Source organism: Vulpes vulpes, chromosome 7, assembly GCF_048418805.1.
Source record: "Vulpes vulpes isolate BD-2025 chromosome 7, VulVul3, whole genome shotgun sequence".
NCBI classification, from domain to species: Eukaryota; Metazoa; Chordata; class Mammalia; order Carnivora; family Canidae; genus Vulpes; species Vulpes vulpes.
The window spans coordinates 67989951-68062039 of NC_132786.1; the positions used below are offsets into that span (position 1 = coordinate 67989951).

A 72089-nucleotide genomic window follows, 5' to 3' on the forward strand; every position below is an offset into this window, starting at 1 on the left:
TTCCCTTTCACTATTTTTTATATTCCCCAAATGAATGAGACCATACAATGTTTGTCCTTTTCCGACTGACTTATTTCACTCAGCATAATACCCTCCAGTTCCATCCACGTTGAAGCAAATGGTGGGTATTTGTCGTTTCTAATGGCTGAGTAATATTCCATTGTATACATAGACCACATCTTCTTTATCCATTCATCTTTCCATGGACACTGACGCTCCTTCTACAGTTTGGCTATTGTGGACATTGCTGCTATAAACACTGGGGTGCAGGTGTCCTGGCATTTCACTGCATCTGTATCTTTGGGGTAAATCCCCAACAGTGCAATTGCTGGGTCCTAGGGCAGATCTATTTTTAACTCTTTGAGGAGCCCCCACACAGTTTTCCAGAGTGGCTGCACCAGTTCACATTCCCACCAACAGTGCAGGAGGGTTCCCCTCTCTCCACATCCTCTCCAACATTTGTGGTGTCCTGCCTTGTTAATTTTCCCCATTCTCACTGGTGTGAGGTGGTATCTCATTGTGGTATCTCATTGTGGTTTTGATTTGTATTTCCCTGATGGCAAGTGATGCGGAGAAATTCCTCATGTGCTTGTTGGCCATGTCTATGTCTTCCTCTGTGAGATTTCTGTTCAGGTCTTTTGCCCATTTCATGATTGGATTGTTTGTTTCTTTGCTGTTGAGTTTAATAAGTTCTTTATAGATCTTGGATACTAGTCTTTTATCTGATACATCATTTAAATTTTCCTTTTTTTTTTTTTTTAGTTTCCTTTTCTCTATAGTATTTTTAGAAAGAAAATGAATTTTCAAATGTTTTTATTTAAAGATTTAATTTTCTTTTACAGTTGTTACCAGTTAGATTCCATAAGATTGAGGGCATAAAGCATCCTTCCACACTTCTCAAGCTCTACCAGCGTGTTATTTGCATGTCTACAATTTTCTCGTGTCTTCTTTCTTTTTCTTTTTTAAATTTCAACATAGTTTACAAACTATATTATATTAGTGTCAGGTGGGCAACATAGTGATTCCACAAATTTATACCGAATGCTTTACTTAACACAGATTTAACTACTCTCTGTCACATTACAATAATTGCAAAATCATTGACTATATTCCTTATGCCATGCCTTTTATTCTCATGACTTATTCATTTCACAACTGAAGGACTGTATCTCCCATTCCTCTTCACTCCATTTGCCAATTTCTCATGTGTCTCTCCCTGGTAGCTATAGTTTTTTCTCTGTATTTACAGATCTGATTTTATTTTTTCTTTGTTTCTTCATTTATTTTTAGATTCTACCCACATACAAGTGAAGTCATGGTTTAGTCTTTCTCAGTCTGAGTTATTTCACTTAGCATTATATCCTCCAGATCTGTTTATGCTATTGCAAATGACGTGATTTTGTCCTTTTATGGCTGCATAATATTCCCTCTGTGTGTGTGTGTGTGTGTGTGTGCATGCATGTGCCATATTGTCCTTATCCATGTCTCTATACTCCACATATTTACCAACACTAGTTTCTTCTCTGTTGTTTTCCCAGCAATTTATGGCAGAACCTGTCTTTTTCTGGCTGTATATTTTTGTCTCCTTTGGTCATAGAATAATTAATCATATAATTGTGGATTTATTTCTGGTCTCTCTATTCTGTGCCATTGATCTATGTCTCTGTTTTTGTGCAGCACCATACTGTATTAATTACTATACCTTTGTGGCATGTCCTGAATTGTGAACTTGTGATATCTCCAACTATGTTTTTATTCCTCAGGACTGTTTTTTACTATTTATGGTCTTTTTCATTTCCATACAAATTCAGTACTATTTGCTCTAGTTTGTGAAAAATGTTGGTATTTTTATAGGGATTGTATTGAATATGTACACTGTTTTAGGCAATATGGACTTTTTAACAATATTCTTCCTGTGAGCAGGAATTTCTTTCCATTTATTTGTGTCATATTCTATTTCTTTCAACAGTTTCAGAGTACAATCTTTCACTCTCTTGATTAAGTTCATTTTAGGTCTTCTATTATTATTGTGCAGTGACAAATGGAGTTATTATTTTTTTATTTATCTTTCTGCTACTTTGCTATTAGTGTTAGAAACTATCATTTTCTGGGTATTAATTTTGTATCCTGAAATTTTACTGAATTCACTTGTTATTTCTAGTATTTTAAAAATATTTTTCTATATATAATATGTCATCTGCAAAGAGTGACAGTTTAACTTTTTCTGTGCCAATGTGGATGCCTCTAATTTCTTTTTTCTAGTTTGATTGCTGCAGTTAAGATTTTCAGTAATATGTTGAGTAAAAGTAATGTCACTTATTACCTTATTATCCCCTTGCCTTCTCGGCTCCATCACCTCCTCCCCAGGCACTGTTCAAGCCTTCCTCTCTGTGCATCTTCTGAATATTCTTTGCCTTTTGTCTATCAGACTTGTGCACAAGTATTCACACTAATTGTTTTAAAAAAAACTTTTTGTACAGAAAAGTATTCTCTGATTTTGGGGGATGTTGCCTTTATCAGTGACCTTGAGTGTATCTTCTTTTCAGGACCTCTGTTCCTATTCCTGGTTTTCAGCACAAATTCTGATGAGTCTCAGTACCTTTTTCCCTCTATTACATGTCATGTATTTGCTGGGTTTTCTTTGTCTCCTGATTATAATGAAAGTGTTGTTTGAAGTTTCTTGTGTTACTCCTTCTCCTGGATGTTTTGTATATATTTAAAAATTAAAAACAGAAATAATAAGATGAGAAAATTAAATAAAGTTGTATACTAGCACACATAATTTCCTTACTTATAAGTTTTACTCAGTTTGTCTCTGTGAAGGATTAAGGGTGCAAAGGACTTTCAGTTAGGGGACTCCTGCAGAGCTCCAAATAGTACATGACAGTGACTAGGAGAGAGAAGTGAAGACTGTGATGAGAAAACATTGACAAATATACATATACATATGCACCTATATATGTATATATACATATAATTTAAAGAAAAATTTTTCTGAGTAATGATGAGTTAGCATGTATAGCCTTCCTTTTGCCTGTGAATTCTCTTTCCCACTATTCTCTTATTAGCAAAACTAGTAACTAAAATAATAAAATAACTAGTAACTAAAATAAGTACTAAAACTAGTACTAAAATAGTAACTAAAATAATGCCTGTAGGATCAAAGATTTTTTCCCTCTTTCCTCTAAAATATTCTATCTCAAAAAAAATTTTTTATGCTATCTTGATCCCAGAGGAATTTTGTACCATTTGTTTGTGCCTTATTTAGCTAAGAAATTGATGCTACAAAGCTTCTGAAATAGGATAACAAATTTATTTTTTATTGGTGTACAATTTGCCAACATACAGAATAACACCCAGTGCTCATCCTGTCAAGTGCCCACCTCATGGTCCGCCACCCAGTCACCCCATACCCCACCCACCTCCCCTTCCACCACCCCTACTTAATCCCCAGAGGTAGGAGTCTTTCATGTTCTGTCTCACTTTCTGATATTTCCCACTTATTTTTCTCCTTTCCCCTTTATTCCCTTTCACTATTTTTTATATTCCCCAAATGAATGAGACCATATAATGTTTGTCTTTCTCCGATTCACTTATTTCACTCAGCATAATACCTTCCGGTTCCATCCACTTCAAAGCTAATGGTGGGTATTTGTCTCTTCTAATGGCTGAGTAACAATCCATTGCATACATAGACCACATCTTCTTTATTCATTCATCTTTCAATGGACACCGAGGCTCTTTCCACAGTTTGGTTATAGTAGACATTGCTGCTATAAACATCTGGATGCAGTGTCACGGCATTTCATTGCATCTGTATCTTTGGGGTAAAACCCCAGAAGAGCAATTGCTGGGTCGTAGGGCAGGTCTATTTTTAACTCTTTGAGGAACCTCCACACAGTTTTCCAGAGTGGCTACACCAGTTCACATTCCCACCAACAGTGCAAGAGGGTTCCCTTTCCTCCGCATCCTCTCCAACATTTGTGGTTTCCTGCCTTGTTAATTTTCCCCATTCTTACATGTGTGAGGTGGTATCTCATTATGGTTTTGATTTGTATTTCCCTGATGGCAAGTGATGCAGAGCATTTTCTCATGTGTTGGCCATGGGTATGTCTTCCACTGTGAAATTTCTGTTCATGTCTTTTGCCCATTTCATGATTGGATTGTTTGTTTCTTTGGTGTTGAGTTTAATAAGTTCTTTATAGATCTTGGAAACTAGCCCTTTATCTGATACGTCATTAGCAAATATCTTCTCCCATTCTGTAGGTTGTCTTTGAGTTTTGTTGACTGTATACTTTGCTGTGCAAAAGCTTCTTATCTTGATGAAGTCCCAATAGTTCATTTTTGGTTTTGTTTCTTTTGCCTTTGTGGATGTATCTTGCAAGAAGTTACTGTGGCCGAGTTCAAAAAGGTTGTTGCCTGTATTATCCTCTAGGATTTTGATGGAATCTTGACTCACATTTAGATTTTTCATTCATTTTGAGTTTATCTTTGTGTATGGTGCAAGAGAGTAGTCTAGTTTCATTCTTCTGCATGTGGATGTCCAATTTTCCAAACACTATTTAAGGAAGAGACTGTCTTTTTCCAGGGGACAGTCTTCCCTCCTTTATAGAATATAAGTTGACCATAAAGTTGAGGGTCCACTTCTGGATTCTCTATTCTTTTCCATTGATCTATGTGTCTGTTTTTGTGCCAGTACCACACTGTCTTGATGACCACAGCTTTGTAGTACAACCTGAAATCTGGCATTGTGATGCTCCCAGCTATGGTTTTCTTTCTTAATATTGCCCTGGGTATTCGGCGAGTTTTCTGATTCCACACAAATCTTAAATGATTTGTTCCAACACTCTAAAGAAAGTCCAAAGTATTTTGATAGGGATTGCATTAAACGTGTACATTGCCCTTGGTAACATTGACATTTTCACACTATTAATAATGCCAATCCATGAGCATGGAATATTTTTTCAATCTCTTTGTGTCTTCCTCAATTTCTTTCACAAGTGTTCTGTAGTTTTTAGGGTATAGATGCTTTACCTCTTTGGTTAGGTTTATTCCTAGGTATCTTATGCTTTTGGGTGTAACTATAAAAGGGATTGACTCCTTAATTTCTCTTTATTCAGTCTCATTGTTAGAGTCTAGAAATGCCACTGACTTCTGGGCATTGATTTTGTATCCTGCCATGCTACCAAATTGCTGTATGAGTTCTAGCAATCTTGGGGTGGAGACTTCTGGGTTTTCTATATAGAGTATCATGTCATCGGCGAAGAGGGAGTGTTTGACTTCTTCTTTGCCAATTCGAATGCCTTTAATGTCTTTTTGTTGTCTGATTGCTGAGGCTAGGACTTCTAGTGCTATGTTGAATAGCATTGGTGACAGTGGACATCCCTGTCTTGTTCCTGATCTTAGGGGAAAAGCTCCCAGTGCTTCCCCATTGAGAATGATATTTGCTGTGGGCTTTTCGTAGATGGCTTTTAAGATGTTGAGGAATGTTCCCTCTATCCCTACACTCTGAAGAGGTTTGATCAGGAATGGATGCTGTATTTTGTCAAATGCTTTCTCTGCATCTAATGAGAGGATCATATGGTTCTTGGTTTTTCTCTTGCTGATGTGATGAATCACATTGATTGTTTTATGAGAGTTGAACCAGCCTTGTGTCCCGGGAATAAATCCTACTTGGTAATGGTGAATAATTTTCTTACTGTATCGTTGGACCCTATTGGCTAGTATCTTGTGGAGAATTTTTGCATCTGTGTTCATCAGGAATATTGGTCTATAATTCTCCTTTTTGGTGGGATCTTTGTCTGGTTTTGGAATTAAGGTGATGCTGGCCTCATAGAATGAATTTAGAAGTACTCCGTCTCTTTCTATCTTTCCAAACAGCTTTAGTAGAATAGGTATGGTTTCTTCTTTAAACGTTTGATAGAATTCCCCTGGGAAGCCATCCGGCCCTGGACTTTTGTGTCTTGGGCGGTTTTTGATGACTGCTTCAATTTCCTCCCTGGTTATTGGCCTGTTCAGGTTTTCTATTTCTTCCTGTTCCAGTGTTGGTGGTTTGTGGCTTAACAGGAATGTGTCCTTTTCTTCTAGATTGCCTAATTTATTGGTGTATAGCTGTTCATAATATGCTTTTAAAATCGTTTGTATTTCCTTGGTGTTGGTAGTGATCTCTCCTTTCTCATTTATGATTTTATTAATTTGAGTCTTCTTTCTCTTCTTTTTAATAAGGCTTGCTAATGGTTTATCTTTCTTATTAATTCTTTCAAAGAACCAACTCCTGGTTTTGTTGATCTGTTCCACAGTCTTCTGGTCTCGATTTCATTGAGTTCTGCTCGAGTCTTTATTAACTCTCTTCTTCTGCTGGGTGTAGGATGTATTTGATGTTTTTTTCTCTAGCTCCCTTAGGTGTAAGGTTCGCTTTTGTATTTGAGTTCTTTCCAGTTTTTGGATGGATGCATGTATTGCGATGTATTAGCTGAAAACTTTCCTAATCTGGGAAGGGAAACAGGCATTCAGATCCAGGAAATAGAGAGATCCCCCACTAAAATCAATAAAAGCCATTCAACACCTCGACGCTTAATAATGAAGCCTGCAAATTCCAAAAATAAAGAGAATATCCTTAAAGCAGCAAGAGACAAGAGATACCTAACTTGTATGGGGAGAAATATCAGATTAACACCAGACCTCTCCGCAGAGGCCTGGCAGGCCAGGAAGGGCTGGCAGGATATATTCAGGGTCCGAAATGAGAAGAACATGCACCTAAGAATAATGTATCCAGCAAGGCTCTCATTCAGAATAGAAGGGAGATAAAGAGCTTCCAAGATAGGCAGAAACTGAAAGATTATGTGACCACCAAACCAGCTCTGCAAGAAATACTAAGAGGGATTCTATAATTGAAAGAGGAAATCCAAGGTAACAATCCACAAAAACAGGGACTTAATAGGTATCATGATGACACTAAGTTCATGTCTCTCAATAGTAACTCTCAATGTGAATAGGCTTAATGACCCCATCAAAAGGCGCAGGGTTTTAGACTGGATAAAAAAGCAGGACCCATCTATTTGCTGTCTACAAAAGACTCATTTTAGACAGAAGGACACTGACAGCCTGAAAATAAAAGGTTGGAGAAACATGTACCATTCAAATGGTCCTCAAAAGAAAGCAGGGGCAGCCATCCTTATATCAGATAAACTAAAATTTCCCTGAAGACTGTCGTAAGAGATGAAGAGGGACACTATATCATACTTAAAGGATCTATCAAACAAGAGGACTTAACAATCCTCAATATATATGCCCCAAATGTGGGAGCTGCCAAATATATCAATCAATTAATAACCAAAGTTAAGACACACTTAGATAATAATACACTTACACTTGGAAACTTGAATGTAGCACTTTCTACCATCGATAGGTCTAAGCACAACATCTCCAAAGAAACAAGAGCTTTAAATGATACACTGGACCAGATGGATTTCACAGATATTTACAGAACTTTACATCCAAATGAAACTGAATACACATTCTTCTCAAGTGCACATGGACCTTTCTCCAGAATAGACCACATATTGGGTCACAAATCAGGTCTGTACCGATACCAAAAGATTAAGATCGTCCCCTGCATATTTTCAGACCATAATGCTTTGAAATTGGAACTAAATCGCAAGAAGAAGTTTCGGAGGATTTTAAACGCGTGGACATTAAGGACCATCCTGCTAAAAGATAATCAACCAGAAAATTAGAGAAGAATTAAAAGATTCCAGAACACTAATGAGAACGGTTCAAAATCTTTGGGATACAGCAAAAGCAGTCCTGAGGGGGAAATACATCGCAATACAAGCATCCCTCAAAAATTGTAAAAAACTACAATACAAAAGCTAACCCTGCACTTATAGGAGCTGGAGAAAAAACAGCAAATAGATCCTACACCCAGCAGAAGGAGAGAGTTAAAGATTTGAGCAGAACTTAACGAAATCGAGACCAGAAGAACTGTGGAACAAAGCAACAAAACCAGGAGTTGGTTCTTTGAAAGAATTAATAAGATAGATAAACCATTAGCCAGCCTTATTAAAAAGAAGGGAGAAAAAAATAAAAATAAATAATAAAATTAATAAAGTTTTGCAATATTATCAATTTTAGTAATAAAATATATAATATATGCCATATATTATACATAAAATAATAATATAAATTATAGTAATAAACAGTAACCTACTTCAACCACATGAAATAAAAGAATTGTTATGGAACGTTTGCTTCCTAACTTCTTTTCACCACGGATGAAAGCATATCCTGTTTGAAAATAAGAGAAATTTTCTTTGTTGTATTTGTTAATCTTTTTTTATAGGAAAATAATAAAACAAGATTTGGTGTATATAGTAAATAATTATAAACAGTATGTAGTAATCTATCCAAAATAATAAATATTTACTTTAAGAAATTATGATAGTTTAATTTAATGACCACATATTTAATATTTATACCCATTATAAATAATAAATATGGGAATTTTTGTTAACATACAGATGACAAGTATGAGTTTCAGGATTAAAGTAGGTCTTTTAGCATTACCAAGTTGTTTCTCCTAGTATACTCAGCAGTTAACAGTGATCACATTTGGATGAATATAGTATAAATAAATGGTATTTTTAAAATTTATGTATGACTTTATTTTTCAAATATTATATACTAAAGCATAGTGTGTTGAAAGTAAATTTTTAAACAAACTAATAAATGATAAATGATAGGCAGCATTAAAATATTTCAAAAAAGAATAACATTTGGTGTTTGTATGAGTTACTTTACCTCTGTTTTTTTTAATAATTTTTATTTATTTATGATAGGCACACAGTGAGAGAGAGAAAGAGAGAGGCAGAGACACAGGCAGAGGGAGAAGCAGGCTCCATGCACCGGGAGCCCAACGTGGGACTCGATCCTGGAGACCCGGGATCACGCCCTGGGCCAAAGGCAAGCGCTAAACTGCTGCGCCACCCAGGGATCCCTTTTACCTCTGTTTCTAATCTGAATGTTATCCTTGCTGGATGGAGTATTCCTGGCTATAGCTTTTTCCCATTCAGCACTTTGAATATTATGCCCCTCTCTTGTGGCTTGCCAAGTTTCTGTTGAAAATCTCCAGATAGACCTATGGGACTTCCTTTGTAATTTAAGGATTTCTTTTGTTTTGCTGCTTTGAAGATTTTTTCTTTAGCACTATATTTTGCAAATGTAATTACAATATGCCTGGTATTATGCTGAGTGAAATAAGTCAATCGGAAAAGGACAAACATGATATGGTCTCATTCATTTGGGGAATATAAAAATTAGTGAAAGGGAATAAAAGGAAAAGAGAGAAAATGAGTGAAAATATCAGTGAGGGTGACAGAACATGAGAGACACCTAACTCTGGGAAATGAACAAGGGGTAGTGAAAGAGGAGGTGGGTGGGGGGTTGTGGTGACTGGGTGATGGGCACTGAGGGGGGCACTTGGCAGGATGAGCACTGGGTGTTATGCTATATGTTGGTTAATTGAACTCCAATAAAAAAATAAATTTTAAAAACTTTTAAATTTAAAACAACAACAACAATATGATTGGTATTGGTCTGCTTTCATTGATACTGTTGGGACTTCTCTGTGGCTCCAATATGTGAGTGTCTATTTCCTTCCACAGGTTAGGGAAGTTTTCAACTATTATTTCCTAAAATACATTTTCTGCCTCTTTTCTCTCTTCTTCTACTTCTGGAATTCCTATGAACATAGGAACATAATATTAAAGTTATTATGTTTAGTGGAAAAAAAATACATTTTCTACCCCTTTTCTCTCTTCTTCTTCTTCTGGAATTCCTGTGAACATAGGAACATAATATGAAAATTATTATGTTTAGTGGAATCCCTGAATTCCCTAAATCTATACTCATATTGCATAATTTCTCTTTATGTCTTTTGTTCAGCTTTATTATTTTCCATTTTGTCTTCTATATCATTAATTTGTTCCTCTGCTTCCTCCAGCCTACGGTTCATTGCATGAAAACTGTTTCCAATCTCATTTTTGCATATCTCATCGCTAATTGATTCTTTTTTAGCTCTTTTATCTCTGTGGTAAGGATCTCCCTAATGTCTTCTATTCTTTTCATAAGCCCAGAGACTATCTTTATGATTTTTGCTTTAAACTATATATCAGGCATGTTACTTGTACCTGGTTTTAATAGGTCTCTGGCTGTGGCCTTATATTGTTCTTTCATTTTGGATAAGTTCCTCCATCTTGACATTTTACCTAAGTCTCTACCCTCTTTTCTGTGTTAGAAAAACCAATTATATCTCCTGTTCCTGAGAGTAATGGCTTTATGAAGATGAGTTTATGCAGTGTCCAGGATCTGGTGCTTTAGTGAATCTCTGGTGTGTACTGTGTGTTATGTTGTTGTGTTGTGGCTGCCCTAACCTTCAAGCTGGTCATTGTGGGCAGTGTTTGGTCCCTGGCCTTAATGTGGTTAGTTTTAAGTAGATGTGGTCTGGTCCGCATGTGAAATGAGACCTGACACCACTTCCATCAGAATTGAGTCCTGCAGAGCCCTCTAGTCAAGAGACATGGTATGCACAGGGGTTTGTACTGGTCTTGTCAAGGCCCACTTTGCTGGGACTAAGGCAAACTTGACTGAGAAGGGAAATCTTGCTAAGAGCACAGGGACGTGGGTCCTAGTGTACCCAAGTCAGGCAACTGTTGTGAGCACTGCACTGTTTCCCACATGTGGCTCTGTATTTATGCTGAGGGAGAGGGAAATGACAGCAGTTTTGTTCCTGGAGAAACATCTTCCTGAACACTCTGGGAAAAGAGCAAACAATCTTCCCCTGTGTGTCCCCAGACATTCTTCAGATCACTATTCTCCATGCTATGTGCCCCAAGGTGTTTGTCTGCCTTCTCTTCTGGAGCAGAGCGGTACCTCCTGAGCTCTATTCCAGCCAAGCTTGCTAACCTTTAAAACTCTAGGCTTTCCACAACAAATATCATTCTCAATGGGGAACACTGGGAGCCTTTCCCCTAAGATTAGGAACAAGACAGGGATGTCCACTCTCATCACTGCTATTTAACATAGTACTGGAAGTCCTAGCCTCAGCAATCAGACAACAAAAAGAAATAAAAGACATTCAAATAGGCAAAGAAGAAGTCAAACTCCCCCTCTTTACTCTACATAGAAAACCCAAAAGACTACACCCCAAGATTGCTAGAACTCATACAGCAATTTGGTAGCGTGGCAGGATACATAATCAATGCCCAGAAATCAGTGGCATTTCTATACACTAACAATGAGCTTGAAGAAAGAGAAATTAAGCAGTCAATCCCATTTACAATTGCACCCAAAAGCATAAGATACCTAGGAAGAAACCTAACGAAAGAGTTAAAGGATCTATACCCTAAAAACTACAGACCACTTCTGAAAGAAATGGAGGAAGACATAAAGAGATGAAAAAATATTCCATGCTCATGGATTGGAAGAATTAATATTGTGAAAATGTCAATGTTACCCAGGGCAACTTACATGTTTAATGCAATCCCTATCAAAAAACCATGGGCTTTCTTCACAGTTGGAACAAGTCACCTTAAGATTTGTGTGGAATCAGAAAAGACCCCGAATAGCCAGGGGAATCTTAAAAAAGAAAACCATAGCTGGGGGCATCACATCAGGTTGTACTACAAAGCTGTGGTCATCAAGACAGTGTGGTACTGGCACAAAAACAGACACATAGATCAATGGAACAGAATAGAGAATCCAGAAGTGGACCCTCATCTTTATGGCTAACTAATATTCGACAAAGCAGGAAAGACCAGCCATTGGAAAAAAAGACAGTCTCTTCAATAAATGGTGCTGGAAAAGTTGGACATCCACTTGCAGAAGAATGAAAGTAGACCACTCTCTTGCACCATACACAAAGATAAACTCAAAATGGATGAAAGATCTAAATGTGAGACAAGATTCCATCAAAATCCTAGAGGAGAACACAGGCAACACCCTTTTTGAACTTGGCCACAGCAACTTCTTGCAAGATACATCCATAAAGGCAACGGAAACAAAAGCAAAATTGAATTATTGGGACTTCATCAAGATTAAAAGCTTCTACGCAGCCAAAGAAACAGTCAACAAAACTCAAAAACAACCTACGGAATGGGAAAAGATATTTGTAAATGACCTATCAGATAAAGGGGCTAGTATCCAAGATCTATAAAGAACTTATTAAACTCAACAGCAAAGAAACAATCCAATCATGAAATGGTCAAAAGACATGAAGAGAAATCTCACAGAGGAAGACAGAGACATGGCCAACAAGCACATGAGAAAATGCTCTGCATCACTTGCCATCAGGGAAATACAAATCAAAACCACAATGAGATACCACCTCACACCAATGAGAATGGGGAAAATTAACAAGGCAGGAAACCACAAATGTTGGAGAGGATGTGGAGAAAGGGAAACCCTCTTAAACTGTTGGTGGGAATGTGAACTGGTGCAGCCACTCTGGAAAACTCTGGAGGTTCCTCAAAGAGTTAAAAATAGATCTGCTGTATGACCCAGCAATTGCACTGCTGGGGATTTACCCCAAATATATAGATTCAGTGAAACGCCGGGACACCTGCACCCGATGTTTATAGCAGCAATGTCCACAATGGCCAAACTGTGGAAGGAGCCTCGGTGTCCATCGAAAGATGAATGGATAAAGAAGATGTGTTTTATGTATACAATGGAATATTACTCACCCTTTAGAAATGACAAATACCCACCATTTGCTTCAACGTGGATGGAACTGGAGGATATTATGCTGAATGAAGTAAATCAATCAGAGAAGAACATTATATGGTCTCATTCATTTGTGGAATATACAAAATAGTCAAAGGGAATAAAGGGTAAAGGAGAGAAAATGAGTGAAAATATCAGTGAGGGTGACAGAACATGAGAGACTCCTAACTCTGGGAAACAAACAAGGGGTAGTGGAAAGAGAGGTGGGCAGGGGATTGGGATGACTGGGTGACAGTCACTGAGGGGGGCACTTGGGGGGATGAGCACTGGGTGTTATTCTGTATGTTGGCAAATTGAACTCCAATTTTTAAAAAATGGGGGTAAAAAACCCTCCAGGCTTTAAATCCTACTTCCTGCAAGAACTCTTGAAAACCAGACCCTCCTGTTTTCCAAGCTGATGGTTTTGGGAGAATGTTCTTCTTATGCATTCCCCTGTGTTTTCCTCTCTCTCACCCTTCCCCATGACCATGATTCCTTCACTTCCACAGCACTCATGATTCATTCCTGTCATAACCCACGTCTCTGCATTCCCTACCTTCTTCAATGTGGTCTCTTCTCTCCTTCAGGTGTTGAATTTTTTCTGTTAGTCTTGAAGTCAACTTCTAGGGTATGTAGTAGGATCATCTAATAGTTATCTGGTTGTGCTCCTGGCACAATCCCAGGGTCCTCCTACTCCATCTCACCCATTATCTTGTTGGGGGGGGTTGGCACCCAGGTGGGTAATATTTGGTTTTTAAAAAAAAAAGATCTGAAGGTTTTCATTTTGTTTTGTTTCTTTTTTTTTTAATTGGAAATACTTTCAGTGAAGACAGCCAAGGTAACCACTTCTCAAACTTACCCAAAAGCTCTTGAAAAGTAAGCTACAATAATCACAAAATATATTTTAAAATAACTGTAAATGAGATAAGTGAAGAGATGGAGGTGGGAAGTGAAGAGAAGCCATAAAGTAATATGTGTATGTAAGATTGCTGTATGGTCGTTTAGTTAGAAAATATCACCAGCTCAAACTCTGTGTCAACATAATTCCAGTGTTTAAAACAATGACTGGCCCAAGTTGATGGTAATTCGGTTTTCATGTGCTCTCTCTTCTCTCTCTTCAAGATCATCTTTTCAGCAGTTCTTTTTTTTTTTTTTTTTACATATCATTTCAAAGTCTTTTTCATGCCTGAGATGTACCATCACTACCAATAACTAACCCAGATTCTCTCCAAAGTCACCTAAGTGCTAATTTTCTTCATGCTTCCTCCATATCTGTCTGCCATTGTATAATTTTAAAATATGTGATGGCAGAATGTTTAAGGAGGATTAAACCAAAACGGATAGAGCCTTATAAATAAATATCACTAAGTTTATAAAGATATTTCTCCAAGAAAAGTTGAGGGCATATACTTACCCTCTCAGGCTATGGCAGTAAACAAGTGAGGGTATTGTGATGGTGTTACCATCCATTGCTACAATCCATTGTAGATGGACGAGTGTTGTTCCCATTTGAAGGAGTGAAATGTGCTGAAGGAAATGACAAAGGAGGTACTTTCTGTCAAAGAAAATTGAGAAAAGTGTTATCATACACTGAGAAAAGTGTTATCAGTCTTTACAATATGGCTGAATGTTATAAAAGGAAGATAATCATATTAGAAACACCACAATTTACCACTGTTCACCTTATCGTCTTCTTTCTCCAGAATATTAATCCTTTTACAAATTGAAATCTACAGGACAATGGAGGAAAGCAACAACAGTTCTGAAATGGGATTTCTTCTGCTGGGATTTGCAGATGATCCCCAACTAGAAAGGATCCTTTTTGTCATAATTTTGCTTTTCTACATCTTGAATATTCTGGGGAACACTGCCATCATTTTGGTGTCTTATTTAGCCCCCATACTCCACACTCCAATGTACTTTTTCCTAAGCAATCTCTCTTGTGTGGACATCTGCTTTACCACCAGCATTGCCCCACAGTTGCTGGTTACCATGAGTAAAAAAGAAAAAAACATGAGCTATGGTGGATGTGTGGCCCAGCTCTATGTGGCTATGGGGTTGGGTTCCTCTGAATGTATTCTTTTGGCAGTCATGGCTTATGATCGATATGCTGCTGTCTGCCAGCCTCTGCAATACACAACTATTATGCATCCTCAGCTTTGTGCTTCCCTGGCCATCATAGCATGGCTCAGTGGTCTTATCACCTCCTTAATTCAATGCTCCCTTACTGTGCAGTTGCCCCTTTGTGGTCATCACAAACTGGACCACATTTTCTGTGAGGTTCCTGTGCTCATCAAACTGGCCTGTGTGGACACAACAATCAATGAAATAGAACTCTTTGTGGCCAGTGTGATTTTTCTAATTGTCCCTGTGTCACTCATCTTAGTCTCCTATGGCTTTATAACAAAAACTGTGCTGAGGATAAAATCAGCAACAGGGCGCCGGAAGGCCTTTGGGACTTGTTCTTCCCACCTGATTGTGGTCATCATTTTTTATGGAACCATCATCTTTATGTACCTTCAGCCAGCCAAAAGTAGCTCAAAAAACCAGGGAAAGTTTGTTTCTCTTTTCTACACCATAGTCACCCCAGTCTTAAACCCCATTATCTATACTTTGAGAAACAAAGATGTGAAAGGGGCCTTGAGAACACTGGTGATGAGAAATGTTTTAGTTTCAAAAAATACATGACTCCTAAGTATGATCTTAGTGGCTGTTCTTAGCGCATGGATTGTTTGTTCTAAGTTCTGGAATACTTGGACATAATACAGGAGTAGTAGTAAAGGAGTAGTAAAACCACAGAATTCTGTAAGAAGCTAACATACTCCAGTCACAAGAGTGTTTCATTCTTCCCAAGCATTTTTTGCATGAATCCAAGATCCTATGTTTACAGAAACTCTGCTCTTCTTCATCCATGCCATCCACTTTCATTCACAAACCATTTCACTCTGTAATATATATTTATCTGGTATATTATTCCTAAAAGCTCAACTGAAATGTTACTTACATTCCCTAACGTACCTGAAATGATATTCATCTCACCCTCTGTGAAGAATTGTGTTATAATATATATTTCCGTAAAAGATGAAACATAACTTTATTTCTACATTTTCACACACATTGTGTATTATACACACATAACATATATAAGTTATATATCATGTCTTATATATACATATTATATATATATAAGCGTATATATACATTACAAACTTGGAAATAACATATATAGCCATTTCCTCATTAGTTTAAACCAGAGAATGAACAAGTTTCACTATATCAACTTATTTATATTATGAAAAACATAAATATAATTCAGAATTGTGATATGTTGATTACATTTGTAATGTAAATTATGACTTTATTGTGAAAGCAATGAAACAAGTAAGCTTCTATTAAGTTGATCAATTCAGGGCAGCCCTGGTGGCTCACCGGTTTAGCGCCACCTTCGGCCCAGGGTGTGATCCTGGAGACCTGGGATTGAGTCCCACGTCAGGCTCCCTGCATGGAGCCTGCCTCTCCCTCTACCTGTGTCTCTCTCTCTCTCCCTCTCCGTTTCTCTCTCTCTCTCTGTGTGTCTCTCATGAATTAATAAATAAAATCTTTAAAAAAAAGTTGATCAATTCACATATTATTTATTCCCATTCTCTTGAAAGAATTTTAATAATTGAGTGAAAGTGAAAGAAAGTGTGCATCATTCTTTCTGTCTCTGTCCAAAGAGAGTGAAATATGTCAATTGTCAATCTCAAGTATTTTAGCAGAATTGTACAGGTATAGAAAAATTGATTTTTTTAAAAGATTTTAAAATCTTTATGATCCTGAACTTCAGGATCATGCCCTGGGCCAAAGGCAGGCACTAAACCACTGAGCAACCCAGAGATCCCCGAAAAACTGATTTAATCTATAATCTTACTCATTTTTTATTATGACTCCCACAAGGCAAAAGAAGTCATCAAAACATCAATGAAAATAAAAAGTACTCATACTTTTCATGTCATTGAAGCTTACGACAAAAAAAAAAAAACCTGAGGCTCACTTAAAATTCATCTTTGTATTAAAATATCATTGACAGTCTACAAGAGAAAATTTAGACTTGTGTCTACTTCCAAAGACTAATTTGAAGATTAAAAGGCTGCACACATAAAAAATCAGGAAAATTTTCTGAGTAAATCAGTGATCAGTGATGCCTTTCCAAAAAATACTTTGTGCAATTTATACCCTGTAAACATCTTGGTAGCAGCTGAAATAATGAATATTCAGTTTATGAGAAATAAAAGGCATAAAAGACTAGTTGAATTTGCCTTCCAGAATTTTCAAATATGAATAACACACTCACTAATGGAGGAAGTTTTGGGAACCTAATGGGACATGTTAAGAAGCACAAGCTTTCATTTATAATATGCAAGGTGAGAAGTTGTACAGGCAACCTCATGTTTATAGAAGCTTTACTTCTTTATACCCAGTAAAGCTTGACAAGGGAAAAAAAAAAAACCCACATCAGAACATAAATGTATTTAAATGAAATTTGGCATCCATGACACAAATAAGATTACATTTAATAAAATAAACTGTAAAAAAAATGAAAAGGAAACCAGATATGAAATAAGGAAAGTAACAGAGCGGCCCAGACAAGTGTCTGACACTTGATCTCAGCTCAAGTCATGACCTCAAGGTTGTGAATTCAACCCATTCACATTGGGCATCATGCTGGATGTGGAATCTGACGGGAACTGAGGGGGGCACTTGATGGGATGAGCACTGGGTGACATGCTATATGTTGGATGCTATATGTTGGCAAATTGAACTCCAAAAGAAAAAAAAAAAGATTCCTCTTACTACACTAAAGTAAAAAAAGTAAAATTAATTAATTTAAAAAGTTATACAAAATTTACAAAGAACTACTATAAAAATGCAGAGACAAATTTAAAACTTACTTAAGGGTAATATTGCTGTGCCCAAGATTGCGAATCCGAGAAACCACCAAGGAGTTGACACCGATGCAAGTACATGAGGGTTTATTTACAAGCTTGAGCTTGGGTCCAAGTATACTCCACACAGCAGAGCAGGGGCTTGGACCCCAAAGTGAGTTACTGCTTGGTTTTTTATGGGCTGGTCTAGACGATTTTCAGATGGGGGGGGTGGATTTTTTTTCCATTCCAATATGGGGGAAAGAGTGGGGGAGTTTCTTAAGATTTGATATGGGATTCTCTGCTGAGGGCATTCTGAGCTCTGCTGTCTTTCTGATATGGGATTCCCTGCCAAGGACATTCTGCAGTTTTTCCTGTAAAGTTCAGCTCTTATTCACAGGGGCCTAAGATGGCTGTACTTGTGCTAATGCTAAACTTGAGGTGGAATGGCCTTAATTTTCTTGGCCTCCAGAATATGGAAAAGAATTTCTGTGGAAAAAATAAATGACTACTATACACAACAAATTACTGCTACTGTAGTTTATTAAATACAGTAAAATAGCTAAATATGCTATTCTATACAACAAAGAGATAATAGGCAAATCCTGCAAAAACAAAGCAGAAATAATATAAGAGGAACAAAAGACACATGGAAAGGAAGTTTACTAAAATGACTTCATGAAAATGAAAACAATTTTTTAAATCCAGTTACTTTTTTTTTAATGTAATGCCAAGTTTTTCTAAGATGGTATAGTTATATTGCTTTTGCTGTCGTGGTACATATACAATTCTATATTATCTTTTTTATTTATATTATTGTGAGCTTTTCTATTATGATTAAATAGTATCAAAAAATCCACAATGTATTAATTTTTTCCTTACTATTGAAGGGTTTACATTTTTTCTTTAATTAATAGCTGCATTGAGTACACCTCCACATTTTTAGACTATGTTTATTATTATATGTTTATATGGAATTTTTAGAAATGCAATTGGTAAGCCAAAAACGGGGATACATAAGTCAATTTACACATATTAACAACTTACTTTCTAAAATGGTTTTCCATGTTATTCCCACAAGAAAAAGGCAATATTGCTTAGCTATATAATCATACAATATTATCATTTTAAAAAACTATACAATGAAAAAAATGGTGTAATGCATATATGGTTCCAACATTCCTTCAAATACTATGAAATGGCAGAACTGTAGCTTTTTTTATTTTTAAAGATTTCATTTATTTATTCATGAGAGACATAGAGGAGAGAGGTAGAGACAAAAGCAGAGGGAGAAGCAAGCTCCCTGCGGGAAGCCTGATGTGGGACTTGATCCCAGGACTCCGGGATCACAACCTGATCCAAAGGCAGACACTCAAATACTGAGCCACCCAAGCACCCCTGAAATGTGTTTACAGGCACTGAGGGGGGCACTTGACGGGATGAGCACTGGGTGTTATTCTGTATGTTGGCAAATTGAACACCAATAAAAAATAAATTTGTTATTAAAAGAAAAAATAAAGAAAGAAAATAAATAAATATAAATAAAAATAATAATAAAGCAAGAAAATGCTGCCCTTTGTCAGAATACTGAAGAATCCAAGGAACAGAGAAAACGTATAGAAGATTTCTTTTTTTTTCTTTTTTTTCTTTTTTTAGATTTTATTTATTTATTCATGAGAGACACAAGAGAGAGAGAGGCAGAGATATAGGCAGAGAGAGAAGCAGGCTTCATGCAGGGATCCTGACGTGGGACTCGATCCTGGGACTCGGATCTCACCTCGAGCTGAAGGCAGATGCTTAACCACTGAGATACCCAGGCATCCCATATATTGTGCTTACATAGTCCTATTTTTTTATATATGATATGCTCTAAAGTGAAATATTTTATATTTTAAAGAGAAGTCTCTATTCCTAGATAACAGCATATATCATATGGAAATTGGTTTCAGTTCCCACTAGAACTTTTATATATTCTATGTATCCTACAATGCTTTCATAGAACAATAACTAATTAAATGTTCTTTTTCTTTATATACATATGTTACTCATCATTATATGCCTGAGGCAAAAATTAATTGTTTGTATCTTTTATCATATTCTTAAAAACCCTCGGTTTTATCATTTATTTTATCCTGTGCAAATATAATTTATTTTATCCTTGCTTCAAGTTCTTCAATCTCCTTCAACTATATTTAATTACCTATAGCATATGCAAGTGACTTCAGATTCATAAATTTCATCTTAATCCTCTTTTCTTTCTTATCTATCTATTACATCTTCAATGACTAACACAGGGACAGGACAGGGACAAGAGAGACTCAGTGACATATGTAGGGTAAAAAAGTAAATCATCGACTGTTGAAGCTTATAGCATATATAATCAATATGTTGATGATTATATATATACTTAATTCAGCTAATGAAACATTAACTGAAAACAACGTGGTAAAGATCCATTTACTAGAAACAAGCAAAGCTCTTTTTTTTTTTTTTTAAATTTTCTATGCCTTTGCAATATATCTAGACTAGGAGCTGCAAGTATAGAACGCCTCAATATCTCCTAAGGATCTGAGTTTCCTGTGTGCCTTCCATGGTCTTTTCCAATAGGAAAAAGTGCTCACATCTTTTCTGACATCTAATGAGCACAGAATGCTATATATTTAACTCAGGAGTGAGTAAGAATGGAGATGCCAGAAAAAAGACCTCAGGCAGGAAAGTTTGCAAGAATCTCCTAAGCAGTTTCATTTGTTGTCTAACCCTACCACTGATTTGCTTTTTAACCAAGTATGTCACGTTAACTTCTGAGACGGAGCAGTTAGAAAATGAAGAAAGACAAATATCAGACATGCATAAATTTTGTAAGTATAACATTTCCCTGGATTTGAGGAGAGCTTTTTAATTTTTAAAAAAAAAAAGTTTAATTAAAGATTTTTATTTATTTCTTCATGAGACACACAGAGACAAAGGCAGAGAGGGAAGCAGGCTCCTCACAGGGAGCCTGATATGAGACTCCATCCCCAGACAAAGTTTCACGCCCTGAGCCAAAGGCAGACACTCAACTGCTGAGCCACCCAGGCGTCCCTGAAGAGAACTTAGAATGCATAAGAATTATGTATTATGCTTAAGGTATGAGAGGTATTTTAAGATGCACAAATTATTATTACCCTCTTTACTTCCTCAGAGATCTTGTGCTATAAATGTCAAATATCTGAGTTAAAAGAAACACACAGAGGAGGTGGAGCAAGATGGCAGAAGAGTAGGGTCCCCAAGTCACCTGTCCCCACCAAATTACCTAGATAACTTTCAAATCATCCTGAAAACCTACGAATTTGGCCTGAGATTTGAAGAGAGACCAGCTGGAATGCTACAGTGAGAAGAGTTCGCGCTTCTATCAAGGTAGGAAGATGGGGAAAAAGAAATAAAGAAACAAAAGGCCTCCAAGGGGGAGGGGCCCCACGAGGAGCCGGGCTAAGGCCAGGGTGAGGGTCCCCAGGACAGGAGAGCCCCGGCCCGGAGAAGCAGGAGCTGCAACAACCTTCCCGGGGGGAAAGGGCCCCGCAGGGAGTTAGAGCAGGACCCAGGAGGGCGGGGATGCTCTCGGGCTCCCTAGGACACTAACAGACACCTGCACCCCGGGGAGAGCGCGCCACACCCCGGGGCCGAGCTCTCTAAGGGGCTGCAGCCACCCGGCTGGACCTGGGAGCAGCTCGGAGGGGCTCGGGTGGAGGCTCCGCGCAGAGGGGGCTGCACGGCCAGAAGCATGATTCCAGCGGCGCAGGCCCCAGAGCCCAGGGCGCCGGGGACACAGCCCAGGATCCGGCGATTCCCACCCCCCCGGGACAGGCGGGGGCCGGGAGGACACAGGGCAGGGAGGACACTCCTGCCGCCGGGCACCCTGAGATGTGCAGGTCAGTGGCCCCCACACCCGTGGCATCCAGGCCCCTACAAAATGGGAGCTGCGGTAGTTACTGCTGGAGCTGACTCTACAGTTGGAGAGCCGGCCACCACCACTGTTGTTGTTCCTCCTGTTGTCACCTCGTACCTGGGATGGAGCGGGACCACCAGGAAGCAGGGGCCTCACAGGATAAACAGCTCACACTGAACCCTGCACCTGGCAGGGGGCTGGGCAGACCACGCCCCCGGGGGGGGCACACACCTGAGAATCAGCAGAACAGCTCCCACCGTCAGAAGACCAGCTAGGACCAGAGAAAAGCAAGTCATTGAGGAAGCACCATGGAAAATTCCAGGGGAGTCAACGGATTTAGAGTATATATAATCAGAGGATACTCCCCCTTATTTTTTGTTTTCTGTATGTTCCCACACCCCACCACCTTTAATTTTTCTTTTTTTTTTCTCTTTTTCTACTTTTTCCAGTACAACTTGTTTTGGGCCACTCTGCACTGAGCAAAATTAATACCAGGAAAAAAATCACCACAAAAAAATAAGAAACAGTCTTCTCTCCCACAGGGTTACAAAATTTGGATGACAATTCAATTTCAGAAAGCCAATTCAGAAGCACAATTATAAAGCTACTAGTGGATCTAGAAAAAAGCATAGGGGATTAAAGAGATTTCATGACTGCAGAATTTAGATCTAATCAGGCTGAAATTAAAAATCATTTAAATCAGATGTAATCCAAACTAGAGGTTCTTTTTTTTTTTTTTTTTTTTTTTTCAAACTAGAGGTTCTAATGACAAGAGTTAACGCAGTGGAAGAACAAGTGAGTGACACAGAAGACAAGTTGATGGCAAGGAAGGAGGCTGGGAAAAAAAGATAAAAACAATTAAAAGACCATGAGGAAGGTTAAGGGAAATAAATGACAGCCTCAGAAGGGAAAAATTAATTGGGGTTACAGAGGGCACCAAAAGAGACAGAGGTCCAGAAAGTGTATTTCAACAAATCATAGCTGAAAACTTTCCTAATCTGGAAAAGGAAACAGGCATTAAGATCCAGGAGATAGAGAGATCCCCCCCTAAAATCAAGAAAAACTGCTCAACACCTCGACATTTAATAGTTAAGCTTGCAAATTCCTAAGAAAAAGAGAAGATCCTTAAAGCAGCAAGAAACAAGAAATCCCTGACTTTTATGGGGAAGAGTATTAGGGTAACAGCAGACCTCTCCACAGACACCTGGCAGGCCAGGTCTAAACAATCCCGTCCAAAGTCACAGGGTATCACACTAAAAAAAAGAAACCCCAAACCTATCTATATACAGTCTATAAGAGTGTATATAGATGCATTCCCTCCATAATGAAATGAGGGGGTGGAAAGGCATTTAAAATCCAAATGGTCCTCAAAGACAGCAGGGTAGCAATCCTCATATCAGATAAATTAAACTTTATACTGAAGAATTTCATAAGAGATGCAGAGGGACACTATATCATTCTCAAAGGGTTTATCCAAGAGGGAGACTTAACAATTATAAATATTTATGCCACTAATGTTGGAGCAGCCAACTATATCAATCAGTTAAAAACCAAATTAAGGAGGGGGGGCAAGATGGAGGAAGAGTAGGGTCCCCAAGTCACCTGTCCCCACCAAATTACGAGATAACTTCAAATCATCCTGAAAATCTATGAATTCGGCCTGAGATTTGAAGAGAGACCAGCTGGAATGCTACAGTGAGAAGAGTTCGCGCTTCTATCAAGGTAGGAAGACGGGGAAAAAGAAATAAAGAAACAAAAGGCCTCCAAGGGGGAGGGGTTCCGCGAGGAGCCGGGCTAAGGCCAGGGAGAGGGTCCCCAGGACAGGAGAGCCCCGGCCCGGAGAAGCAGGAGCTGCAACAACCTTCCCGGGCAGAAAGGGGCCCGCAGGGAGTTAGAGCAGGACCCAGGAGGGCGGGGATGCCCTCGAACTCCCTGGGACACTAACAGGCACCTGCGCCCGGGAGAGTGCGCCAAGCTCCCTAAGGGCTGCAGCGCGCACGGTGGGACCCGGAGCAGCTCGGAGGGGCTCGGACGGCGGCTCCACGGAGTGGGCTGCGGGGCGGGAGCACGAATCCAACAGCGCAGGCCCCGGAGCACAGGGCACCGAGACACAGCCCAGGATCCGGCCTCCCCCGGGACAGGCAGAGGCCAGGAGGGCCCAGGACAGCGAGGACGCTCCTGCCCGGGGCTGAGCAGATCAGCGGCCCCGCCCCGGAGCCTCCAGGCCCTGCAGACGGAGAGCCCCGGAGCTACTGCGGGGGCTGACTCCAGGGCTGCAGAGCTGGCCCCGCCACTGGGGTTGTTCCTCCCGGGGCCTCACGGGGTGAACAACCCCCACTGAGCCCTGCACCAGGCAGGGGAAGAGCAGCTCCTCCAAGTGCTAACACCTGAAAATGAGCACAGCATGTCCCACCCCCAGAAGACCAGCTAGACGGACCAGTTCCAGGGGACGTCAAGGGACTTAAAGCATACAGAATCAGAAGATACTCCCCCGTGTTTTTATTTTTTTTAATTTGTTTGCTTCCCCCAAGCTTTTTTTTTCACCTTTCTTTCTTTTTCTTTCTCTTTTTCTTTTCTTCTCTACTTTTCTTTTTTTCTTTTCTCTTTTTCTCTTTTCTTTCCTTCTTTCTCTCTCTTTTTCTCCTTTTCCCAATAAAACTTGTTTTTGGCCACTCTGTACTGAGCAAAATGACTAGAAGGAAAACGTCACCTCAAAAGAAGAATCAGACACAGTCCTCTCTCCCACAGAGTTACAAAATTTGGTTTACAATTCAATGTCAGAAAGCCAGTTCAGAAGGACTATTATACAGCTACTGGTGCCTCTAGAAAAAAGCATAAAGGGCTTAAGAGACTTCATGACTGCAGAATTTAGATCTAATCAAGCAGATTAAAAATTAATTGAATGAGATGCAATCCAAACTAGGAGTCCTAACGATGAGGGTTAACAAGGTGGAAGAACGTGGGAGTGACATAGAAGACAAGTTGATGGCAAAGGGGGAAACTGAGGAAAAAAGAGACAAACAATTAAAAGACCATGGGGATAGGTTAAGGGAAATAAATGACAGCTTGAGGAAGAAAAACCTATGTTTAATTGGGGTTCCCGAGGGCGCGGAAAGGGACAGAGGTCCAGAATATGTATTTGAACAAATCATAGCTGAAAAACGTTCCTAATCTGGGAAGGGAAACAGGCATTCAGATCCAGGAGATAGAGAGATTCCCCCCCTAAAATCAATAAAAAGCATTCAACACCTCGACATTTAATAGTTAAGCTTAAAGATAAAGAGAAGATCCTTGGAGCAGCAAGAGACAAGAAATCCCTGACTTTTATGGGGAGAAGTATTAGGGTAACAGCAGACCACTCCACAGAGACCTGGCAGGCCAGAAAGGGCTGGCAGGATATATTCAGGGTCCTAAATGAGAAAAACATGCAACCAAGAATACTTTATCCAGCAAGGCTCTCATTCAGAATGGAAGGAGAGATAAAGAGCTTCCAAGACAGGCAGGAGCTAAAAGAATATGTGACCTCCAAACCAGCTCTGCAAGAAATTTTAAGGGGGACTCTTAAAATTCCCCTTTAAAAAGAAGTCCAGGGGAACAACCCACAAAAACAAGGACTGAAGAGATATCATGATGACACTAAACTCATATCTTGCAATAGTAACTCTGAACGTGAACGGGCTTAATGACCCCCTTAATGACCGCAGGGTTTCAGACTGGATAAAAAAGCAGGACCCATCTATTTGGTGTCTACAAGAGACTCATTTTAGACAGAAGGACACCTACAGCCTGAAAATAAAAAGTTGGAGAACCATTTACCATTCAAATGGTCCTCAAAAGAAAGCAAGGGTAGCCATGCTTATGTCAGTTAACTAAAATTTACCCCAAAGTCTGTAGTGAGAGATGAAGAGGGACACTATATCATACCTAAAGGATCTATCCAACAAGAGGACTTAACAATCCTCAATATATATGCCCCGAATGTGGGAGCTGCCAAATATATCAATCAAATAATAACCACATTTAAGACATTCTTAGATAATAATACACTTATACTTGATGACTTCAATCTAGCTCTTTCTATACTCGATAGGTCTTCTAAGCACAACATCTCAAAGAAACGAGAGCTTTAAATGATACACTGGACCAGATGGATTTCACAGATATCTACAGAACTTTACATCCAAATGAAACTGAATACACATTATTCTCAAGTGCACATGGAACTTTCTCCAGAATAGACCAAATACTGGGTCACAAATCGGGTCTTAACCGATACCAAAAGATTGGGATCGTCCCCTGTGTATTCTCCGACCATAATGCCTTGAAATTAGATATAAATCACAACAAGAAGTTTGGAAGGACTTCAAACATGTGGAGGTTAAGGACCATCCTGCTAAAAGATGAAAGAGTGAACCAGGAAATTAAGGAACAATTAAAAAGATTCATGGAAACTAATGAGAATGAAGATACAACCGTTCAAAATCTATGGGATGCAGTAAAAGCAGTCCTGAGAGGGGTATACATCGCAATACAAGCATCCATTCAAAAACTGGAAAGAACTCAAATACAAAACCTAACCCTACACCTAAAGGAGGTAGAGAAGAAACAGCAGATAGATCCTACACCCAGCAGAAGAAGAGAGTTAATAAAGATTCGAGCAGAACTCAGCGAAATCGAGACCAGAAGAACTATGGAACAGGTCAACAAAACTGGGTGTTGGTTCTTTGAAAGAATTAATAAGATAGATAACCCATCAGCCAGCCTTATTAAAAAGAAGAGAGAGAAGACTCAAATTAATAAAATCATGAATGAGAAAGGAGAGATCACTACCAACACCAAGGAAATACAAAGATTTTAAAAACATATTATGAACAGCTATACGCCAATAAATTAGGCAATCTAGAAGAAATGGACGCATTCCTGGAAAGCCACAAACTACCAAAACTGGAACAGGAAGAAACAGAAAACCTGAACAGGCCAATAACCAGAGAGGTAATTGAAGCAGTCATCAAAAACCTCCCAAGACACAAGAGTCAAGGGCCAGATGGCTTCCCAGAGGAATTCTACCAAACGTTTAAAGAAGAAACCATACCTATTCTACTAAAGCTGTTTGGAAAGATAAAAAGAGATGGAGTACTTCCAAATTCATTCTATGAGGCCAGCATCACCTTAATTCCAAAACCAGACAAAGACCCCATCAAAAAGGAGAATTATAGAACAATATTCCTGATGAACACAGATGCAAAAATTCTCCACAAGATACTAGCCAATAGGGTCCAATGATACATTAAGAAAATTATTCACCATGACCAAGTAGGATTTATCCCCGGGACACAAAGCTGGTTCAACCCTCGTAAAACAATCAATATGATTCATCGTATCAGCAAGAGAAAAACCAAGAACTATATGATCCTCTCATTAGATGCAGAGAAAGCATTTGACAGAATACAGAATCCATTCCTGATCAAAACTCTTCAGAGTGTAGGGATAGAGGGAACATTCCTCAACATCTTAAAAGCCATCTACGAAAAGCCCACAGCAAATATCATTCTCAATGGGGAAGCACTGGGAGCCTTTCCCCTAAATTCAGGAACAAGACAGGGATGTACACTCTCACCACTGCTATTCAACATAGTACTGGAAGTCCTAGCCTCAGCAATCAGAAAACAAAAAGACATTAAAGGCATTAGAATTGGCAAAGAAGAAGTCAAACTCTCCCTCTTCGCCGATGACATGATATTCTACGTAGAAAACCAAAAGCCTCCACCCCAAGATTGCTAGAACTCATACAGCAATTTGGCAGCGTGGCAGGATACGAAATCAATGGCATTTCTAGACACTAACAATGAGACTGAGGAAAGAGAAATTAAGGAGTCAGTCCCATTTACAATTGGACCCAAAAGCATAAGATACCTAGGAATAAACGTAACCAAAGAGGTAAAGGATCTATACCCTAAAAACTATAGAACACTTCTGAAAGAAATCGAGGAAGACATAAAGAGATGGAAAAATATTCCATGCTCGTGGATTGGCAGAATTAATATTGTTAAAATGTCAATATTACGCATGGCAATTTACACATATAATGCAATCCCTATCAAAATACCATGGACTTTCTCCTGAGAGTTATAACAAATTATTTTAAGATTTGTGTGAAATCAGAAAAGACCCCGAATAGCCAGGGGAATTTTATTTTATTTTATTTTATTTTATTTTATTTTATTTTATTTTATTTTATTTTATTTTATTTTTAATTTTTTTTATTTATTTATGATAGAGAGAGAGAGAGACAGGCAGAGACACAGACAGAGGGAGAAGCAGGCTCCATGCACCAGGAGCCCGACGTGGGACTGGATCCCGGGTCCCCAGGATCGCGCCCTCGGCCAAAGACAGGCACCAAACCGCCGCGCCACCCAGGGATCCCAGCCAGGCGGATTTTAAAAAAGAAAACCATAGCGGGGGGCATCACAATGCCAAATTTCAGGTTGTACTACAAAGCTGTGGTCATCAAGACAGTGTGGTACTGGCACAAAAACAGACACATAGATCAAGGGAACAGAATAGAGAATCCAGAAGTGGACCCTGAACTTTATGGTCAACTAATATTCGATAAAGGAGGAAAGACTATCCATTGGAAGAAAGACAGTCTCTTCAATAAATGGTGTTGGGAAAATTGGACATCCACATGCAGAAGAATGAAACTAGTCCACTCTCTTTCACCATACACAAAGATAAACTCAAAATGGATGAGAGATCTAAATGTGAGAAAAGATTCCATCAAAATCCTAGAGGAGAACACAGGCAACACTTGGTCACAGTAATTTCTTGCAAGATACATCCACAAAGGCAAAAGAAACAAAAGCAAAAATGAACTATTAGGACTTCATCAAGATAAGAATCTTTTGCACAGCAAAGGATACAGTCAACAAAACTCAAAGACAACCTACAGAATGGGAGAAGATATTTGCTAATGACGTATCAGATAAAGGGCTAGTTTCCAAAATCTATAAAGAACTTATTAAACTCAACACCAAAGAAACAAACAATCCAATCATGAAATGGGCAAAAGACATGAAGAGAAATCTCACAGAGGAAGACATGGACATGGCCAACAAGCACATGAGAAAATGCTCCACATCACCGGCCATCAGGGAAATACAAATCAAAACCACAATGAGATATCACCTCACACCAGTGAGAATGGGGAAAATTAACAAGGCAGGAAACCACAAATGTTGGAGAGGATGCGGAGAAAAGGGAACCCTCTTACACTGTTGGTGGGAATGTGAACTGGTGCAGCCACTCTGGAAAACTGTGTGGAGGTTCCTCAAAGAGTTAAAAATAGACCTGCCCTATGACCCAGCAATTGCACTGCTGGGGATTTACCCCAAAGATTCAGATGCAATGAAACGCCGGGAGACCTGCACCCCAATGTTTCTAGCAGCAATGTCCACAATAGCCAAACTGTGGAAGGAGCTTCGGTGTCCATCGAAAGATGAATGGATAAAGAAGATGTGGTTTATGTATACAATGGAATATTCCTCAGCCATTAGAAACGAGAAATACCCACCATTTGCTTCAACGTGGATGGAAGTGGAGGGTATTATGCTGAGTGAAGTAAGTCAATCGGAGAAGGACAGTGTATGTTCTCATTCATTTGGGGAATATAAATAATAGTGAAAGGGAATATAAGGGACAGGAGAAGAAATGTGTGGGAAATATCAGAAAGGGAGACAGAACATAAAGACTCCTAACTGTGGGAAACGAACTAGGATGGTGGAAGGGGAGGAGGGCGGAGGGTAGGGGGGAATGGGTGACAGGCACTGAGGGGGACACTTGATGGGATGAGCACTGGGTGTTTTTCTGTATGTTGGTAAATTGAACACCAATAAAAATTAATTTATTTATAAAAAAAAAAGTTAAGGGATCCCTGGGTGGCGCAGCGGTTTGGCGCCTGCCTTTGGCCCAGGGCGCGATCCTGGAGACCCGGGATCGAATCCCACATCAGGCTCCCAGTGCATGGAGCCTGCTTCTCCCTCTGCCTGTGTCTCTGCCTCTCTCTCTCTCTCTCTCTCTGTGACTATAATAAATAAATAAATAAATAAATAAATTAAAAGTTTAAAAAAAATAAAAAAAAATAAAAAAAGTTAAAAATAGACCTGCCCTATGACCCAGCAATTGCACTGCTGGGGATTTTCCCCAAAGATACAGACGCAGTGAAACGCTGGAATACCTGCACCCCAATGTTTATAGTAGCAATATCCACAATAGCCAAACTGTGGAGGGAGCCTCAGTGTCCATGGAAAGATGAATGGATAAAGAAGATGTGGTCTATGTATACAATGGAATATTACTCAGCCATTAGAAACGACAAATACCCACCATTTGCTTCAACGTGGATGGAACTGGAGGGTATTATGCTGAGTGAAATAAGTCAATCGGAGAAGAACAAACACTATATGGTCTCATTCATTTGGGGAATATAAAAATTAGTGAAAGGGAATAAAGGGGAAAGGAGAGAAAATGAGTGGGAAATATCAGAAAGGGAGACAGAACATGAGAGACCCCTAACTCTGGGAAACAAACTAGGAGTGGTGGAAGGGGCCGTGGGCAGTGTGTGGGTGTGACTGGGTGACGGGCACTGAGGGGCCACTTGATGGGATGAGCACTGGGTGTTATTCTGTATGTTGACAAATTGAACACCATTAAAAAATAAATTTATTTTAAAAAAAAAAGAAAAAAAGGTTTTGGCAAGGGTGCGGAGAAAGGGATTTCTCTTCCACTGTTGGTTGGAATCCAAACATGTAGCCACTCTAGAGAACAATCTAGAGGTTCCTCAAAATGTTAATAAAAGAACTACCCTATGATCCAGCAATTGCACTACTAGGTATTTACAAAAAAAAAAAAAAAGAAAAATAAATATTTGAATGGGCACATGCTCCCCAATACTTACAGCAACATTATCAACAATAGTCAAACAATGGAGAGAGCCTATATAATATTATTCAGCCCTCACAAAGAGTGAAATATTACCATTTGCAATGATGTGGACCATCATTCAGATGTATGTATTATGAATGTATTATGCTAAGTGAAATAAGTCAGAGAAAATCATATGCCATATGATTTCACTCATATGTGGAATTTAAGAAAGAAACAATGGCACCTGAGTGGCACAGTCTGTTAAGTGTCTGGCTCTTGGTTTTGGCTCAGGTCATACTCTCAAAGTCCTGGAATTGAGCCCCACATTGGGCTTTGTGCTGAGCATGGAGTCGACTTAAGATTGTCTCTCTTGGGGGATCCCTGGATGGCTCAGCAGTTTCGTGCCTGCCTTCGGATCAGGGTGTGATCCTGGAGACCCGGGATCAAGTCCCATGTCGGGCTCCCTGCATGGGGCCTGCTTCTCCCTCTGCCTGTGTCTCTGCCTCTCTCCCTCTCTCTGTGTCTCTCATGAATAAATAAATAAAATCTTTAAAAAAAAAGAATGTCTCTCTCCTTCTGTCCCTTCAACATGTGCTGCCTTTCTAAATTAAACAAATAAAATCTTTTATAAAAAAGAAAGAAAGAAAAAGAAAGAAAGAAAGAAAGAAAGAAAGAAAGAAAGAAAGAAAGAAAAGAAAGAAGAAAGAAAGAAAGGAAAGAAAGAAAAGAAAGAAGAAAACAGATGACCATATGGGAAGGGGGAAAGAAAAAAAAAGGAGAGTGGGAAACAGACTCTTAATGATAGAGAAGCCTCTTAATGATAGAGAACAAACTAAGGGTTACTTGAGGGAGGTGGATGAGGGATGGACTAGATGGGTGATAGGTATAAAGATGGCACTTGCAATGAGCAGTGGGTGTTGTATGTAAGTGTCTAATCACTGAATTCTACTCCAGAAACCAATATTGCATTGTATGTTAACTAACATTTAAATTTAAAAAGATAATTTTTAAATTATATTTTTTCTTTGTTTCTAGTCAGTATTTATCTGGATCAAAATTGAAGTCTGTTTTTGTTTTACGTTTCTCTTTGTATATCTCACATATAGTATTTGAGTACTATTTCACAGAAATATCATGTTATTACTTATTTAAAGAAAACAATCTCAGGGGCACCTGAGTGGCTGGCTCAGTGGGTTAAGCATCCAACTCTTGATTTCAGCTGAGGTCATGATCTCAGTGTTGTGAAATTGAGCCCCATGTGGGGCTCTGTGCTCAGCAGGGAGTCTGCTTGAGATTGTCCCTCTCTTTCCCTCTGCTATTCCCTTTGCTCACCCTCTCTCACCCTCTTTCTCTCTTAAAAAGGAAACAATTTTAAATATTTTTATACATGTTGTAATTTTCTAATGATTATACCTTGCCTTATTTTTCTTTATTAATTTTTGCTTTTGATATATAATGTTGCCTAAAAGTAAATGTTTTATACTCTAAATCAATGAATTGCTTTTCTCAGCTATTATTGAACTGTAGTCAGAAACTGGTTTTGAGAGGCACCTGGGTGGCTTCCCTGGGTGGTTGAGCATCTATCTGCCTTTGGCTCAGGGAGTGACCCAGGGGCCTGGGATCAAGTCCTGCATTGGGCTCCTTATCAGAAGCCTGCTTCTCCCTCTGCCTATGTCTCTGCTTCTCTCTCTCCATGTCTCTCATGAATAAATAAATAAAATCTTTAAAGAGGAAAAAAAGAAATTGGTTTTGAAATATGTTTAAGCCTTTTATATAGTGTATGCAGCTCTCATAAAATAATGAATGAACAATTTAACAGTCCTGTATATATTTGTTACCCATCATTGCATTCCCCTCTGATTATTTTTGTAATAAAAAGCACTTGTAATTAATTTCAGACTGATAAAGTATACTGTCTTGTTTCTGTTCCTCTTTTGTTCCAATTATATGACCAATACAGAGATGGTAATGCAACAGCGATTTAATGAATATTTGTAGTGTGAGTAAATAAACCAAAGAGTAGTAAACCATAGAAGATATAATTAACAAATTGCTTTATTCAGTTATTGAGGACCACTTTAAAATAGCCTACCAAAAACACTTAATATGTTATCTCAGTTCATTACTGAAAACAAGGGAAGAATGTTTTTCATTTTCTCTATTTCTGTAACATTTGGGAACTGATAGTTAATTACCTGCATGAATAGATCCCCAGGGACTTTCTGAGAATCCCAGTCCCCTCTGTGTTCATACTAAATGTATAGTATGTTCATACCTTTTCTGCCTATCTCTTAATGTCTACATGAGGCCATATATTTAACTGAGCAGCCACTAAAAATGAGGGAGCCTAAGATAAGATCTCAAGGTAGGAAGGTCCACAGGTGACTCGGTAGCAGGCTAATGTTTGCCCAATTCTGCCACTAATCTGCTTTCCAACCAGGTAATTCCATTTTTGGGATCCAACAGCTAGAATATAAAGAAGTAAAAGAGTCAGAGTTACATAAAGCAGAAGGCATAATATTTCCCTGGGTGTGAAGACAATCGATGCTAATTTCTGTGGAGTTTTATGGAAAAATATGTATTTTAAGATGCACATATCATAATTGTGCTCTGTTCATCATTAATTCATGCTGTATATGTACTGTATATTTACTATATATATATATAATGCTGTATATTTACTAATTTGTATGTCAAAACACACAAGTAACATTGTTTCCATGATTGTTTCTTCATGGTGTTTCATTTATCATACTGGAATGGTGAATTTCTTAAAATTGCTTATATTGAAAAAGGCAGAAAGTATTAAGAAGTGGATTGTTTAGTAAAATATATTTCAAAAGAACTCTAGTGTTTATTTTGTGTTTAGGTATTTATATATGCTAACAAGAAAAAGGCTAAGCTTTAGGAAAGCTATGGCATAGTTCAAACTAAAATCTACATAATTAGCTACTTAATAAATACTACTGAATGACACCAGTAAAAGTTTCCTGTGTCATAATTTTGAAAATATACCAGAGATAGAGGGAGTGAGCATGAGTGACAGAATGTTTTCCTCCAGATTGGTTAAATTTTGGTCATATCAATAACAATGGAATAAACTGCTGCCTACCATAATGATAGCAGAGTTCTCTGAAAATACAAGCAGCAAATGGGTGTCTTGGTGGCTCAGTCAGTTAAGAATCAAACTCTTGGTTTTGGCTCAGGTCACATTCCCAGTATTTTTAAATCAGGCTTGGTGCTGAGCAGGGAGGCCACTGGAGATTCCCGCCCTCTCCCCTTCTGTGCTATCCCCCACTCCTGTGTGTTCTCACTCTCTCTCTCTCAAATAAAGATAATCTTTAAAAACTTTTTTTAAATGAAAATGTAAGCAGCAAAATTGATTTTAATATTTAATTTAAATAAATAATTAATTTAAATTGATTTAAAGGTTTAATTGATGTAAACATCTAATTTATTAAATGAAACTGTTAAATAACTAGGCAATTGTGTGGGTAAAGATTTACCTAAACTATGAACAATGCCAATGTAGAAAATATCATGAAAAATTATTTAAGATTTGAAAAATGAAAAAAAATGCATACTTCTGAGGAGAAAAGGAAATTGACCCTATTAAAAGATCCTTTAAAGTTGAATCTAATGACAAATCATAAGCTAAAATTCTGCACTAAGAATCTCTTAAATATTAATTTAAAAACATTAATTCATCAAATTTTAAAATGACAAAAATTTTTTGTGAAGACTTTGCAAACAACTTGTAAATACCAAACCACACATTATCACAAAAATGCAAATTAAATCCACAATAGGTCCCCATTATTACTTGCTAAATTATAAAGAGAAAAAAATAGAGGATTATCAGTGGCAATGTGAGTAAAATAACTAACTACTGCCATCTGGGGGTCCATCTGGTTAATCTTTGATGGGAAGCAACCTGACTGCATGAATCAGAAAAGGATACGATTATTTTAATTAAAAAATGTAAGCACAGAAGCAAGGAATTGTTTACAGAGATAATCATCTCAGTGTTTTTTAGATTATTAAAATTTTGGAAGAAATTTACATTTAAAATAATAGCAAAATGTTTATAATTTCTATTACTAAGGCAAAATATTAAAAGGTTTGTATTAAAAAGTTATCTTCTAAAAAAAATAAAAAATAAATTAAAAAAATAAAAAGTTATCTTCTAAAGTATTCAAAGTTATGCGAATATATACATGATTATACTATGTAGAGAAATATTGTTATATACAGTGTGACTCTTTTCTGTATCTGATTTTATACACTACATCAATCAATATGTTATTAAACTATGTATTGAAAATAAGAAACCAAATTTGTATAGTATATATTATATTGATGGGAGGATGAGAGTTGCCTTCATTTCTTTTCTGTTTCATAAATATCTTAAGTCATATTACATTGTTTTTGAAATGCATTCAATGAATGGAAAAGACAATTTTTACAAACATAAGTCAACATAAGTTTATCAGAAAACAGTACATAATACCATCAATCTGATTTTTTTTTTTTTTTTTTTTTGCATAAGGAAAAACTGAACCCTGGTCACTTCAAAAACAATTGAACGACTTGAACATTCTTATCCAAATGCCACAGTTTAATGCAACATTGCATTCTTAAGTGAAGATAAATTGATAAAATAGAACTGCAGAAACAGAGAACTAAAGAGATGGAGGCGATACAGTCTGATGGAAGAAAACAGGCATTTTGTATTTAACTCAGGGTGCTTTGCAGAGAAAAAAAGGGATATCAGTTCGGGGTATGATCATGAGAACTTTGAATGCAGAAGGTGAGTTTGCGACATCTAACATTTGCAGTGCACAGGACCTAGACCTCCCAGTCCATGCTGGAGCTCTTAGAGCTGACAATTCCTGCACCCAGCCACCTGTTCTCCTTATTCCCCTAGAGTGAAATAATCTTCCTTTGGGTCTTCAATCTTCCACTGATACCCTGACTTATAATACCCTGATTTCCTCCCTTTTTCATGGTAGTTATTATCAGAAATAGTTGAATCCTTATAATTTGCTCATTTATTCACTTTCTTTTCACATTCATTGAACTGTAAGTTTTTTCTTATCAGTTTCAGAGGCGGAGGTCAGTGATTCATCAGTTGCATATAACACCCAGTGCTCCTCACCTCACATGCCCTCCTTACTGCCCATCACCCCATTACCCGATCCTCCAACCCCCTCTCCTCCAGCAACCCCCAGTGTGTTTCCTAGAGTTCAGACAGAACTGTAAGTTTGGTAAATCAAAGATTTCATCTCTGTGTTCACAGTATATTCCCTCAGTATCATTCAGTGTGTGGCACAGGATAGGTATTCAATAAATATCTCTGAAGCTGCTATTTAATAAAATCAGTCTCAAAAAAAAAAATAAAAGGAAAAAAACTGGAATCTGCCTGCCATAGTGTTTTGATTTTTGCATTGGTTGCTCACTTTCGAATTTAAATTTTTACTATATGCAAACTCTGTTTCTTTCACCAAAGGGTATCTTTTTGCATCCTATGTGTCTTACATTCTTGATTTTTTCCTGAACTATTCTTCAGTTTTTCAAATATATAAAATTAATATTAAAGAAAAATTTTCCTAAATCATACTCTGCAGGTTTGTACTCTTTAGATAATGGTAATGCACCATCTTTCTCTCCTGCCCATGAAACAAAATTTTAAAATAATCAAATTTCATAATTTTGTTACTTTGATTTATTTACATCTTTTAGTTATAGTTTTTGGAAATTTATTTATTATTCCCTACTTATTACTGAAGAAAACTAATAAGAAAAGTTTACAGGGTGGTAATTATATAGCATTTATACAGCAATTAGAGTGCTTTCTGTTCTCCTAGTTTATAATGTTGTGTTTTTATCTCAAAGGGACAAGTACTGTTATAACATTATCCCCATTAATCTGGGCCCAAATTCTCTGAGATGAGAGTTACTATAACTATTACTAAGATAAGAATAGTGTCAGAATTTTAAACTTGTTTACTTAAAGTAACTAGAGTTAATTTAGTTAAGGTTAAGCAACCAGGTATTTCCAACCTAACATTGCTTCATTTAAAAACTAGTGTGTTTCCAAAAGTAATAAAAACTAATAACAAAATTAAAAATTAAAATAAATAAAAACTGGTATGTTACCTATCCCAAGGTGGCTTTTTTTTCCAAAGTGGCTCTTCAGACATTCAGAGGATGATTTATGTTCAAAGTTTCACTGGTTAGTGTCTGTATTTAGAGCACAAGGTCTTTGTTCCTAGGATAATCTCCATATCTCCTGTTCTTACTAACATCACCAAATAATGCAAATTAAACCCAAGCAATACTGGGGACTACTTTGTATGCAACATTTTATTCCAAATATTCTGAAGAGATACTGTATATGTGGCTAAAAAGAAAATCTGGGAAGAACATGAATATGATCTATGGTAATCACATAAGGGTATATATTGGGAGAGTTGTGAGTATAACCCAAAGAGAAATCCGCAGGGTAGTATTGATGCATGGCCATCAAGTGCAATGGTCAAAAAAGAATTCTTGAGACTTTTATGATGCAAATGGTGCTTTTATCATAGCATGTGGACAGGATTTGTGAGCAGAAAGAATTGCATTTGTGATTGTGAGAAGAGAATGCTTATATACCTTTAAGTTTGTGGATGGAGCAGGAGTAGAGATAAGGTAAGTTTCTAAGGAATTTCTATATGGTGAAAATATTCTACAGGACCTTGGAGGTCTGACAATTAATAAGGTTGCTTTTAGTCTTTAATGAAATATCAACATTGAGGCAGCCAAGAGTCCCTTGAAGAATGTCATAGTGTGAATGCCTCAGGTATTTATCAGCAAGCTGTAAGTAATTTTAGCTACATTTTGTTGCGCCCCAAATTGTGAATCCGAGAAACCACCGAGGAGCCCACACCAAAGCAAACACACGAGGGTTTATTTACAAGCTCGAGCTTGGTCCAAGTGTACCAGACACAGCAAAGCAGGGACTTGGACCCCGAGGTGGGTTTCAGCTTAGTTTTAAGGGCTGGTCTCGGGGACCTCCAGAAGAGCTGGAGCAATTCTTCAGGTTCTGTTTACATTTTGATATAGGGCCTTCAAGGGCATTGAGCTCTGTTCTTATTTTAATAGGGGCTTCCTGCCACTGGCTTGGGCTCTGTTCTCATTCTAATAGGGGCTTCCTGCCCTTGGCTTGGGCTTTTTTTTTTATTCTAATATGGGGCTTTCTAGGACATTAAGCTGTAAGCTGTTTTCTTCCTGTAACTGAAGTAAGGTAAAGTTCAGTTCAGCTCTTATTCACGGGAGTCTGGGATGGCTGCACTTGTGATAACGCTGAACGTAAAGTGGAATGGCCTTAATTTTCTCTGCCTCCACGCATTTGTCTTGCCTTTGTTCTCTTCATCAGTATCTTACAAATATCCTTTTTGTATAAAAGCCACAACATTATGGAAGAGAGACTGTATAATATTGCTGATTATATATAGGAAAGCACATATATGTTCTATGGCCCAAAACCCCCTGGAAAACTAATAATGCTTGTAGTACAGCTTTCTTTAAAAATTCATTCACAAAATCTTACTTACAATTATGTCCCCACCCTAATGCCCAAAGCACTAGGAATTACAAACAACAGTTTCCAAGTTGGCTTTATACTTCTGGGCTTCTCTGAATGGCCCCATCTAGAAATGATTCTCTTCTGGATTGTGATCATCTTATACACCATGATCATCCTCTCCAACTCAACCATTATCTTGCTCTCTTATGTGGACCCTCATCTCTACACCCCCATGTACTTCTTTCTTAGCAATCTTTCTTTCTTGGATCTCTGCTTCACTACAACTGCTGTGCCCCAGATGTTGTACAATTTGTGGGGGCCAGACAAGAGCATCACCTACACAGGCTGTGTCATCCAACTCTCTGTGTTGCTCTGTCTTGGTGCCACAGAAGGTGTCATGTTGGTGGTGATGGCCTTTGATCGCTATGTAGCTATTTGTCAGCCCCTGCACTATACAATCATCATGCATCATCAGTTCTGTTGGAAGCTGGTGCTCATAGCCTGGATGTCTGGATTGATGGAATCTGTGACCCAATCTCCCATCACATTCCAACTTTCTTTATACACCCACCACCATTTGGATGATTTTATTTGTGAAGTTCCTGCTTTCATACGCCTGGCATGTGGAAATACCTCTGCCATTGAATGGCAAATGACCATCTCTGCTGACCTTTTCACCATTGTGCCAATGGGGTTGATCCTGACTTCTTATGGCTACATAGCTCAAGCCTTAGGTAAAATCCAATCCAAGGATGGAAGGCAGAAGGCCATTGCCACCTGTTCGTCTCATCTCACTGTGGTCCTCATGTTTTATGGGACAGTGGCCATGGTTTATACAGATCCTAAGAATGACTTTGCTTCAAATTATGGCAAGTTATTCACTTTCTTCTACACTTTAGTCACACCATTGTTGAACCCTCTCATCTATACCCTAAGGAACAAAGAAGTGAAGGATGCTCTGCAAAGACTCCTGAGGAAGGGGATGTGTAAATGGAAAAAGTAGAAATTGATCTTTTGAACAAAAAAAAAAGTTGAAAATCATGATGTTCACATGCTCTCCATTAGAGATGCTTTGAATCATTATTTTACAAAAGAGTAATTTTAATATGAAGGCTTTTTTCATATTAAAATTTCATATTTTTTCATATTCATTTGTGACTTATCCTTTATTCCTATGATTTTATGTGTCATTTTGTTTTAAAAAAAAAATCTGTACAGAAACAATGCCAGCTTTTTACATATAAGTAACTCAGAATATCTTTGCCTAGGAAGAGACACTATTCTCAGAGTTAACATTTAAAGCAACATAAGCACCATGAACTAGACAGCTTTAGAAATATAATAAATCATCTGTAATATGTTTTTTAGGAGTATAAAGGACTGTTTATTATGGATTGATTTATGTAGACTTGAATGGAATAAAATTTCCCTGGAGCTTCTCTTGGTCTCTACTACACATACAATGTTTCCTTTTTAAATTTAACTCTTAATAACAACTGGAGTATAAGAAAAGTTATGCTAGTTTCAGATATTGTGTTATTTTCTCCCTTTTTTTGGAATTTTCACAAGATGAAGCCATGATAGAGAAGTGCCATGGAGACACATGTATTCAGAGGAGATCTCTTATTCCATGAGACACATATATCATTGAATGTCATCCATACTTAAATTAATCTCCACTTGATTACAAATAAGGTAACCAGTCAAAAGTATTTATGTATCTGCAAAATTAATAATATTTAATATTTTTAAATTAATAACATTTGAAAATTATACAAATCAGTATAAAAATTGTCTCATGGTTTCTCTGTTATCTTCTTTGTTATGAAATTATACAAAAATAACTTTGCCTATGTCTAATTAATATTTTTCCAGTGAAACTGAAAACTGAGATGTTAAAGAGTAGTCCTGGAAGTTTCCATTAACATTTGCTGAAATATTCTAAAATACCATAGAGTTTGTAATATATATCTATTCTCTGATTTATCATAGGATCTTCGGGGTTGTTATCAAATATCATTATCATGAATTAATTAAGCTAGAGGTCTGTGTGTGACATTGATGGAAAAACCTATAGAAAACAGATGGCTTAGAGCTAGAAGCTAAAATTAATTTTTACAAGAGACCCTTATAAAGGGTTATATTAACATATTAACAATGTGTATGAGGATACCAAGGTAAAAACAACAGATTGTCAATGCCTTAAAAACATAGGTTTATTTCTTAAACATTTAAAGTCCAAATTGGGTGCACATGACCTTCTGGGGCAGCGTCTTTTACTTGTTATCTGACATTCCAAGTTGATTTGTCCTTAGGATGTCTCCATTTTTACATGTGTTCCCAAGACAGAAGACATGACTGGAGGATGAAGTTCTGATTACTAAATACTTCCTCTCAGAGGTTCTTTGTATCACTCCCTCTCATATTTCCTGGGCTATAACAAGGCATATGGTCATAACTAACTTGACTTGAGAGTTTTTTTATATTTCCCATACTCTAAATGTAGAACAGAAGCAGATGTTGAGAAATTGTGTGATACCTATCACATGGACAAAAGATGTAAGAGGTCTCTCTTTAAAGCTGAAGATGTTTTCTAAAAATGACAAAAAGGGTTATGTTTATTAATAAAGTTGTGGATTAATCAACAGTTTCTTCTTCAAAGTAGTTGTATGCATTGAGTGTTTTTGTAAAATCCTAAAAAAAACTTCAGAGAAGAAAGAATCCCAGAATAACTGCTTGTTGCACTTTCTGGTGACCAATGCAATAGTATTATCTGTTATCTATATAAATTGATGCTTTTGAACTGAATTCTATCACTGCCTTCATACTGAGTCAATATTAATAAGCACAAGGAAAGATGAAGGGTTAGAATTGCCCAACAGATGGAGTACTATTACTATTTTAGATGTAAGCTCAGTTTACAAAGTGTTCAAAAAGACTTCTTCAAATTGACACTGACATTTCCTTACTGAAAGATTCAAAAGAGTGATTAAAAAAAACTCTGAAAAATGAGTAAATACATACATACATACATACATACATAAAAGCTTGGCCTTATGTAGGCTGCAAGAATAATGTGAATGTAAGATTCTACCAAACAAAAACAGAAAATACATATTTTTTTCAAGCACCCATTCATTAATAGACCATATGCTCCACCATAAAATAAGGATGATCATTTTTTAAAAACTGAAATTATATACATTTTTTATAATTTAATGGTACCAATGTGGAAATCAAAGATACAATTTTTAACATTTTTAGAAAAAAATCTCTAAACATGTGGAAATTAAACATATACTTAAATAAATAATACATAGACCTAAGAGGGAGTCTTAAAAATATACTGAGAAAATAAAACTATCAATCCTGAATTGCAAACCCAGGTAAATTACCATTCAAAAGCAAGGACAAATTAATTTATTAAAATAATTTTCAGATATTTTTTAGACCTGGATGTTTACCACTTCCTGAGGGAACTATTACGTTAAACACATAAATACACAGACCAAGAGGCTGAGAGAAAACAGAATAGTAATAAAGTTTCAAAAGGTAGAAAGCAAAGCAAAGAGATACCTAATATTAAGCTTAATAAATCTAAAAAGGAATAAAACTAAATTAGCACTGGGGAAACCTCAAAAATCAAGTTAAATTATGCTAGAATAACTCTTCTTACAGTGCAGACTGTACAGCCTTTAACCATCCAAAGAGGCTAATTAACAGAAATCTCACAGAGGAAGACATAGACATGGCCAACAAGCACATGAGAAAATGCTCTGCATCACTTGCCATCAGGGAAATACAAATCAAAACCACAATGAGATACCACCTCACACCAGTGAGAATGGGGAAAATTAACAAGGCAGGAAACCACAAATGTTGGAGAGGATGCGGAGAAAAGGGAACCCTCTTACACTGTCAGTGGGAATGTGAACTGGTGCAGCCACTCTGGAAAACCGTGTGGAGGTTCCTCAAAGAGTTACAAATAGACCTGCCCTACGACCCAGCAATTGCACTGCTGGGGATTCAGATGCAATGAAACGCCGGGACACCTGCACCCCGATGTTTCTAGCAGCAATGTCCATAATAGCCAAACTGTGGAAGGAGCCTCGGTGTCCATCGAAAGATGATGGATAAAGAAGATGTGGTTTATGTATACAATGGAATATTCCTCAGCCATTAGAAACGACAAATACCCACCATTTGCTTCAACGTGGATGGACCTGGAGGGTGTTATGCTGAGTGAAGTAAGTCAATCGGAGAAGGACAAACATTATATGGTCTCATTCATTTGGGGAATATAAATAATAGTGAAAGGGAATAGAAGGGAAGGGAGAAGAAATGGGTAGGAAATATCAAAAAGGGAGACAGAACATGAAGACTCCTAACTCTGGGAAACGAACTAGGGGTGGTGGAAGGGGAGGAGGGTGGGGGGTGGGGGTGACTGGGTGGCGGGCACTGAGGGGGGCACTTGACAGGATGACCACTGGGTGTTATTCTGTATGTTGGCAAATTGAACACCAATAAAAAATAAATTTATTATTAAAAAAAAAACAAAGAGCCTAATTAATTTAAATACATAGCTATTGAACATCTATTATAAGTGGCAAAGTATAGACATTGGAAAACCATAAATAAATACATGGTTCCCTCACAATAGGAATACTGAGTCTGTAGAAATAGGGATAGGAAGGATTATTTATGTAATTAATTGTATTTACATTCTATCTGCTAGGCATCCTGATAAGAACACCAAATGGATAATCTAATAATCATGCTTAGTGAAATTCATAAACTGAACTTCAGTTGGGTTTCCTAAAGTTGTTGTACAAACCTAAAACCTCTGTTTAGTTCATTGACCCTCCTGGTCTCAGATGTTTTTTTTCCTCTGAACTATCTGCTATTAACTTAGAGACACTTTCCTTGATTATAATTCCATTGAGAAAATAAAAGTAATCAGAGGAAAGCTTACTTGTATCACACAGGCTGTGCCTTATTTCTTACTGTGTAGAGCAAACTGGTTATGCCCTTACAAAATATTAACCTCTCCACTTCACACTGATTTCTTTGCTCTCCACCACTCTCAAAGATATGCTTCTGGAAGATTTTCCATTTTTCATCCATGATTATTCTTCTTCTTTTTTTTTTTTTTTTTTTTTTCGGAGAACCTATTTTTATTCCCGGTTGAGACCCTGAGTCTCTTCTCTCCATGTAGAAGGGTACAGCAGTGTCCGGGCACAATGAGGTCAGTATCTGCTCCTCACCAATCCACCCCCACCGGCCGCTGGGCCACCGCTCTAATGCCAACTGATGAGGAGCTGAGCCAGCCAGCTTTCCTCAGGACGGACAACGGCTTCATGAGAAACACAAACATATTCACAGTAAAATAAGGAGTCTCTATCTTAACCAGAAAGGGGGTGCAAATGGTGGCATCTCAGGCACTGAGGCAGGCGAGGGGAGATGGGGTTTCAGGATTAAGGGTCTCCCGCAGAGTGTGAGGGGGCTGTCCTCCCCTCTCTGCATTGACAGTATCTGATCCCGGCCAGGCTGCTTCCCACCTACTCTCCTCTCGAAGTACTGAGGGTGCAGGTACATCTGAAACCCCCTAAGAGAGCCCAAAAGGTGGCCACACATCTGACACACAGGCCCCAGATCCTGCTCGCCCTTGGCTTGGTTAACATTTTGATTGTTTTTTTTTTTTTTTTTTTAACATTTTGATTGTTAAAACTTTTCTACTTTCTGCCCTAAAGTTTTCAATATGTAATATAAATTTATTATATATACTTTATACATATTTATAATTAATCTAAACCCACATTCAAATGACATTATACTGTTTCATGGGTAGTGCAGATACCTTAGAACATAGTTTTCCCAACTCCTCTCACCTCCTCTTATTACATAACTGTCATTCACTTCACTGTCCCTAAGCTATAGTCAACTATCTTCTTGCTACCATTATTTTAAACAAAGTGTTTAAAAATCAAGGTTTGTATTTTATCATTGTTTATCTGTTCTTTATTCTTTTATTTATATAATTCCAAATCTCTGACCTCTGTGATTTGTTGTTCTCTATGAAGAGCATCATTTGACATTTCTCAAAGGCAGCTTTTTTGGCAATAAATTTTCTCCATTTGTATCTGAGAAAGCTATTATCTCTCTTTCACTCTGGAAGTTACTTTTACTGCATACAGAAGTATAGGGAGTTTTTATCCTCCAATCCTGAAATATTTATTTCACTCTATTTTCTTCTTGCTTAAATGGTACCTGTAGAGAACTCCAATGCATTTTTTTTATCCTTGCCCCTTTATTTGTAAGGATTCTGCCACACATAAGGTTATTATTTGTATTCGATATTCTGAAGTTTTAAGGTAATATACATTAGTATAGATTTTTTTTGTCTTTATATTGCTCAGAGTTCTCAGGGTTTTCAGATTTTTATGGATTGGTTGTTAGTAATTCATTTTGGGGGGAAAAAGGCCATTATTATCCCAAATATTGTTTCTGTTTCTCGCATTCTCTTTTTGGTATTTTCACGATGTGCATGTTACATATTTTGTCTTTGCTCTACAGTTCTTGAAAATTCCCTTCTGTCTTTCTTCTTTTACCTTTCAATTTCAGTTTTTGAAGTATCCACTGACAAATACTAAACCTGAAAAACTCTTTTCTTAGCTATGCCCAATCTACTGATGAGCATAAATTATGCAACCTTCATTTCTGTTACAGTGTTTCAATTTCTAGCTTTGCCTTTTGATTCTTTACTGGAATTTGCATCTATGCTTACGTGATCTATCAATCTTGAATGTTTTCCACTTGTTTACCATTAGAAATTATATGTTTATAGTGTTATAAAATTCATAATCCTATATTTCCCAAAATGCTACCATGTCTAAGTCTCGTTGTGATACTTATTCTTTCCTTTCAGACTGTTTTTAAAATGCCTTATAATTTTTGTTCAAAGTCATTGTATCTCTTTTTTTAATAATGATAACATGCCAAATATAAACAAATTGGACACTATTAACATGATAAGGATAAACTATTACAAAAGTGAAAGGTCCAAGGACACCTGAGTGGCTCAATCAGTTAAGTATTCAATCTTGATTTAGGCTCAGGTCATGATCCCATAATTGTGAGACTGAGCTGTCAGGTTCTACAATGGGCATGGAGCCTGCTTAAAATTTCCTCTCTCCTTCTTCCCTACCCCCTAGTCCCTTTCTTTCTCTCTTTCCATATCTAAATAAATAAATAACAAGGTTACAGCTTGAATTGAACTCAATTTGATGTGTACAAGAGTTATTTAGTATTTTAAAGAGAATATGAGAAATAATGGTGAGAGTTAACAGAGACTCACTAGTCTTGGTAGCAAAAATGTCACATACATAAAAACATAAAAGACAATAAATAAAAGACAAGATATTTGTACATATGAAACACATGGAAGTATATGAAAAACATACAGTTAATATCATTTTCAATGGGAAAAAACTGAGAGCTTTTTCTCATGGTCAGGAACAAGACAAGGATGCCCACGCTCACCACTGTTATTTAACATGGTACTGGATGTTCTAGACACAGCAATCAGATAGCAAAAAGAAACAAAAAGCATCCAAATTGGTAAGGAAGAAGTCAAACACTCCCTATTTGCAAATCACATGATACTTCTATAAAAAACCTGAACGTCTCCACCAAAAAAATTTACTAGGAATGATATATGAATTCAGTAAAGTTGCAGGATACAAAATCAACTTACAGATATCTTTTACATTTACATACACCAAAAACGAATCAGTGAAAGACAAACTAATGATTAGTCACATTTAAAATTGCCCTCAAAACAATAATATAACATGGAATAAACCTAATCAAATAAGTAAAGACCTGTACTCTGAAAACCATAAAACATTGATGAAAGAGATTGAAGATGACACAAAGGAGTGGAAAGGCATGCCAGGCTCATGAAGTGAAAGAAAAAACATTGTCAAATTGTCTAGAATGCCCAAAGCAATGTACACACTGCATACAATCACTATCAAAACGCCACTAGCGTTCTTCACAGAGCTAAAACAAGATGCAGAAGAGGAGAACCCAAATAGTGTCTTCATGGACAACAACCATATAAACTTCTTTTTAGAAACATATCCTGAGGCAAGAGAAACAAAAGCATAATAGGATATTGGGACTTAAAAAAAAAAAAAGCTTTTGCACAACAAAGTAAGCAATCATCAAAACTAAAAGGTAGCACATGGAATGGAAGAGGTTATTTGCAATGATGTATCTGAAAAAGAGATAGTATTCAAGTATATAAAGAATTTATATAACTCAACACCCATAAGACAAGAATTCCAATTAAAAAATGGACAGAAGGCAAGGTGGCCAAAGAGTAGGGTCCCCAAGGCACCTGTCCCCACCAAATTACTTGGATAACCTTCAACTCATCCTGAAAATCTACGAATTCAGCCTGAGATTTAAAGACAGAACAGCTGGAAAGCTACGGTGAGAAGAGTTCGCGCTTCTATCAAGGTAGGAAGACGGGGAAAAAGAAATAAAGACACAAAAGGCCTCCAAGGGGGAGGGGCCCCGCGAGGAGCCGGGCTGAGGCCCCGGCGAGTGTCCCCAGGACAGGAGAGCCCCGTCCTGGAGAAGCAGGAGCTGCACCAACCTTCCCGGGGCGGAAAGGGGCTCGCAGGGAGTTAGAGCAGGACCCAGGAGGGCGGGGATGCCCTCGGGCTCCCGGGGACACTAACAGGCACCTGCGCCCTGGGAGAGTGCGCCGAGCTCCCTAAGGGCTGCAGCGCTCGGCGGGACCCGGAGCAGCTCGGAGGGGCTTGGGTGGCGGCTCCGCGGAGGGGGCTGCGGGGCGGGAGCTCGCATCCAACAGCGCAGGCCCCGGAGCACAGGGCGCCGGGACAGTCCAGGATCCGGCCTCCCCCGGACAGGCAGAGGCCCAGAGGGCCCAGGACAGCGAGGACGCTCCTGCCCCGAGCTGAGCAGATCAGCGGCCCACCCGGAGCCTCCAGGCCTTGCAGACAGAGAGCCCCGGAGCTACTGCGGGGGCTAACTCCAGGGCTGCAGAGCTGGCCCCGCCACTGCGGTTGTTCCTCCTGGGGCCTCATGAGGTAAACAACCCCCACTGAGCCCTGCACGAGGCAGGGGCAGAGCAGCTTCCCAAAGTGCTAACACCTGAAATCAGCGCTGCAGGCCCCTCCCCCAGAAGACCAGCTAGACGGACCAGGTCCAGAGGAAGTCAAGGGACTTAGAGTACACAGAATCAGAAGATACTCCCCTTTGTTGTTGTTGTTTTTTCTTTTGATTTCTATTGGCTACGCCGCCCCTTTTTTTCTTTTTTTCTGTTCTCTATTTTCTTTTTTTCTTCTTTCTTTTTCTTTTTTTCTTTTTCTTTTCTTCTTTCTCTTCTCACCTTTTTCTCCTTTTCCCAATACTATTTGTTTTTGGCCACTATGCACTGAGCAAAATGACTAGAAAGAAAACCTCACCTTAAAAGAAAGAATCAGAAAAAGTCCTCTCTCCCACCGAGTTACAAAATATACATTACAATTCAGTGTCAGAAAGCCAATTCAAAAGCACTATTATACAGCTACCGGTGGCTCTAGAAAAAAGCATAAAGGACTCAAGAGACTTCCTGACTGCAGAATTTAGATCCAAACAAGCAGAAATTAAAAATCAATTACATAATATGCAATCCAAACTAAAGGTCCTAATGACCAGGGTTAACGAGGTGCAAGAACAAGTGAGTGACATAGAAGACAAGTTGATGGCAAAGAGGGAAACTGAGGAAAAAAGAGACAAACAATTAAAAGACCATGGGGATACATTAAGGGAAATAAGTGACAGCCCTGAGGAAGAAAAATCTACATTTACTTGGGGTTCCTGAGGGTGCCGAAAGGGTCAGAGGTCCAGAATAGTATTTGAACAAATCATAGCTGAAAACTTTCCTAATCTGGGAAGGGAAACAGACATTTAGATCCAAGAAATAGAGAGATCCCCACTAAAATCAATAATAGTGAATAGTGAAGCTTGCAAATTCCAAACATAAAGAGAAGAAACTTAAAGCACCAAGAGACAAAAGATCCCTGACTTATATGGGGAGAAATATCAGATTAACATCAGACCTCTCCACAGAGACCTGGCAGGCCAGAAAGGGCTGGCAGGATATATTCAGGGTCCTAAATGAGAAAAACATGCAGCCAAGAATACTTAATCCAGCAAAGCTATCATTCAGAAAAGAAAGAGAAATAAAGAGTTTCCAAGACAGGCAGGAACTGAAAGAATATGTGACCACCAAATGAGCTCTGCAAGAAATTTTAAGGTGGAATCTTAAAATTCCCCTTTAAGAAGAAGTCCAATGGAACAATCCACAAAAACAGGGACTGAATAGGTATCCTGATGACACTAAACTCATATCTGTCAATAGGAACTCTGAACATGAATGGCCTTAATGACCCCATCAAAAGGTGTAGGGTTTCAGACTGGATTAAAAAGGCAGGACCCATCTATTTGCTGTCTACAAGACACGCATTTTAGACAGAAGGACACCTACAGCCTGAAAATAAAAGGTTGGAGAAATGGACCATTTACCATTCAAATGGTCCTCAAAAGAAAGCAGGGGTAGCCATCCTTATATCAAATAAACTAAAATTTATCCCAAAGCCTGTCATGAGAGATGAAGAAGGACACTATATCATACTTAAAGGATCTATCCAACAAGAGGACTTAACAATCCTCAATATATATGCCCTGAATGTGGCAGCTGCAAATATATCAATCAATTAATAACCAAAGTTAAGTCATTATTAGATAATAGTACACTTATACCTGGTGACTTCAATATAGCGCTTTCTGCACTCGATAGGTCTTCTAAGCACAACATCTCCAAAGAAACGAGAGCTTTAAATGATACACTGGACCAAATGGATTTCACAGATATTTACAGATTTAATCCAAACTCAACTGAATACACTTCTTCTCAAGTGCCCATGGAACTTTCTCCAGAATAGACCACATACTGGGTCACAAATCAGGTCTGAACCGATACCAAAACATGGGGATCGTCCCCTGCATATTCTCAGACCATAATGCCTTGAAATTAGAACTAAATCACTACAAGAAATTTGGAAGAACTTTAAACACGTGGAGGTTAAGGACCATCCTGCTAAAAGATGAAAGGGACAACCAGGAAATTAAGGAAGAATTAAAAATATTCATGGAAAGTAATGAGAATGAAGATACAACCATTCAAAATCTTTGGGATGCAGCAAAAGCAGTCCTGAGGGGGAATACATCCCAATACAAGCATCCATTTAAAACCTGGAAAGTGGGATCCCTGGGTGGCGCAGCGGTTTGGCGCCTGCCTTTGGCCCAGGGCGCAATCCTGGAGACCCCGGTTCGAGTCCCACGTCGGGCTCCCAGGGCATGGAGCCTGCTTCTCCCTCTGCCTGTATCTCTGCCTCTCTCTCTCTCTCTGTGATTATCATAAATAAATAAAAATCAAAAAAAAATTGAAACCTGGAAAGAACTCAAATACAAAACCTTAACTTACACCTAAAGCAGCTAGAGAAAAAACAGCAAATAGATCCTACACCAGCAGAAAAAGAGAGTTAATAAAGATTTGAGCAGAAGTCAATGAAATCGAGACCAGAAGAACTGTGGAACAGATCAACAAAACCAGGAGTTGGTTCTTTGAAAGAATTAATAAGAAAGATAAACCATTACCAAGCCTTACTAAAAAGAAGAGACAAAAGACTCAATAAAATCATGTATGAAAAAGGAGAAACACTACCAACACCAAGGAAATACAAACGATTTTTAAAGCATATTGTGAACAGCTATACGCCAATAAATTAGGCAATCTAGAAGAAATGGACACATTTCTGGAAAGCCACAAACTACATAAACTGGCACTGGATGAAATAGAAAACGGGAACAAGCCAATAACTAGGGAGGAAATTGAAACAGTCATCAAAATCCTCCCAAGAGACAAAAGTCCAGGGCCATATCGCTTCCCAGGGGAATTCTATCAAACGTTTAAAGAAGAAATCATGCCTATTCTACTAAAGCTGTTTGGAAAGATAGAAAGAGATGGAGTACTTCCAAATTTGTTCTATGAGGCCAGCATCACCTTAATTCCGAAACCAGCCAAAGACCCCACCAAAAAGGAAAATTATAGACCAATATCCCTGATGAACATGGATGCAAAAATTCTCCACAAGATACTAGCCAATAGGATCCAACAATACATTAAGAAAATTATTCACCATGACCAAGTAGGATTTATTCCCAGGACACAAGGCTCGTTCAATACTCGTGAAACAATCACCGTGATTCATCATATCAGCAAGAGAAAAACCAAGAACCATAGGATCCTCTCATTAGATGCAGAGAAAGCATTTGACAAAATACAGCATCCATTCCTGATCAAAACTCTTCAGAGTGCAGGGATAGAGGGAATTTTCCTCGACATCTTAAAAGCCATCTATGAAAAGCCCACAGCAAATATCATTCTCAATGGGGAAGCACTGGGAGCCTTTCCCCTAAGACCAGGAACAAGACAGGGATGTCCACTCTCACCACTGCTATTCAACATAGTACTGAAGTCCTAGCCTCAGCAATCAGACAACAAAAAGACATTAAAGACATTCAAATTGGCAAAGAAGAAGTCAAACTCTCTCTCTTTGCCGATGTCATGATACTCTACATAGAAAAGCCAAAAGCCTCCACCCCAAGATTGCTAGAACTCATACAGCAATTTGGTAGCGTGGCAGGATACAAAATCAATGCCCAGAAATCAATGGCATTTCTATATACTAATAATAAGACTGAAGAAAGAGAAATTAAGGAGTCAATCCCATTTACAATTGCACCCAAAAGTATAAGATACCTAGGAATAAGCCTAACCAAAGAGGTAAAGGTTCTATACCCTAAAAACTATAGAACACTTCTGAAAGAATTGAGGAAGACACATAGAGATGGAAAAATATTCCTTGCTCATGGATTGGAAGAAATAATGATGTGAAAATGTCAATGTTACCCAGGGCAATTTACACGTTTAATGCAATCCCTATCAAAATACCATGGACTATCTTCAGAGAGTTAGAACAAATTAATTTAAGATTTGTGTGGAATCAGAAAAGACCCCAATAGCCGGGGGAATTTTAAAAAGGAAAACCATAGCTGGGGGCATCACAATGCCAGATTTCAGGTTGTACTACAAAGCTATGGTCATCAAGACAGTGTGGTACTGGCACAAAAACAGACACATAGATCAAGGGAACAGAATAGAGAACCCAGAAGTGGACCCTAAAATTTATGGTCAACTAAGATTCGATAAAGGAGGAAAGACTATCCATTGGAAGAAAGACAGTCTCTTCAATAAATGGTGTTGGGAAAATTGGACATCCACATGCAGAAAAATGAAACTAGACCACTCTCTTGCACCATACACAAAGATAAACTCAAAATGGATGAAAGATCTAAATGTGAGACAAGAGTCCATCAAAATCCTAGAGGAGAACCCAGGCAACACCCTTTTTGAACTCAGCCACAGTAACTTCTTGCAAGATACATCGACGAAGGCAAAAGAAACAAAGGAAAAATGTACTTGGGACTTCATCCAGATAAGAAGCTTTTGCACAGCAAAGGATACAGTCAACAAAACTCAAAGACAACCTACAGAATGGGAGAAGATATTTGCAAATGACGTATCAGATAAAGGGCTAGTTTCCAAGATCTATAAAGAACTTATTAAACTCAACACCAAAGAAACAAACAATCCAATCATGAAATGGGCAAAAGACATGAAGAGAAATCTCACAGAGGAAGACATAGACATGTCCAACATGCACATGAGAAATGCTCTGCATCACTTGCCATCAGGGAAATACAAATCAAAACCACAATGAGATACCACCTAACCCCAGTGAGAATGGGGGAAATTAACAAGGCAGGAAACCACAAATGTTGGAGAGGATGCGGAGAAAAGGGAACCCTCTTGCACTGTTGGTGGGAATGTGAACTGGTGCAGCCACTCTGGAAAACTGAGTGGAGGTTCCTCAAAGAGTGAAAAATAGACCTGCCCTACGACCCAGCAATTGCACTACTGGGGATTACCCCAAAGATTCAGATGCAATGAAACGCCGGGACACCTGCAGCCCGATGTTTCTAGCAGCAATGTCCACAATAGCCAAACTGTGGAAGGAGCCTCAGTGTCCATCAAAAGATGAATGGATAAAGAAGATGTTGTCTATGTATACAATGGAATATTCCTCTGCCATTAGAAACGACAAATACCCACCATTTGCTTCGACGTGGATGCAACTGGAGGATATTATGCTGAGTGAAGTAAGTCAATCGGAGAAGGACAAACAGTGTATGTCCTCATTCATTTGGGGAATATAAATAAGAGTGAAAGGGAATATAAGGGAAGGGAGAAGAAATGTGTGGGAAATATCAGAAAGGGAGACAGAACATAAAGACTCCTAAGTCTGGGAAATGAACTAGCGGTGGTGGAAGGGGAGGAGGGCGGGGGTGGGGGTGAATGGGTGACGGGCACTGAGGGGGACACTTGACGGGATGAGCACTGGATGTTTTTCTGTATGTTGGTAAATTGAACACCAATAAAAAATTAATTTATTAAAAAACAAAAAGGAGCCTCAGTGTCTATCGAAAGATGAATGGATCAAGAAGATGTGGTCTATGTATATAATGGAATATTGCTCAGCCATTAGAAATGATAAATACCCACCATTTGCTTCAACGCGGATGGAACTGGTGGGTATTATGCTGAGTGAAATAAGTCAATTGGAGAAAGACAAACATATGATCTCATTCATTTGGGGAATATAAAAATTAATGAAAGGGAATAAAGGGGAAAGGAGAAAAAATAAGTCGGAAATATCAGAAAGGGAGACAGAACATGACAGACTCCTAATGCTGGGAAATGAACTAGGAGTGGTGGAAGGGGAGGTTGTCGGGTTGTCGGGGTGACTGGGTGGCAGGTACTGGTGTGGGCACTTGACAGGATGAGCACTAGGTGTTATTCTGTATGTTAACAAATTGAACACCAATAAAAATAAATTTATTAAATATAATAATAATAATAAATAATTAAGATCCAAAAAAATAAATGGACAGAAAACATGAATAAACATTTCTAAAGACACACAGATGGCCAACAAACACATGAAAAGGTGCTCAACATCACTGATCTATCAGGGAAAATACAAATTAAAACTACAAAGATATATTACCTCACACCAATCAGAATGATTAAAATTAAGAACACAGGAAACAATAGATTTTGAAAAGCATATGGAGTCAGGGGAATTCTCTTGCACTGTTGGTGAGAATAAAACTGGTGCAGCCACTGGAGATCACACTATGGAGTTTCATCAAAAAATTAAAAATAGAATTAGACTATCCAGCAATTGCACTATTAGGTATTTACTCAGAGAATATTCACAAATTAATCAGCATAGTACATTGCATTAATAAGAAAAAAAATTATATGATCCTTCCAGTAGATGCAGAAGAAACATTTGACAAAGTACAAAATACATTGATCATAAAAAACCTTCAACAAAATAGGCTTAGAAAAAACACAACTCAACATGATAAAGGCCATATATGAAAAACCCATTGCTTACATCATACTGAATGGGGGGAAACTGAGAGGTTTTTCCGTAAGATCAGGAACAATGGTAATATGTCAATTTCCACTTCTATTCAACCTAGAACTGGTAGTCCTAGCCACAATATTCAGGCAAAAAAGAAATAAAAGGCATCTAAATTGGTAAGAAGAAGTAAACCTTGAAGTATTGGCAGATGACATGATACTCTATATAAAAAACCTGACACTCCATCAAAAAACTGATAAGTGAATTCAAAATGGTCACAGGATACAAAATCAAGGTACACCTGTTGAATCCCTTTACACTAATGATAAAGCAACAGAAAGAGAAATTAAGAAAAAAAATCCCATTTACAATTACAGCAGATAAATAAAATAAAATAAATGAAATAAAATAAAATAAAATAAATAATAAAATACCTAGGAACAAACTTAACCAAGGAAGTGAATGATCTTTGTCCTGTAAACTACAAAACTTTAATGAAAGAAATTGAAGGTAACACAATGGAAAGATATTTCATGCTCATGAATTGAAGAATAAATATTGTCAAAATGTCTATATTACCCATATGAATACACATAGTTAATATAATCCCTATCAAAATGCCAACAGCATTTTTTACAGAACTAGACTAATAATCCATCCAGAAATTTTAATTTCTATGGAACCACAAAAGACCTCAAATAGCCAAAGCAATCATGAAAAAGAAAAAGAAAACTGGAGGTATCACCATTCTGACTTGTTACAGTGCAAAACTGTATTGATCAAAATAGTATTGTATCAGCACAAAAATATACACACAAGTCAATAGAACAAAGGGAAATAAAAGCAAAAATAAACTATTGGGACTACATCAAAATGAAAAGCTTATGTACTGTGAAGGAAACAATCACCCAAATTAAAAGGCAACCTATGAACAAGAAAAGATATTTGCAAATGAGATATTCAATCAAGCATTAGTATCAAAAATATATGAAGAACTGAGACAATTCAACACCTTAAAAACAAATTTTTCAATTTAAAAACTGGGCAGATGACATGAATAGACATTTTGCCAAAGAAGACATACAGATAGCCAACAGTCACGTGAAAAATGTTCATCATTACTCACCATCAGGGAAATGCAAATCAAAACTAACGAGATGTCACCTAATACCTGTCAGAATGGCTAAAATCAAAATGTAAGGACAAGTGCTGATGAGGATGTGGAGAAAAAGCAACTCCACTGTTAGTTGAAGTGCAAACTGGCACAATAACTACCTTGATCAAGTATTTGCACTGCTGGGTATTTACCCAAAGTATACAAAAAATACTATTTCAAAAGTATATATGCACTCCTAAGTTTATTGCAGCATTATTTACAACAGCTAAATTATGGAAACAACCCAAGCATTCATCAATAGATGAATGAATAAAGAATGATGTGTGTGTATACATATATACATATATTCATATATGTATGCATATGTATACATACAGATTGTATGTATGTATATACACATATGAATATATGGATGTATGGATATTATTCAGCCACAAAAAAAAAACAATAAAAGCTTGCCATTTGCAACAACATTGATGAAACTAGAGAATAAAATGCTGAGTGGGATAAGTCAGTCATAGAAAGACAAATACCATATGGTTTCACTCAAATGTGGGATTTAAAACAACTTGGAAAAAAGAGAGAGGGTGTGGCAAGATGGCAGAAGAGTAGGGGTCCTCATCTCATCTATTCCTGTTAACTTAGCTAAATAATTATCCAATCATCCTGAATACCTAGGAATTCAACCTGAGATATTAGAAAAGAATGACTGGAACTAAACAAATAGAAAGTGACCACTTTTTGCAACATAGGAGTATGGAGAAGAGAAACGGAGCAAGTATGTGAGAAGATAAATGGCAGGGGAAGAGAGCCCTTGTCCCTGGCTACTAGAACGTGATACAGCCCTGCAGCCCGACCTCAGGACCTTCTGAAATCTGCTCCAGTGAGAGATTTCCCTTCTGGAAAGGTGCTCAGTGGTGAAGCAGGGCAGAATCCCAGCTGGGATGGTGGGTCTCAAGATCCCCAGGGTCAGAAAAAACAAGGATGCCTGAGCTGGCAACATTTCCCAGCATTGGAGCAGGGAAACTGGTTTAGGTCAGCGAGGCTGGGAGGTGGCTCTCAGCTCCCTTTGTCATGAACCACAAACCCTGGATGCTGTGGTGGCCACTCTCCACATTGGGACCCTGCAAAAGATGAGAATGCACTAACCCTCCCACCTCGTCAGGGAGAGGCAGAGTCGGTGCTCACTCCGGCAGGTGAACGATCTCCATGCCAGGGCCCTGTAAAGGACAGGAACGGTACAAGCTTCTGCTTCCTCCAAGAGGGGCAGGCCAGGTAAGCCCACAATCTGGCAAAAGGTCTCCCTGCTGAGGACCTGAAATTGCACAAGTCAGTGACCCTCTGACTTCCCCAGAAAGGATCAGAGTGCTGGGGCACCATCGTAACACGCAGAGTTTAGCACACATGGCCATCTTTCAGCTCCTGGTCTGGAGATCAGTATGGCCATTTTGATTTTCTTCTATAAAGAGGTGTGGAAAGCCTTCAGAAAACAAAAGCCACACAAGCAGTTTACACTGGGCCGGGCAACTCTGCCCAGGTACAGACACCTGAGGATCACTACAGCAGGCCCTCCCCCAGAGGACCAGCAGGAAGAACAAGTGAACAGCAAGTTTCCAGGCCACATAAGACTGTGGAACTCCAGGGCTGGGGAAAATAGTGTATAGAACTCCAGGTTTTTTTCTTATGATTTGTTTCAATTAAAATTTCTCAATTTTTTTCCTTTTTTCCAATTTCAATTAATTTCTTATTTATCAACTCTTTGATTTTAAGTATTTCTTTTAGCTTTCATTTTTTACAAAAATATGTTATATTCTTCATTTTTGGCTTCCTTTCACTGTATTCAATAATATTTTTGTATATATATGTAAAAGTATTGTTGTCTTTATAATTTTGGAATGTAGTATCTTCTAACACATGGACCAAAATACACTCAGAACCAAGAGGATCACACTGTTTTGTCAACTTGGTGAGATTATATTCTCTATTCCCCATCCCACTACCCTCCCCTTTTTTTCGTTTTGTTTTTCTTTTCCCTAGTTGTTTTCTTCTCTGCTTTCTGATTTCTTCAGCTTTGTCTACAGTGGGCATTTTGCTTGGGTCATGGTTGGTATTTTTTATTATATTCACTCATTCAGCCTGCTTTACTGGAAAAAATGACTAGAACAAAGAATTCAAAACAACAACAAAAAAAGAACCAGAGGTAATACTATAGCCACAGAACTAATGGATATGGATTTAAGTAAAATGTCAGAGATGGAATTCAGGATAACAATTATAAAGTTTCTAGCTGGGCTTGAAAAAACAAATAAAAAACTCTAAAGGATTTCTTAGTGCAGAAATTAGATTTAAGCAGGTAGAAATTAAAATATTCTGAGATCCAGTCTAAACTGGATGCTCTAATGGCTAGAGTAAATGAGGCAGAAGACAGAATAAGTGTCCTAGAAGACAAGTTGATGGAAAGGAAGGAAGCTGAGGAAAAGAGACAAAAACAACTAATAGCCCAGAGTAAAGGCTTCAAGAAATCAGTGATGCCATTAAAAAAAAAAGAAAATTAGAATTATTGGAATTCCTGAGTGCACAGAGAGCAAAGGAGGGCCAGAAGGTATATTTGAGCAACTCAGAGCTGTGAACTTTCCTAATCTGGAGAAGGAAATAGGCATTCATATCCAAGAGGTAGAAAAGACCCCTTCCAAAATCAATAAAAACAGAAAAACACCCAACATGTAAGAGTGAAGCTTGCAAATTTAAGAAATAAAGAGAAAATTCTCAAAGCAGCTTGAGACAAGAGATTCCTAATCTACAGAGGTGGGAACATTAGATTGGTGGCAGACCTATCCACAGAGACGTGGCAGGCTCAAAATGGCTGGGATGACAAATTCTTTTTCTTCAGTTTTTGTGTAGTTGTTACCATTTTTTTAACTGTGGCTTCCATAAGTTTTAAGTTGACATTCCATCCATATAGCAGTCCATATTAAGTTGATGGTTGCTTAAGTTTGAACCCATTCTATAAGCAATAAACTTTTACTTCTCCTTTCATCACATTTTAAGGATATGATGTCATACTTCACATCCGTGTACATAAATCTCCTGACTGACTTCTTACAGATATCCTTGATTTTACTGCTTTTCTGCTTCCTACATTTTTTTCATTTTACTTCTGCTTAAAGTCTTTCTTTAACATTTCTTTATTCCATTAAGTCTTGTTTAGTGGTCATAAATTCCTTTAACTTTGTGTGTGTGTGTGGGGGGGGATTTATCTCTCCTATTCTGAATAATAGCCTTGCTGGATAGAGTGTTATTGGTTGTAGTTCTTGTACTTCCAGCACTTTGAAGACATCATGACACTCCCTTCTGACCTACAAATTTTCTATTGAAAATCAGCTGATAGCCTTCTGATGTTTCCCATGAATGTGACTATTTTCTTTTCTCTTGCTGCTTTAACAATTCTCTTTTTCACTACTTTTCTTGCCATGTCTTACCATGTGTCTAGATGTGGTCCTTCTTGGGTTGATTTTCTTTGGTGATCTCTGTGCCTCCTGAATTTGAATTTCTGTTTTTCTTCCCAAGATTTGGGGAGTTTTCAGCTATTATTTCTTCAAATGTATTTTCTGCTCCTTTTTCCCTCTCTTCTCCTTCTGAGATCCCTACAATGCAAATGCTATTGTGCTTGATGTTGTTGAGTTCCGTTTAATCTATCATTTTAATTATTCTTTTGTCTCTCTCCTGTTCAGCTTGATTGCTTTTCATTACTTTGTCTTCCAGGTCACTAATCCATCCTTCTTTCATGTATCCTAGTACTTAGCCCACTACTGTATTTTTAATTTCAGTTATTGAGTTCTTTATCTCTGATTGTTGTTCTTTATTTTTCAAGTTTTTATTTAAGTTCTAGTTAATTAACATACAGTGTAATATTAGTTTCAGGAGTACAAATTAGTAATTCATCACTTACATATAAAATTCATTGCTCATCACAAGTGCCTTCCTTAATACCCATCACTTATTTAGCCCATCCCCTGCCCACCTCCCCTCCAGTAACCCTCGGTTTGTTCCCTATAGTTAAGAATCTGTTTTCTGATGAGAGACACCTAACTCTGGGAAACGAACAAGAGGTAGTGGAAAGGGCGGTGGGTTGGAGGTTGGGGTGACTTAGTGATGGGCACTGACGGGGGCACATGGCGGGATGAGCACTAGATGTTATGCTATATGTTGGCAAATTGAACTCCAATAAAAAAAAAATTTAGGGAGGCGAGGCAAGGTAGGGAGACAAAAAAAAGAAATAAAAAAGCATCCAAGGGGGAGGGGCCCCACAAGGAGCCAGGCTAAGGCTGCGTGGCCAGTGCTCCCAGGACAGGAAGGCCCAGTCCTGGAGAGGCAGGAGCTTAACCAACCTTCCCAGATGGAAGGGACTTGCAGGGAGTTGGAGCAGGTTCCCAGAAAGGGCAGTGGAGCCCAAGATTCCCAAGGGCACTAACAGAGGAACTGCCCCGGGGGAGCGCGCCACACACCATGGGCTGAACTCCCTAAAGGACTGGAGCACGTAGCTGGCAGCAGCCTCTGGAGCACCTCAGAGGTGGCCCCGGCAGCGGCCCGGCAGGGAGAGGCTGTGCGGCCAGGGAGCACATTCCAACAGCTCAGGCCCCAGAGCCCAGGATGCTGGGGGACACAGGCCAAGAACTGGCACTCCTCCGGGACAGGCAGAGGCTGGGAGGACACAGGACAGCAAGGACGCTCCTGCCGCTGGGCAGCCTGAGCTGTGCAGATCGGTGCCCCTCGCCTCTGAAGCATCGAGGCCACTGCGGACTGGGAGCTGCAGTAGTTCCTGCAGGAGTTGACTCCAGAGTTGGAGAGCTGGCCACCGCCAATGATGTTGTTCCTCCTGGTGTCACCTTGTACCTGGGACTGAGCAGGGGCCTCACAGGATAAACAGCGCCCACTGGACCCTGCACCTGACAAAGGACTGAGCAGCTTCCCCAGGTGCACACACCTGAGAATTAGCACCTCAGGCCCCTGCCCTAGAAGACCAGGTAGAAGGACAGGGGAAAAGCAAGTTATTGACCAAGCAGCACAGGAAAGTACCAGGGGAAGTAGAGGGATTTACAGTATATAGAATCAGAGGATACTCCCCCTTGTTTTTTGTTTTCTATTTGTCTCCCCTCTTCCCCCCCCCCCCTTTTTTCCCTCTTTCTCTCCTTTTTCCAGTACAACCAGTTTTTGGCCACTCTGCACTGAGCAAAATGACTAGAAGGAAAAACTCACCACAACAGAATCAGAAACAGTCCTCTCTCCCACAGAGTTACAAAATGTGGATTATAATTCAGTGTCAGAAAGCCAATTCAGAAGCACAATTGTAAACCTACTGGTGGCTCTGGAAAAAAAGCATAAAGGATTCAAGAGACTGCATGACTGCAGAATTTAGATATAATCAGGCCGAAATTAAAAATCAATTAAAGGAGATGCAATCCAAACTGGAGGTCCTAAAAACAAGGGTTAACGAGGTAGAAGAACGAGTAAGTGACATAGAAGACAAGTTGATGGCAAGGAAGGACACTGAGGAAAAAAGAGAAAAACAATTAAAAGATCATGAGGATAGGTTAAGGGAAATAAATTACAGCCTCAAAAGGAAAAATCTATGTTTAATTGGGGTTCCTGATGACCCTGAAAGGGACAGAGGTCCAGAAACTGTATTTCAACAAATCATAGCTGAGAACTTCGCTAACTTGGGAAGGGAAACAGGCACGCAGATCCAGGAGATAGAGAGATTCCCCCTAAAATCAATAAAAACCACTCAACACCTCGACATTTAATAGTGAAACTTGGAAATTCCAAAGATAAAGAGAAGATCTTTAAAGCAGCAGGAGACAAGAAATCCATAAACTTTACGAGGAGAAGTATTAAGTTAACAGCAAACCTGTCCACAGAGACCTGGCAGGTGAGAAAGGGCTGGCAAGAAATATTCTGGGAACTAATTGAGAAGAACATGCAGACAAGAGTACTTTATGCAGCAAGGCTCTCATTCAGAAAAGGAGACATAAAGAGCTTCCAAAATAGGCAGAAACTGAAAGAATATGTGAGCACCACATCGGCTCTGCAAGAAATATTAAGGGGGACCCTGTAAAAGAAAGAGGAAGTCGAAGGAAACAAATCACAGAAACACGGACTGAATAGGTATCAAGATGACACTAAATTCATATCTCTCAATAGTAATTCTGAACATGAATGGCTTAATAACCCCATCAAAGGCGCAGGGTTTCAGAATGGATAAAAAAGCAAGACCCATCATTTGCTGTCTATAAGAGACTCATTTTAGACCTAAGGACACCTACAGCCTGAAAATAAAAGGCTGGAGAACCATGTACCTTTCAAATAGTCCTCAAAAAAAAGGGTAGCCATCCTTATATCAGATAAATTAAAGTTTATCCCGAACACTGTAGTAAGAGATGAAGAGGGATACTATATCATACTTAAAGAATCTAACCAACAAGAAGACCTCACAATAATGAATATTTATGTCCTGAATGTGGGAGCTGCCAAGTATATCAATTAATAACCAAGTTAAGACATACTTAGATAATAATACACTTATACTTGGTGACTTGAATATAGCGCTTTCTACAATCGACAGGTCTTCTAACACAACATCTCCAAAGAAACAAGAGCTTTAAATGATACACTGGACCAGATGGATTTCACAGATATCTACAGAACTTTACGTCCAAACGCAGCTGAATACACATTCTTCTCAAGTGCACATGGAACTTTCTCCAGAATAGACCACATACTGGGTCACAAATCGGGTCTGAACCAATACCAAAAGATTGGGATCGTCCCCTGCATATTCTCAGACCATAATGCCTTGAAATTAGAACTAAATCACAACAAGAAGTTTGGAAGGACTTCAAACATGTGGAGGTTAAGGACCATCCTGCTAAAAGATGAAAGCCTCAACCAGGAAATTAAGGAAGAATTTAAAAGACTCATGGAAAATAATGAGAATGAAGATGGAACCGTTCAAAATCTTTGGGATACAGCAAAAGCAATCCTGAGGGGGAAATACATCACAATAGAAGCATCCATCCAAAACCTGGAAAGAACTCAAATACAAAAGCTAACCTTACACCTAAAGGAGCTAGAGAAAAAACAGCAAATAGATCCTACGCCCAGCAGAAGAAGAGAGTTACTAAAGATTCAAGCAGAACTCAATGAAATCGAGACCAGAAGAACTGTGGAACAGATCAACAAAACCAGGAGTTGGTTCTTTAAAAGAATTAATAAGATAGATAAATCATTAGCCTGCACCCCGATGTTTATAGCAGCAATGTCCACAATAGCCAAACTGTGGAAGGAGCCTCAACGTCCATCAAAAGATAAATGGATAAAGAAGCTGTGGTTTATGTGTACAATGGAATATTCCTCAGCCATTAGAAACAACAAATACCCACCATTTGCTTCGACATGGATAGAACTGGAGGGTATTATGCTGAGTGAAATAAGTCAATCAGAGAAGGAAAAACATTATATGGTCTCATTCATTTGGGGAATATAAAAAATAGTGAAAGGGAATAGAAGGGAAGGGAGAAAAATGAGTGGGAAATATCAGAAAAGGAGACAGAACATGAAGACTCCTAACTCTAGGAAACGAACTAGGGGTGGTGGAAGGGGAGGTGGGTGGGGGTGGGGGTGAATGGGTGACAGGCATGATGGGGGCACTTGACGGGATGAGCACTGGGTGTTATTCTGTATGTTGGCAAACTGAACACCAATACAAAATAAATTTATTATTTAAAAAAATCAAAATGGATTAAAGATCTAAATGTAAGACAATATTCCATCAGAATAGAACTGCAATAAAAGAAAAAGAATACACACAGAAAATGAATCAAAATCAGGAAACAGATATTTCCAAAATGAAACAACAGGACAAAATCACAGCAAAAGAACTAAATGAAATGGAGGTAAGTGATACACATGGCAAAAAATGTAAAGTAATGCTCATAAAGACACTCACTGGACTTGAGAAAAGAGTGGGGGACTTCAGTAAGACCTGAGACAAGAGATGAAAAACAAACAAACAAACAAAAATCCAATGTGGAATTTAAGAACAAAACATGGTGGGAAACAGAAAGGCAAAACATAAACAGATTCTTTTTATTTAATTTTTTAAAATTATTTACTTACAATTATTTATTTTTTAATTAATTTTTTATGAGAGTTCAATTTGCCAACATATAGCATAACACCCAGTGCTCATCCTACCTAGTGTCCCCCTCAGTGCTCATCACCCAGTCACTCCAAACCCCCACCTGCCTCCCTTTCCACTACTCCTTGACCGGATCCCAGAGTTAGGTGTCTCTCATGTTTTCTCACCCTCACTGATATTTTCACACATTTTCTCTCCTTTCGATTTATTCCCTTTCATTAATTTTTATATTCCTCAAATGAATGAGACCATATAATGTTTCTCCTTCTCCGATTGACTTACTTCACTCAGCATAACACCCTCCAGTTCCAACCACGTTGAAGCAAATGGTGGGTATTTGTCATTTCTAATGGCTGAGTAATATTCCATTGTATACCTAAACCACATCTTCTTTATCCATTCATCTTTTGATGGACACCGAGGCTCCTTCCACAGTTTGGCTATTGTGGACATTGCTGCTAGAAACATCGGGGTGCAGGTGTCCCGGCGTTTCATTGCATCTGAATCTTTGGGGTAATCCCCAGCAGTGCAATTGCTGGGTCGTAGGGCAGGTCTATTTTTAACTCTTTGAGGAACCTCCACACAGTTTTCCAGAGTGGCTGCACCAGTTCACATTCCCACCAACAGTGCAAGAGGGTCCCCTTTCTCCATATCCTCTCCAACATTTATTGTTTCTTGTCTTGTTAATTTTCCCCCATTCTCACTGGTGTGAGGTGGTATCTCATTGTGGTTTTGTTTTGTATTTCCCTGATGGCAAGTGATGCAGAGCATTTTCTCATGTGCTTGTTGGCCATGTCTGTGTCTTCCTCTGTGAGGTTTCTGTTCATGTCTTTTGCCCATTTCAGGATTAGATTGTTTGTTTATTCGCTGTTGAGTTTAATAAGTTCTTTATAGATCTTGGACACTAGTCCTTTATTTGATACATCATTTGCAAATATCTTTTCCCATTTTGTAGGTTGTCTTTTAGTTTTGTTGACTGGTTTTTTTTGTTTGTTTTTTTGTTTTTGTTTTTGTTTTTGTTGTTGTTTTTTTTTCTGTGCAGAAGCTTTTTATCTTGATGAAGTCCCAATAGTACATTTTTGCTTGTTTCTTCCCCTGCCTTCATGGATGTATCTTGCAAGAAGTTACTGTGGCCGAGTTCAAAAAGGGTGTTGCCTGTGTTCTCCTCTAGGATTTTGATGGATTCTTGTCTCACATTTAGATCTTTCATTCATTTTGAGTTTATCTTTGTGTAGGGTACTGGTCTACTTTCATTCTTCTGCGTGTGGATGTCCAATTTTCTAGGACCACCAGTATCTTTATAATTGTGCTTCTGAATAAGCTTTATGATATTGAATTGTATTCCAAATTCTGTAACTCTGTGGGAGAGAGGACTGTTTCTGATTCTTTCTTTTCAGGTGAGTTTTTCCTTCTAGTCATTTTGCTCAGTGAAGAGTGGCTAGAAACAATTTGTACTGGAAAAAGGAGAAAAGGAGAGAAAAGAAGACAGAACAAACAAAAAGAAAAAACAAAGAGGGGTATCCTCTGATTCTATATACTGTAAGTCCCTAACCTTCCCCTGGAGCTTTCCAGCGCTGCTTGGTCAAGAACTTGCTCTTCCCCTGACCTTCCAGCTGGTCTTCTTGGGGAGGGGCTTGCTGTGCTGATTCTCAGGTGTGTGCACCTGGGGGAGCTGCTCCACCACCTGCCAGGTGCACTGTTCCATGTGAGCTGTTTATTCTGTGAGGCTCCAGCTCCCTGGCGGCCCTGCTCAGTCCCAGGTACAAGGTGACACCAGAATGAACAACAGCAGTGGTGGCGTCCAACTCTCCAGCCCTGTAGTCAGCTCCAGCAGTAACTACTGCAGCTCCCAGTCCACAGGGGCCTGGATGCTCCAGGGACGGGGGTTGCCGATCTGCACAGCTCGGGGGGCAGCCAGTGACAGGAGTGTCCTCGCTGTCCTGTGTCCTCCCGGCCCCTGCCTGTCCCAAGGGAAGCGCTGGATCCCGGGCTGTGTCCCTGGCGCCCTGGGCTCCGGGGCCTGCGTCGCTGGACTCGCTCTCCCGGACTGCGCATCCCCCTCCTCGTGGAGCTGCTGCCGAGCCACCACTTGAGCTGCTCCAGGGCTCCACTGGGCACACGCTCCAGCCCTCTAGGGAGCTCGGCCCACAGTGTGTGGCATGCTCTCCCCCCGGGTGCAGTTTCTCTGTTAGTGCCCCTGGGAGCCTGAGGACATCCCTCCCCCTCCTGGGATCCTTCCCGAGTTCCTTGCAAGCGCCTTTCCGACCGGGAAGGTTGGTGCAGCTCCTGCTTCTCCAGGACGGGGCTTTCCTGTCCTGGGGGCACTCGCCACGGGGCCTTAGCCCTGCTCCTCTCAGGGCCCCTCCCCCTTGGATGCTTTTTTATTTCTTTTTTTTTTTTTTCCATCTTCCTACCTTAATAGAAGCCTGAACGCTCCTCACTATAGCATTCCAGCTGTTCTCTCTTTAAATCTCAGGCCAAATTCATAGGTTTTCAGGATGATTTGAAGTTATCTAGGTAAGTTAGTGGGGGCAGGTGACTTCGGGACCCTACTCTTCCGCCATTGTGCCCCGCCTGATCTCTGGGTGTATTCTTATGTGTTTGGAAAGTCAGTTACATCTCCTGCTCTTGAATGTATTGGCCTTGTGAGGAAGAAGCCCTATACTTCCCTGCAGTCCAACGTTTTCTGTTCACTAGAGCCTGACACTTCAGTGGTGTCTCCTATGTGTGTTTCCTACACCCTCCTATTGTGGCTACATTTGCCTTCAGTCCAGTTGTCTGTGATGAGTCTTTTTGGCTCTTGTGGGCAGGGTCTTGTCTCTGTGTTGGTGGTGGGCTAGTTTGGGGCTGCCTTGGACTTGAGCTGAGTCAGACCAGGCATTTGCCAGAGCTCTGGTAGCACCAATCTGTAGAGCACTCTCACTGTGTTGTCCCATGAGAAGCTTTCATTGGTGGGCAGTTCTTGCAGTCAGATAAGTTGTCTGCCCACATCCCACTGTTGGGGTGCACCTGGATTGGTGTGTGTGGCTGTCTTCCCCCTCTGCTCAAGGCAGGAGATTCTTTAAAGTAGTAGTAGGCTGGCCCCTATACATGCTACTTGCATACTGCCATGTTCATGTCTCAGCTTTGGATGAATCCATGTGGAGGACAGATCCACAGAAAAGCATGATGGTGGGGTGCAGTTAGGAAGATTTGTGCATGTCCACTGTGGAAGGGAACCTTGATTCACTTTAGAAAACTTCTGCTATATGCATAGAGAGGGCAAGTCTGCAGAAGAATATTTGTGTGTGTGAAACGTGGTGCCAGCAAGATTAATGCAGGTCACTGAAGGAGGAAAGCTGCAGCTGCCCAGGAAAGCTGCTGTCCAGGTGGGCTGGGTTGGAGGGTGAGATCTGCAGAAGCACTCAGGGCCAGGCACACTATTAATAAGCTAGGTGGAGAGTGTTCCCACAGGTGTCTTTGCATTTAGATTGGGGGTGGGAGAGGAAAGTGGCACCTGCCAACTCTGTTATTTTTGAAGTCTCCTGAAGATCCTTGCACCTCCAGAACATGCTTTGAGATTAGTAAACAAATCTCCCTCCCATATACCCTAGGTGTTTTTCAAACTGATGCTTTTATGCTGTATTTCAGTATGACTGTCTGTTGTACCATCTCTTTAGGGACAGGGACTCCATTTCTTATTACCCTCCTAGCTCTCCCAGTTCTGAGCCCACTCATTTTTTTTTTTTTTTTTTAGTTTTAAACACATCTCTATTACTCAAAGGTTGTCACATAATTGGATATTTCTCTACTTGTTACACAATAATTCTTACTCTCCACAGAAAAGCTGCTTTGTAACTTTTCATCTGGTGATGACAACTACTAAAATCTTGATTTTAACAGAATAGTGGTAAAAATGCCTCAGTGATTTAATTTGAAAATAGTACACTGGTACCTGGCTCTTGAATTCAGTTATCAAGAATGCACAAATGTCTTTTTCACTCAAAAATACAAAATAAATTATCTGTAGGCATGGACAATGACCGTAGTAAACCATTATATGTTGCCAAGTGAAACCATCAACTGATGATTATAGTAATTTTCTTAAACATTAGCCAGGCTTTTCTTCAGTCATTTACTTCAACTGGCTTCTCTGCAGTTATTAATGAGGACCACTCTCTTGAGCTTCCTCTCACAGTTCATTAATAATAGTAAAGCACTATTCCAGGAATTGGAACATGCCATCTCCTATAATACCTCCCATTTTACCAATTCCACCCATTCCAGGGTCCTTCTCTTCTTTAGGAATTTTGGTGACCTCCATTTCTCCTATGATTAACAGGCCATTCCAGGAGAATCCAATTAAGCAGTTCTTAAAACCTTAGCGGGATCAATGGATCCCGCTATGTTGGGATCCTTTTTCCAACATATTCACAAAATCAGCAAGCATAACATCGTAACCAACTTCTGGGGAACTCTGCATAATTTTCTCAACTATCAGTGATTTTTCAGCACTTGTGTTCTTAGGAATGGTCATTGCAGGAATTCTGAGTGTTACAATAATTTCTATACTAATTTTTCTACCTTCATTAGTTGAAATTATTGAATCCAAGGCTGAAATGCACTGAATCAGGGCACAACTTCCAGAACAATACATTCTTCAACAGGAGCTCATATAGCATTGAGGGCATTTAAAACTCTTTCTTCTCATTCACTTCACTGTCCCATCAATTTTCAGCACAGCTACTCCATCTGAGAGTTTTGCTAGATGTGCATTCAGCTTTTCCTTTTCATATTCACTAGTTGTGATATCTAGTTGTTCAATGATTTCTTGAATATGTTTTTCACTTTGAGACATGTCATCTTTTCCTTTTAATAGCATGGCAGCATCTTTGGTCACAATGACCTCTCCAACTTTTCCTAAGTTGTGAGACTGAACATCTTTGAGATTTAGAGTCAATACTTCTCCAAACATTGCGCCAACCAGTAGCAATAGCCATCTCTTTAAGCTGGTTCTTTCTATTGTTATCAAAACCTTGTTAGCGGGGGATCCCTGGGTGGTTCAGCAGTTTAGCACCTGCCTTTGGTGGGGCATGATCCTGGAGTCCCCGGATCAAGTCGCACGTCGGGCTCCCTGCATGGAGCCTGCTTCTCCCTCTGCCTGTGTCTCTGCCTCTGTGTGTGTGTGTGTGTCTCTCATGAATAAATAAATAAAATCTTTAAAAAAAAAACCTTGTTAGCAATGACTGCTACAGTCTGAAGACCAACTTTAAGCCTATTCAAAATGAACATACTCAGAGCTTCTCCATCAACTTATTCAGCAATTATGCCCAAGGATTTACAGTGAGCGTTGGCAATTCAAGAACAGGTACAATAGATTGGACACTAGAAATTTTCTTTTCACTCAGCAGAATGTAGGCATCTTAGAATTCACATTTCTGACCCTTTTATGTATTAAAATAGTATGGGAAAGTGTAACCTCAATCAAACTTCATGCCTTCAATAATTTCTAATTTATTTAGTATTTTCCAATCTTTTAACGTCATGACACCCTTTCTTCCAAACTTTTTACTTTGCATCAGAAGTAATGCTACCAATTTCTTTGCCTCAATTTGCAAAAATCATAGCAACTTTAGCAATTTCTTCAGGGTTGTCACAAGTTTAGACTGCTTTTTAAGTTCAGCGATTACATCACCAACAGCTAACATTACAACTCTCCTGATTTCCACAGGATTAGCACCTTTGCTAATCTTCTCAAAGCCCTCCTTGGCAATAGAGTGTGGCAAGACAATAGCAGTAATGCCATCCCCAGCTTCTCCATTTGTGTTACTGACAACATCTTGAAGAAATTGAGTGCCAATATTTTCATATTCATCTTTTAAGTGAATTGATTTTGCAATGGTCACACCTTCTTTTGTTACTTTGGGACTCCCCCAGCTCTGTTCATTAATCACTGTTCTTCCTTTTAGCCCCATAGTAACGGCTACAGCATTGACTAAAATATCTACACCATGAAGCAGTAAGCCTTCAGCATCAACACCAAATTTTATATCTTTGTCATAAGCACAAGTGAGATGAAAACTGAGTGCCCTGAACCCTACCCTCTTACACTGTTGGTGGGAATGTGAACTGGTGCAGCCACTCTGGAAAACTGTGTGGAGGTTCCTCAAAGAGTTAAAAATAGACCTGCTCTACGACCCAGAATTGCACTGTTGGGGATTTATCCCAAAGATGCAGATGCAATGAAAAACCGGGACACCTGCACCCCGATGTTTCTAGCAGCAATGTCCACAATAGCCAAACTGTGGAAGGAGCCTCGGTGTCAATCGAAAGATGAATGGATAAAGAAGATGTGGTCTATGTATACAATGGAATATATATTTTTTTAATTTTTATTTATTTATGATAGTCACAGAGAGAGAGAGAGGCAGAGACACAGGCAGAGGGAGAAGCAGGCTCCATGCACCGGGAGCCTGATGTGGGATTCGATCCCGGGTCTCCAGGATCGCGCCCTGGGCCAAAGGCAGATGCCAAACCGCTGCGCCACCCAGGGATCCCTATACAATGGAATATTACTCAGCCATTAGAAACGACAAATACCCACCATTTGCTTCGACATGGATGGAACTGGAGGGTATTATGCTGAGTGAAGTAAGTCAATCAGAGAAGGACAAACAGTGTATGTTCTCATTCATTTGGGGAATATAAATAATGGTGAAAGGGAATGTAAGGGAAGGGAGAAGAAATGTGTGGGAAATATCAGAAAGGGAGACAGAACATAAAGACTCCTAACTCTGGGAGGCAAACTAGGGGTGGTGGAAGGGGAGGAGGGCAGGGGGTGGGGATGAATGGGTGACAGGCACTGAGGGGGGCACTTGACAGGATGAGCACTGGGTGTTATTCTGTATGTTGGTAAATTGAACACCAATAAAAAATAAATTTATTAAAAAAAAAAGAAAAAAAAAAGGAAAACTGAGTGCCCTGGACACTGATCTAATTTGGTGAAGGACTTCAGATAATCAAAGCAGTTCTGTGGGGCAGTAGCAGGGCATGAGGACAGAGACAGGCCATTGTGGGTGAGTGAGGGCCTGAGCCCACTGATATTTTTTTAAAGATTTATTTATTTATTAGAGAGAGAAAGAGAAAGGGAGGAGAGACAGATGGAGAGGGAGAGAAAGAATCCCAAGCAGACTCCTTGCTGAAGGCAGAGCCTGACATGGGGCTTAATCCCACAGCCCTGAGATGATGACCCGAGCTGAAATCAAGAGTTGGATGCTTAACTCACTGAGCCACCCAGGTGCCCCTGAGCATGAAGAAAACAATCAATAAAATTAAAAGGCAATGTATGGAATAGGAGAAGATATTTACAAATGAAATATCTGATAAAGGGTTAGTATCCAAGAACTATAAAGAACTTATCTAACTCATTACCCAAAAAAATGAATAATGAAATTTAAAAACTGTCAAAGGACATGAATAGACATTTTCTCACAAAAGATATACAGATGTCCAACAGACACATGAAAAGATGTTCAACATCATTGATCCATCAGGGAAATAGATACTAAAACTACAATGAGATATACCTAACACCAGTCAAAATGGCTAAAACTGACAACACAAGAAACAGTAAGTGTTTGTGAGGATGCAGAGAAAGGGAATTCTCTTACACTGTTGGTGGAAATGCAAACTGGTATAGCCACTCTGGAAAACAGTATGTAGGTTTCTCAAAAAAAAAATTTATATAAATTTATTTTTTATTGGTGTTCAATTTGCCAACATATAGAATAATACCCAGTGCTCATCCTGTCAAGTGCCCCCCTCAGTGCCCATCACCCAGTCACCCCCACCCCCCGCCCACCTCCCTTCCACCACCCCTAGTTTGTTTCCCAGAGTTAGGAGTCTCTCATGTTCTGTCTCCCTTTCTGATATTTCCCACTCATTTTTTCTCCTTTCCCCTTTATTCCCTTTCACTATTTTTTATATTCCCCAAATGAATGAGACCATATAATGTTTTTCCTTCTCTGATTGACTTATATCACTCAGCATAATACCCTCCAGTTCCATCCATGTCGAAGCGAATGGTGGGTATTTGTCGTTTCTTTTTTTTTTAAATAATAAATTTATTTGTTATTGGTGTTCAATTTGCCAACATACAGAATAACACCCAGTGCTATCCCATCAAGTGCCCCCCTCAGTGTCTGTCACCCATTCACCCCCACCCCCTGCCCTCCTCCCCTTCCACCACCCCTAGTTCATTTCCCAGAGTTAGGAGTCTTTATGTTCTGTCTCCCTTTCTGATATTTCCTACCCATTTCTTCTCCCTTCCCTTATATTCCCTTTCACTATTATTTATATTCCCCAAATGAATGAGACTATATAATGTTTGTCCTTCTCGATTGACTTTTTTCACTCAGCATAATACCCTCCAGTTCCATCCACGTTGAAGCTGGGTCGTAGGGCAGATCTATTTTTAACTCTTTGAGGAATCTCCAAAAATTTAAAAATAAAACTACCCTATGACCCAGAAATTATACTACTAAGTACTTATCCAAATAATACAAAAATACTAATTCAAAGGGATACATGTACCCTAATGTTTGTAGTAGCATTATTAACAATAGTCAAAGTATGGAAAGAGCCCAAATGTCCATTACTGATGAATGGATAAAGAGGTGGTATATAGATACAATGGAACATAACTCAGCCATCGGAAAGAATGAAATCTTGTTATTTGCAACAAAATAGATGGAACCACAGAGCATTATGCTAAATGAAATAAGAGAAAGATAGATATCATAGATTTCACTCATATGTAGAATTTAAGAAACAAATGAGCAAAGGGGAAAAAAGGAGAGATTCAAATCAAGAAACAAACTCAACTACAGAGAACAAACTGATGGTTACCCATGGAGACAGATAAAATAAGTGAGGGGGATTAAAGGGTACACTTACTGTGATAAGCACCAGGTGTTGTACGTAAGTGTTGAATCAGTATGTTGTATATCTGAAACTATTATTACTCTATATGTTAACTAACTGCTATTTAAATAACTATAAAAAATAAAGTTCCTATTGGTAAGA

At 38.9% G+C, this 72089-nt stretch overlaps 2 protein-coding genes and 1 pseudogene across 2 annotated transcripts; 2 read left to right on the top strand and 1 right to left on the bottom strand.

Moving 5' to 3' along the window:
- Positions 1-14499: 14499 nt before the first annotated feature.
- Positions 14500-15447, top strand: LOC112928993 (olfactory receptor 2G6-like). Its single transcript, XM_026010885.1, has one exon. The coding sequence runs from the start codon at positions 14500-14502 to the stop codon at positions 15445-15447; it is 948 nt and encodes a 315-aa protein (XP_025866670.1).
- Positions 15448-38126: 22679 nt separating this feature from the next.
- Positions 38127-39083, top strand: LOC112928992 (olfactory receptor 2H1-like). Its single transcript, XM_026010884.2, has one exon. The coding sequence runs from the start codon at positions 38127-38129 to the stop codon at positions 39081-39083; it is 957 nt and encodes a 318-aa protein (XP_025866669.2).
- Positions 39084-67224: 28141 nt separating this feature from the next.
- LOC112928991 (60 kDa heat shock protein, mitochondrial pseudogene) overlaps positions 67225-72089 on the bottom strand; it is a 5025-nt pseudogene continuing 160 nt past the window's right edge.

What these genes read in the sequence shown, in the direction of transcription:
- LOC112928992 (XM_026010884.2), top strand. Translation starts at nt 38,127, where the DNA reads ATGCCCAAAGCACTAGGAATTACAAACAACAGTTTCCAAGTTGGCTTT.
- LOC112928993 (XM_026010885.1), top strand. Translation starts at nt 14,500, where the DNA reads ATGGAGGAAAGCAACAACAGTTCTGAAATGGGATTTCTTCTGCTGGGA.